The sequence below is a fragment of the Bidens hawaiensis genome, unplaced genomic scaffold (assembly GCF_021521415.1).
Source record: "Bidens hawaiensis isolate Kalapana, Puna unplaced genomic scaffold, B.hawaiensis_p1.1 tig00028452_1, whole genome shotgun sequence".
Taxonomy (NCBI): domain Eukaryota; kingdom Viridiplantae; phylum Streptophyta; class Magnoliopsida; order Asterales; family Asteraceae; genus Bidens; species Bidens hawaiensis.
The window spans coordinates 1-72,089 of record NW_027494636.1 but is presented as its reverse complement, the minus strand read 5'-3'; the positions used below and the strand labels follow the sequence as shown (position 1 = coordinate 72,089).

The 72,089-nt window shown below is 37.4% G+C and overlaps 4 protein-coding genes across 4 annotated transcripts in view; 3 read left to right on the top strand and 1 right to left on the bottom strand.

Moving 5' to 3' along the window:
* Window positions 1-2,357, top strand: part of LOC143576973 (protein FAR1-RELATED SEQUENCE 5-like) — a 3,309-nt gene extending 952 nt beyond the window's left edge. Inside the window, exons 2-8 of the mRNA XM_077060939.1 lie at window positions 1-14; window positions 122-361; window positions 440-631; window positions 719-977; window positions 1,169-1,729; window positions 1,816-1,897; window positions 2,107-2,357. The exon at window positions 1-14 is cut by the window's left edge and continues 119 nt beyond it. Of these exons, the coding sequence (XP_076917054.1) occupies window positions 1-14; window positions 122-361; window positions 440-631; window positions 719-977; window positions 1,169-1,729; window positions 1,816-1,897; window positions 2,107-2,357 (1,599 nt within the window). The remainder of the gene's footprint in view (window positions 15-121; window positions 362-439; window positions 632-718; window positions 978-1,168; window positions 1,730-1,815; window positions 1,898-2,106) is intronic.
* Window positions 2,358-39,021: 36,664 nt separating this feature from the next.
* LOC143576980 (multiple organellar RNA editing factor 8, chloroplastic/mitochondrial-like) lies at window positions 39,022-41,546 on the top strand. Its single transcript, XM_077060944.1, has 4 exons — window positions 39,022-39,406; window positions 40,489-40,586; window positions 40,677-40,742; window positions 40,870-41,546. The coding sequence occupies exons 1-4, from the start codon at window positions 39,042-39,044 to the stop codon at window positions 41,403-41,405; spliced, it is 1,065 nt and encodes a 354-aa protein (XP_076917059.1). The 5' UTR covers window positions 39,022-39,041; the 3' UTR covers window positions 41,406-41,546.
* Window positions 41,547-42,928: 1,382 nt separating this feature from the next.
* On the bottom strand, window positions 42,929-46,155 carry LOC143576972 (transcription factor GTE4-like). The gene is made up of 5 exons (XM_077060938.1): window positions 44,043-46,155; window positions 43,921-43,966; window positions 43,747-43,827; window positions 43,577-43,653; window positions 42,929-43,410 (listed from the first exon to the last, which is right to left on the bottom strand). Exons 1-4 carry the CDS (start codon window positions 45,609-45,611, stop codon window positions 43,592-43,594), a joined length of 1,758 nt encoding a protein of 585 aa, XP_076917053.1. The 5' UTR covers window positions 45,612-46,155; the 3' UTR covers window positions 42,929-43,410; window positions 43,577-43,591.
* Window positions 46,156-53,268: 7,113 nt separating this feature from the next.
* Window positions 53,269-71,660, top strand: LOC143576971 (uncharacterized). The gene is made up of 2 exons (XM_077060937.1): window positions 53,269-53,888; window positions 71,441-71,660. Exons 1-2 carry the CDS (start codon window positions 53,269-53,271, stop codon window positions 71,658-71,660), a joined length of 840 nt encoding a protein of 279 aa, XP_076917052.1.
* Window positions 71,661-72,089: the final 429 nt, after the last annotated feature.

Here is a 72,089-nt window from a genome sequence, read left to right as displayed (position 1 = left end):
TATTCTAAGATGGGGTACTAAAAACCAAGTATTTTACATGTTGTAAAGAAGGTCACAAGCCAGCCAAAAGTTATGATTTGAAATGTGATTATAATGAATCAAACAAGCCATATTATAAAAGGAGGAAAAGGCCTACAATTATATGTGGTTGTAAAGCACAACTTCAGTTAAAATCTATGGACAGTGTAATTTTCGAAGTACATGATTTTGTTAAAGGCCATTATCTTAATATGGTAGAAGACTGTGATATGCGGTTTGTTCGATCAACGAGAAAGTTAACACATGTCCAAGAGGAAACTATTTATGAGTTGTCTAATTTGAACTTGGGACCTGCTAAAGCGTTCAATGTTATGAGAACACGGTATGGTTGTTTTGAAAAGGTAGGTGCAACTAAAGATAATTGTTAGAATTTTAAACAAGTTTTGAATTGTTTTATTAGAGAGTATGATGCTAAGATGATTGTTCAGAGATTATGTGCGAAGAAAACATTTTCATCTGATTATTCATTTGAATATGATGTCAATGACAATGGTGAGTTAATTCGTGTTTTTTGGGTTGATGAGATTTCAAAGAGTAAATATCTTGCATTCGGGGATATTATATCTTTTGATGCTATATTTAAGACTAACAAGTAAGTTATTGATCCATACAGTTGCAATATAAAAGTGCTTAATTACTTTTTGTGTTTTGTATGTATAAATATATTTTTTATGTATAGGTACAAGATGGTTTTTGTACCATTCACGGCAATTGATAACCATTGTCATAGTGTGACTGTCGGTGCTGGATTATTAGCTTATGAAACTGTTGAATCATACACATGGTTATTGCAAAAGTTACTTAAGTCGCTTTGTAGCGCACCGAAGGTTATTGTTACTCATCAAGACCCGGCTATGAAGCAAGCTATTGCATTTGTGTTTCCAAATACAAGGCATAGGTTATATATGTGGCACATTATGAAGAAGGTTGCTGACAATGTAAATTATGAGCGTGTTACGAGCGTTTTAATTGTTTTGATTTAACTGTTTCATTAGTTTAAATAATGAGCGTGTTACGAGCGATTTAACATGATAGTTACTGGAGTTTATTGTGTGAGCATTTTACGAGCGTAACATGATAGTATATTTAGGTCATGAGCGGTTTACAAGCGTTTAACATTTGTTATCAGGTGGAAGCTGAGCTATGTAATATTGAAGATTTTAAGCGTAAGATATGTGATATTGCGTGGACGGATTCAATTAATCCTTCTGAATTTGAGGATAAATGGCAGACGAAAATGGTTGAGTTTGAGCTTGACAAGAATAAATGGCTTACTGATATGTATGAAATTGGTTGTATACCTGCTTTTTATAGAGACGGATCTTTGTCTAGATTGATGCGTATAACATCAAGATTAGATTGCGAAAACCATTTTTTCGGTCAAGCTACAAATTCTCAGTTAACACTGGTTGTGTTTTTCAACCATTTTGATTTTTGTATGGAGATACATAGATATAATGGCGGACGGTGTGATCATGATAGTAGGTATAGGTATCCTGAGTTAAAAACCAGAAGTTATCTTGAAAGGGAAGCAGTTAGGATATATAAAAGATCTATTTTTAATAATGTTCAAGATGAAATGAATGAAATTGTTGGTGGTGTTTCACAATTCAGTGCTTCTGAAGAAGAAGGAGGTTATTTGAGGTGTAAAATATGGGATTCCAAAGTGTATGAACCAGGATTCTTGGAGGTACTTTTGAGTGTTTAAAACATTTTTTAGTTTTAAAATTGCTTAACATTAAATGAATTAACCTAAGCGTTTTCATTGTTTTTTAGGTTGTGTTTAAGAAGGACGGTGAATTTGGTGAAGAGTCTATTGCAACATGCTCTTGCAAAAATTTGAACAATATGGTTTATTGTATCAACATATTTTCTACGTCATGAATTTGTATCAAGTTAAGAAATTCCTGAAAACATATATAAATGATCGATGGAGAAAAGAGGTCGCAATGAATATCAGAACAGTTCCAATATCATAGTTTGGTAATTATAAGAACATGAAGATCAAAGAGATTTCAAGAGAAATAAAATATGTCGGTGAATACCTTATCAACAATTATGTTGCAGATTTCGATGAATTGATAAAAGTGAGAGATAAGATAAATTTGATGATTGAAAAAGAAGACTTAACTCGGTATGAAAGAGTATGTCCATCTAAAAGGGATAGATTTGATGCTATTTTAGGATTTGAACAACCATCAGAAGTTACTGTTCGTGTGCCTACTGGCATAAGGAACAAGGGTCGTGGCTCACACAAAAGAGTCAAATCAAAGAAAGAGATATCCATTAGTCTATCTAAGAGTTATAGCGAGTGTTAGATTTGTCACCAACCTGGCCACAATAGTATAACTTTCAAAGCATTTCAATTACAAGAATGAATGTTTAATGAAGCGTATTTTAAGCGTTTAGTTTAGATAGAAAGAGATAGCCATTAGTTTGAATGAATGTTTAGAAGAATGTGTGTTTTATAATAACTTTTTTTAGATAACCGTATGTCAAGCGTTTTAGATAAACAAATAACTGAGAGCGTATTAAAAGCGTTCTTTTTTATTTATTTATTAAACATCTGATAACATACCATCAGACCGTAGCAAAAGGAGCCCATAGCAAAGTACCATTACAAGATCAAATAAAACAAAAGAAGAGAAAAAACTAACATCATCAGACCCACCCCATTAGACCCATCTTCAGTCCCCATCACTCCTTCTTCTTGATAATCTCACCCCCAACTTCCTTGAACTCCATGTTGTTTGACACCGTAGAAACCGTGTCAACCAAAGTACCATACACCGAATCATAGCATGAAGTCTGTTGTTTCATGTACTCAACAGCTTTTGCCTTGAACCCACTGTCTGGTTGCAGCAGGAATTCGTTATATGCATCAAGAGTTTTGAATTTCTCCTGAAGCACGTAGTTTTGTGATTCTTGAATGGCGGTGAGAAACTTTTCATTTCGACTTCTCAAGCTCTAACATTGCTTTGAATATGCACTTCACAGTTCGATCACATTAATACATTTTTGTGTGTTTTTTAAGTTTTTGAGTGTTTTGTATGATTTGAATAAAAAACAGATGTTAAATATATAGACATAAAATCTGATTTTTGGTAGTTGAGATAGAGTAATTTAATGCAATTAATTTGTTTTGTAATTTTTTGTAGTTGACGTAGAGTAATTTAATGTAATTAAATTGATGTAGACTATAATCACAAAAATCTTTTCCTAATTTTGGCATGTGAATAGTAATAAATGTAATTAAGTTATGAATAAAAAAAGATTAAAAAATAGTTTTTAACCAGCTACAATTGTGAGCATATTACAAGCGTGTCAGTTAGTCTAAATGTTTGTCTTTTTTGTCCCGAGCGTATTACAAGCGTGGGGAGACTTATGTTTTGAATAAAATCTAGAATACATTTTTGTGCGTATAGCAAGCGTCTCATACATATGTTCTCACACTTACCTTTATTTTTGCCCGTGAGTATACAGTTGTGAGCATTCTTCAAGCGTTTTGTCTTTTCATTTTTGTTTTTGTTTCGTAAACCTACATGTGTTTTGTCATTTTATTCTGTTTTTTACTATTTGGTCCGTGAACCTTTTGTTAGATGTACACTATATTTTGTTACACTTATGCCCACACATTTCAATTTTTGTTTTCATTTTACAATGGATGGCTCATCATCATCATCTTCACCATGTTATAAGGAAGTTTTGAACAAGCAGATTGAGGTCCAGATCGCAGCAGATAAAGTTTGTCGTGAAATGCTAACACATGAACTACTGATGTTTAGCAATAATATGGATCCGAGGGATCTTATTGCAAAAGTTCTTGTCCGAATGCATGCTAGTACTATCTGAGATCTTGTTGTTTAATTATGGTTGATTTAGGGAAGAATGAGTTTGAACAGTATAAAGAATTAGGCAAGGAAATTCTTGAACTAAACTTTGAAGTTGGAATTTCTCATGTCACTATTAGATTAGTGTGTGCGAGTTGTTTTATGTGGTGAGCGTTATATGAGCGTTGTTTTTTTATCATGTAGTGATATGTGTTTTTGTAATAATAATATTACAATGTTGTGTTAAAGACATCAAGTTTATTATTGCAAAATATACATAACAAAGTGCTAACAAAAGACCATGTATTAAAATACATAAAAAAGTTTTGAAATCAGTCAAATTAGTTGTTGCTTTTTTTGAAGTTCAGCAATCAACTCCGTCCCGGTTAAAGTAGTTTTGTTATTTTCATGAAATGTATGCGGCTTCTCGATAAGAGTCTATCTTTTCTGGTTTATATCTGAGAGTAGAATTTTGCTCAAATACTTTGCCCACAACTTTTTTAGTTGATTTACTTGTTTAGGACATTCCCTGTAAAATTTGCACCCCGGCGATTTCTTCCCATCATATGTCTCCACGTGTCTCATAGCAAAAATACCACAATCTATTCCATTTTCGGTTGTTCTCCATGTCATTCTTAATCTATTGATTGTATCTTTTTGGATTCGATCAGCAATGGGGTGACTGATTCTCTTAAGATACATGTAAAAGATGTTTCTCTAAAAAAAATTAAAAGCATTTATGTATATCATAAATTTATAATAGATATGGGAGTTGTATATTTGTTGAGAGTTTGTTGAGCGTTTACCGGAATTTCAGGATTCTTATTGTATCTTTCTTCAAAAAGTCTTTTGATCGTCTTTTCTTTGTCTTCTAACCTTTTAAACTTTTATTGAATGGTATTTCCTGATATGCACTGTTGTCAAGTAACTCTATCATTCATGTTTGAAGATTGAAAACAACCATATAGAAGTGATCCTTTTGTAGAATTGGCACGAGGAATATAGAAACATCCTTAAATGATTTGATATTAAACATTGTCATCTGTTTTTCAATGTTGTCCGTAAACACATCGAGTCTTTCTTTGTCTGCGTAACCACCTGCCTGATCATAACGGGCACTTGTCTGCATAAGAATTTAATGTAGATGTTCAAGCATTTTATGAGCGTTTTATAAGAGTTTAAAGTCAATAGGTAGATTAATTCATACCAGCACAGTGCTTGTAGCGAAGAACCTGATGATGATTCCGCATATTTTTTCTTTTCTTCATAATTCATCATTTCACTGAATGCATCAATTGCATTGTTGTTAAATACAAACCAGGACAGAAACTCTCAAAAATCACCTTAAATGATTTTGTGTAACCTGACTTGTAAACCTCCTCCCATATATCTTCAAGACAAAAAAATATATACTCAGAATTTTTTTTTTCATCTTCTTTCACACTAGTGGATACGTCAACCTCTCTTAAAAGATATGTTGATTTCAACGCAGGAGCTAACCTTCTCTTTCTATCTTCTTTCACCAAACCTTTGTTTTCATGTTCTTGTAATGAAGAAACAAGAGATGTAATTTTGGGTATCATCTTTGAGGTTAATGTCAGTGTTACGAAATTTTCACTTGGAGACAAACCGGTGTCAACTTTTAATTCTTGGTTTTTCTCTTCAAGTTTACTAACTATAAACAAAAAGGACAAGTCATTGTATCAGTTTACTAATTCTTTATACATGATTTCTTCTATAAACTGGTTTCTTGTTTTTCTTTTTTGTGTTTTACCTCTGGTATCTTCAAAAGTTACATCAGTATTTATGATCAACATCATCTCTGATTTCATCTCCTTTTTGTTTACTAATAACTGCACTACACACCTGAGCATTTGTATGAACATGCACCATATAATCTCTAAGTGATGTAGCTGCAGAAATTGTAAAGCAATACTTATGAACATTTAATAAGCGTTTTATACATGAAAATGTAAAGAAAACATTTGCTACCTTCTGGTTCTTTAGTAATTTCACTACACACTGGAGCATTTTCAACAGTATATTTCATTTGTTCTCCTTTTGATCCAACTTGTGTATCTTTCATTAAAAAATATAAAAATAATAACATGAGCGTTTGATGGGCGTTCATTGTGTATGAAAAGAAATTTAACTATAATTAAATACCTTACTTAGTTATGGACTGGTGTAGCTATGTGACTTAAAATTTTAATATGAGCGTTTTTAATGTAAGTATAACTATAATAGTACCAATACCTTCTTCACCAACCACTGCATCACTAACCACAACATCTGAATCAACCACTGCATCACCAACGACAGCATATGAATGAACTGAATCAATTGTGGCAGCCGTATAAGAAGTGGGAACTTTCATATATATATATATATATATATATATATATATATATATATATATATATATATATATATATATATATATATATATATAATAAGTGCATATGGTTGAAAATTGAAAGAGAAATAGATTTTTTTCTCACCTAAATTAAAGAGTGAATTGTTTTTGATAGTCTCACTTTCTTTTGTTTTGGGAACCACATTGTTATTGAATCTATATTCCCATTCACAACACCTAGCAAAGATATAATGATTTGATGGATGTTTGTCCTTTCCTTCACGAACCAATTCATTGATTTCTGAGCAAAGTTATCAATTTTTTTAACTTATTATCTATTACCTTATTCCAAGACTGTAAAATGAAAATACAGTTATTAATTAATTTAAGATATTCAATTAATCAAATGTCTCACCTTCTCTTCCTTTGTTTCTTTTGGTGGTAGGTAAGCAGATATCCCATACAACTGTAGTAGGGTTATATAAAAGTTGACTAGCTCTTGTGTGTGTGTTTCCAATGGCATTTGCAAGCTAAAATGTGAATACATATCATCATCCTCGAATTCTCCTTCGGCAATGTGATCGGCATTATCTGTTTCTATTTCATTTTGCCTATCTATTTGAATATATATTAATGTTTGTTATAAATTTAACATTAGATGAAATACATATGAGAGAGTTTTAGATGATAATAACAAGTTTCTGACAATGTTTTTGGTTCTCACCATATATGCATCGCTTTCTCACCAGCAGATGCTCACTCATTACTTTGTTTGCAGATTTCTCCTTATATGCAGGCTTATAAGCAGTTGCAACACCAACTGTACTAGCAGCAGCAACTGCCTAAGGAATCATCTTGTCTGCATAGTTTTCATCATCTACAGTCTCACCAGCAGCTGCAACACCAACTTTACCAGCAGCAGTTCCAACATCAGCAGCCTTAGTTGCAGTCTCATCCATTCCTTTGTTTGCAGTTCCAACATCAGCAGCCACACCAACCGTTTCAACATTCTCATACGTAGCAGTGTATTCCTCATGTTCATCGTTTTCAGCATCATCTTCTAAAGGAAATCCATAATTATATAACGATCTCTCCATCTTATTAAGAGTTGTTGTTATGTAGTTGATCATAGGTGTTGTGACGGGATCCCCAAATGGACTATATCTTTTATGGTACTCATGTGTGTAAAGCATCACAAGTAAGGTGATGGGAACGTTGTATTTATCATTGATATCCTTCCATTCTTCCTTTGTCATCTTCAAATTTTCAATCACATTGCTGCACCGGTCCATATTTGGAACATCTGAGAGTGTCTCGATGCGGTTATGAATCGTTGATTGAATATTGTTGATTTTGTTATGATCCAATACATGTGTTGAACAACACAGGGAAATTAATCTTAAGCAAGTCACCAACTCCTTGATCTTCAGCCAATTTTTCTCTCACATGTTTTATACTTATTCGTGCAGTGGGAATTGATTTATGAACATATATGTAGTCGCATCATCCTCCAATCTTGGTATACTCTTGTCTAAAACTGATATTTTACCCATTGGTATCCCCGACACTTCATGCACTTTTTTGGTGTTATCTTAATAATACGGCTCCCAATGTTCAATTCATTAAAGCGTGTCATAGTTCATCAGCAGCCAATGTCCCAAAGTTGATGGAGTTTGGTTTACTTTTAGTCTTAACATTGACCCAAAACTCATTTATTCCAAACAAGCTTTTTGTTCATAGTCCACTGCATTCACTACATCAACAATATTAAATGGTGCACATCTCACTCGCAACTTTTTGTTTATAAATTCAACAAAAGGTTTCCTTTGTATCCTTTCAGCTGGCTTCTTTTCTTTAAAAACTTTCTTCTTTGGTCGTTGAAAGTCCGAGGCAGAGGTACTGTCTTCTACATCTTTCCAGCTTCAAAGTCTAAATCAGAGTTTGCTTCAACATGTTTTGTTTTAACCTTTTTTACTCCGACATTAACTTGTTTAGTATTCTTATCAACAGTCTTTCATTTAGCATCCTTCTTGTTATCCCCTGCCTTGTTACCGTTAACTGAATCACACATAAAACGCTTATTAAAAGTTTAAGACTACATTCAGATTAACACAATCGCAAAACACTTATACAATGCTTAAGACCAAAATTAAAGCATAATGTCAATAGAAAAATATAGAATGATACAAAGAACAACAAACACTTGCAAAATCAATTATTACATTTATACAATAATTATACAATAATTAAAACCTAAAACGATTACAGGAACCATAAAAAACACCTGATTTCTCAGTAATCTTCGTTCCTTGCTCAAATTTATTGATTTATGGTTCTTCGATTTCTTCATCTTCGTTCCGCCTCTATTACTTCTGATTTACACTTGAATGTAGTGTGGTTTAATTAATTAACAGGAGTTTGTGAGTACGCTTAATCGTTGCCCGGGTTCAGTTGATTATTGGGAGTGATTTTAGGGATTTTTAAGGAGATTAATAGAGCCTCAATGGCTGCCTGAGAGGAAGTCGCCGAAGTAAACTCGATGGTGTTTCATTGCTTCTTCACCCTTCTTACTTAAATGGTTAGCGGTAACCGACGGTGGCCATTGAGTGACTGTTCACTCACATTATAGTAATGCGCACCCACAAAACACAATACTCCGACAGGCGAACGGGGGCACCGACACATCATTGCAAATCCCTAAATCCTCCCCTTCGTACATACATATACATAAATACATATATACACACATACATGCATACATTCATACATAACTACTTATATACATACTTGTACATACATACACAGACATACATACAAACACATACATGCATACATACATACATGCATACATACATACATACATACATACATACATATATACATACATACATACATACATACATACATACATATTACGGGTGGTCACAGTCCGGTTTTTGTGGTTGTTAAGAAAACCGTTCACCAAACCTTTTGTAACGGTTTTTGATTTTTGTAAACCGAAACCTGTAAGGCCCCGTTACCGGTGCCTCACATTTGGACGTTGGATTTACTCATCAACATAGTTCTAATAATCAGAGTTAATAAAAACATTCGTGGAACATAAAAACTTTCATAAAACATTCCATAACAATCCAAAACTTGTCTAAAACAACAACTTGTCTTTCAAAAATAAAATTAAAACATAACACGTCTTGAGTCATTCCGATGCCAGCCTCTTATTCAATGCCAAGTGTTCCCCTCAAGCGAGCTGCCTCATCCTACTCACCTGCGTGCATACTAAAAGTCAGCTACGCTGAGTGAGTTCTAGTTAATCATACATCATACAATACATACATATTTATATGCTCTCGTTCATACTTTCATTTTACTTTCATACATTCATTCATACTTTCATATCTTACGTTATAAAGAGCATTACGCCCTACTTCCTCGAGTATTATTAGGGCCCGGTTCTCTCCTTCCTCGAGTATTATTAGGGCCTGGTTCCCTCCTTCCTCGAATATTAGTAGGGTTCGGTTCCCAAGCTCTCGAATATTAGTAGGGTTCGATTCCCTCCTTCCTCGAGTATTATTAGGGCCCGGTTCTCTTTTCGTAACCATACAACCATACATCATACCTCGAGTATTATTAGGGCCCGGTTCCCTCTTCGTGACCATACAACCATACATCATACCTCGAGTATTATTAGGGCCCGGTTCCCTCTTCGTTACCATACAACCATACATCATACCTCGAGTATTATTAGGGCCAGGTTCCCTCTTCGTTACCATACCACCATACCTTTCCTTCTTTTATTAACTTTATCACATTCATACATATAAGCATACATAACATACCTACATTATACATAGCATCACAACCTGACAGCACGTGCAATATCCGAAGATCGTTCACGTGCCAACAAGCAATCATTCCTATATTTCACATCATCACATAAGGCATACACTTATCACTTAGAATAAGTGTATTAACAAACATATCGAGTATGCACACAGCCCCGAAAACATAACAAGGAATGGGTCTAGAAACTCACTTGGATCCTGTTGCGTTCGCAGTTAATCGTAATCCATTTCTTTAATTGTGCACGGCTAACTGTTATTTATATATATAAGTTAATTAACCGTATACTTAAGTAAGTTGATATTTAGTTAACCAATGTACTTTCTAAGTTGGGCTTGCCCAGTTTAGATGGGTTATGGGTTTAGCCAATTGTCCATTAAAGCACTTAGGCCCAACTAGGGTAGGCCCAAACATAAGTTGGGTCAGCCGATAACTCTTGGCAGAGAATCCCTGTTGACCGAGAACCCACGTTTGACCGAAAACTTATATGTGACCGAGAACTCCGTGGCCGAGAACTCTCGTTTTGGCCGAGAACCTGGTCACCGAGAATCCCCTTGACCGAGAACTCGTTGACCGAGAACTCCTATGTGACCGAGAACCCTAGACAAAGGCTCAGGTCACCGAGACCCTTGGTCTGATGCGTTCAGCTCAGGTTCCTACCTTTAAACGCATTCTATAAAGGCTAACTGTCCATGATTATATTTTTAACCATCAATAACCCATTCTCCTTAACCGTTTTTCACTTGTTACCAACCCGTTAACCTCACGGCTTCAAGATCTAATCCATTCTAGTCATAAAATTTATACCTTTAGTGTTAAAACTTTCTAGGCTAGGTCTAGGGTTTCCTTTAAGAACCGTTCATACCCATGAGTCCATTTCGTCCATTTTAATTATCAAGCTTGCATTTTTTATGATGTATCTAGACCCGATCTACTCTAGGTTTGAGTTTCATGATCATTCGTTCATAAAAATGTAACCTTTAATCATAGTGAACATACCTTATGATGTTTCTAGGCTACGGATAGCTTGAGTTATGGACCTTGATCTTGTATTTAGCTTGTATCATGAGGGTCTATCAATAAAAGGCTAGATTTTGATCTCGGATTCTTGTTCTTGCTTGCGGCCGTAAATAGGGTGTTGGGTGTGTGTTATGGAGGTGTAGGGAATATTATGGATAAGATGGATGGAAATGGAAAGATTTAGGGTTTAAGGGGTATTTATACTCCCTTTAGCCCATGTAAGGCCCATCTTTCCTTTCTAGTCCATGATTAATACTTCTAATCTAGCCTACTTATCTTTCCCCCTATTATTATTATTTTACTTACCATCTTAAGTAAACTTGATTATATATAAGAAATAATATTATTACTTGAAATTTTAGGATTTTACAAGTCTCCCCCCATTAAAGAGGTTTCGTCCCCGAAACCTAACTATTACTTAAACAGACTAGGGTAAAACTTGCGCATCTCATCCTCAGCTTCCCAAGTGACATCTGACCCTTTGCGATGCTTCCATACCACTTTCACTAATGGTATGACTTTGTGACGAAGTTGCTTTTCCTTGCGATCAACAATCTCTATGGGCTGTTTAATGTAGTTCAATCGTTCATCAACCTCAATGTCCATTAATGGCACGTGAGACGTGTCATCGGCTAGGCATTTTTTAAGGTGAGAAACATGAAAGGTTGAATGAATTCCTTCTAACTCTTCGGGCAAATCCAGCTTTTAAGCCACTTCACCCACACGATCTACAATCTTAAACGGTCCAATGTACCTCGGACTCAACTTTCCCCTCTTCCTGAAACGAATAATTCCTTTCCATGGCGAGACCTTGAGCATCACATTGTCACCAATGTTGAATTCTATTGGTCGTCGCCGCTTATCAGCATAGGACTTCTGACGATCTTGAGCAGCTTTCATTCTTGCCTTTGTCTGATCAAACTTTGAAGAAGTTTCTTGAACCACCTCTAAGCTTCCCATTTCCTTCTGACCAATCTCTCCACAGCATACGGGAGTTCTACATCGTCTACCATAAAGCATCTCAAACGGCGGCATACCAATACTCGAATGGTAGCTGTTGTTGTAGGAGAACTCTGCTAAGTGCAGATGATCATCCCAACCTCCGCCAAAGTCTAAATCACAAGCACGTAGCATATCCTCAAGGGTTTGGATCGTCCATTTAGATTGTCCATCTGTTTGAGGATGATACGCCGTACTGATGTTCAATCTCGTTCCCATGGCTTCATGGAACTTCTTCCAAAACCTCGAAGTAAACCGAGTATCTCTATCAGACATGATTGATAGCGGCACTCCATGCTTGGTTATAACCTCTTTAATGAACAAGCTTGCTAATGTTTCTGACGAGATAGCCTCTCGTATAGGCAGAAAGTGAGCACTATTGGTCAAACGGTCCATAATCACCCAGATGGTATCATGATGCTTAGCTGTACAAGGCAGCTTAGTTATGAAATCCATAGTGATGTTTTCCCATTTCCACTCAGGTATCACAAGTTGCATTTTCCCACAAGGCTTTTGATGCTATGCCTTGACTTGCAAACAAGTTAGGCACTTACTGACATAATCTACCACATCATTTTTCATCCCTGGCCACCAGTAATCTATTTTCAAATCTTGGTACATCTTTGTAGCTCCAGGATGAATCGAGTATCTTGACTTATGAGCTTCATCTAATATTCGACCTCTGAGATCACCATGGCGTGGGATCCACATACGGTCGAACCTAGTCTTAACACCATGAGTGTTTTCCATCAACTCATCTTGCTGGCCGTAAATTCTTTCCTTCTTTACTAACTTCTCGTCTACTAACACTTCTGACTGCACCTTGATGATTTCTTCAAAAAGACTTGAGTTCATAATCAGCTAGTATGACTTTCCCTTTGCAAGAACTTCCTCATTCTTACGACTTAGAGCGTCAGCAACCACATTAGCCTTACCAGATAGTATTTAATGTCACAGTCATTATCCTTAATCAACTCCAACCATCTTCTCTGTCTCATGTTCAATTCTTTCTGCTCGAAGAAGTACTTTAAACTCTTATGATCTGTGTAAATAGTACACTTAGTACCGTACAGATAATGCCTCCATATCTTGAGAGCATGCACTACGGCTGCTATTTCTAAATCATGCGTCGGATAAGTACTCTCGTGAACTTTCAACTGTTTAGACGCGTAGGCTATTGCTTTCCCTCGTTGCATCAACACGCAACCTAACCAACAATGCGAAGCATCAGTGCAAACAACCAAATCCTCGTCACCATCGGGTAAGGCAAGGATTGGAGCTTGTGTGAGTCTCTTCTTTAACTCCTGAAAAGCCTCTTCTTAAAACTTACCCCAACTGAATACTATCGACTTCCGGCCATACCGGTCAGCGGTGCGGCTATCTTGGAGAAACCTTCGATGAATCTTCTATAGTAACCAGCCAACCCTAAGAAGCTTCGTATATCAGTCGGGTTCTGTGGAGTCTTCCAATTAGTTATCGTTTCAATCTTAGCTGGGTCCATGGTAATCCCTTCAGGATTAGTTACGTGACTTAGAAATTGCACATCTCGGAACCAGAATGCGCACTTCGAAAACTTAGCATACAACTTCTCTTTCTTTAGAGTCTCCAATACCTCTTTCAGATGCTCAGCATGATCAGACTCGCTCTTTGAATAAATCAATATATCGTCGATGAAGACAATAACTGACTTATCCAACATTGGCCGACACACCCTATTCATCATGTTCATAAATGCTGCAGAAGCATTTGTAAGACTGAATGACATCACGAGGAACTCGTAGTGTCCATACCGCGTTCGAAACGCTGTCTTAGGGATGTCTGCCTCCTTCACCTTCAGCTGATGATAGCCTGATCTGAGATCTATTCGTGAGAACCAACTTGAACCTTGCAGTTGGTCAAACAGATCATCAATCCCTGGCAAAAGATATCTATTTTTTACCGTAAGCTTATTCAACTCGCGATAGTCTATGCACATTCTCATACTTCCATCCTTTTTCTTCACAAACAACACCGGTGCTCCCCACGGAGAAACACTCGGTCTGATAAAACCCTTGTCGATGAGTTCTTACAGTTGGGACGTCAATTTCTTCATCTCGGATGGTGCTAGACGGTAAGGTGCTTTCGCGACGGGTTGGGCTCCTGGTACTAAATCTCTCTGATATTCTATTTCTCATGCTGGTGGTAACCCCGGAAGATCCTCAGGGAATACTTCTGGGTAGTTTCGCACAATAGGAACATCTTTCATTTTTTTTGTCTCGGTCGTAGCGTTGACAACATACGCCAGGTAGGCACCGCATCCACGTCGTAATAAACCTTCGGCTTTTATCGTCGAAATGACATTTAGCCCGGAACTTTCCTTATCACCATAAACCGTCACTTCACTACCATCCAAGGACTTTAACCTTATTATCCTACTCTTACATACTATCTGAGCTTCAAACTCAGATAACCAATCCATTCCCACAACCACATCGAACCCTCCTAAGGTCATAACATAAAAGGTAACAAGGAACTCATGTCCATCCAATTCTATCTTACAATCCTTAACCATTTTCATTATCTTAACCGAGGTGTCACTAGCGGTTTCTACTATAACAGTTTCAGACACTCGGCAACAATTCATTTTAGCTAATTTACTAAAGGGCGTGGCTACGAAACTTTTGTTCGCACCCGAATCAAACAGTACAGAAGCAGAAATACCGTTTACTAGAAACGTACCTGTGACGACATCGGGAATCTGCTTGGATTGTTCTTGGTTCAGCATGTAGGCTCTGGTCCTTGGCCTTGTTGATTCAGCATCCTTCTTTCCACTTACCCCTGCCCCACCATCGATACACTCTCTAGCAAAGTGATCTGTTTTAACGCACTTGTAACAAGCGGGCTTAGCACTGCACTCCTGAGCATAATGACCGGTCTTTCCACACTTATAGCAAGCAGTGGATCCAACCCTACACTCCCCAGCATGCATCCTTCCGCACTTATGACACGTATCGTAACCAGTACCCCACCTACACTCTCCACCGTGCATCTTTCCACAAGTCTTGCACGACTTCCTCTCCCACACTGTCTGTCTCTTATCTTTTGAGTTCCATAACTGAGTACCAGGTCGTTTAACAGGAGCAACTCACTTCTTATCTTTATTTTCTTCTTCCACCACAACGTTATCCGCAGCCACGTCTGCATAAACCATCTCTGCGAGTTCGACAGCAGAGTCAAAGGTAGCAGGTTTACTCGTCCTGACTAGCGTGCGGACCTTCTATGGCAATCCCCTCACATAGCACTTGATTCTCTTAGCTTCGGTGTTAAACATATCGGGCACCAACCTAGACATTCGGTTAAACTCGGTGGTGTACTCACGATGTGTCATCGTTCCATCCTTCAAGTTCAGGAACTTCATCTCCGCTCTTTCAACTTCGGCGTTAGCACAGAATCTCTTCATCACTAACTCTTTCAGATCCTCCCACTTCAACGCTTTGATCTCTTCACGGGTCTTCCTCTGCTCCACACTCTCCCACCAATACATAGCTTCATCCCCGAATGATTGAGTAGCATAACCTACCGCTTGGTCGGGACGGCACTCAATAATGCGGATAATTTTATCCATGGCGGTTATCCACTGAAGATTAGCGATTGCGTCTCCCAAACCAGTCAGTTTCGGCGGGTCGCATACCTTGAAGGACTTATAGTTGCACCCACCTCGAAGCCTCCCTCTCTCCTTCGTCATCTTTCCTACCACCTCCTCCCGCTCCTTCAGCGGTTCCTTCACGACCTCCAGCAGACCTCTCCGGATTCATGTTCTTTACATCAGTGGCTACGGCTTGAACGATAGCTGCTTGGATTAATGGATCGAGTTGAACCCCTTCATTATTGTTAAGGTTTCCTTCAGCTGCGCTTCCTTTTTCTCCCGTGTTAGAAGCTGCTTCAACCGAAGGTTGTTGGACACGACAAGGCCTGCCACGACGTCCGGTGCGGCCTCCTGTTCCAACAACTGCTCTAGATCCAGCCATCGTATTCTGGAAGGAAAACACAACGTCATCACTCAAGGAAATGTTTAGTACAAGAATAGTAAGGCTAACAGGTAATAACAGTGGCCAGCTATGATTAACTGATCACGTTACTTTCCGTGTCCTATACGCTTCCCTTTGTGAGTCTATTTGTGCTGATTCTACTTTAAACAGTTAGTCAATCAAAACAATCAATTAATCCTATCCCTATCGCTCAAATATCATTTAACATACATCACTTAATCATACATCTTACCTTTACTGAGCTCGCCTGAGTGACACATGGCATTCTTGAACTGGCATCTTCTTACTTAAACCCCATTCTCTGTTCGAGTCTAAGCATGTAGGATGCTTAAATCTCCCGAACTTTGCTCTAATACCAACTTGTAAGGCCCCGTTACCAGTGCCTCAAATTTGGACGTTGGATTTACTCATCAACATAGTTCTAATAATCAGAGTTAATAAAAACATTCGCGGAACATAAAAACTTTCATAAAACATTCCATAACAATCCAAAACTTGTCTAAAGCAACAACTTGTCTTTCAAAACTAAAATTAAAACATAACACGTCTTGAGTCATTCCGATGCCAGCCTCTTATTCAATGCCAAGTGTTCCCCTCAAGCGAGCTGCCTCATCCTACTCACCTGCGTGCATACTAAAAGTCAGCTACGCTGAGTGAGTTTTAGTTAATCATACATCATACAATACATACATATTTATATGCTGTCGTTCATACTTTCATTTTACTTTCATACATTCATTCATACTTTCATATCTTACGTTATAAAGAGCATTACGCCCTACTTCCTCGAGTATTATTAGGGCCCGGTTCCCTCCTTCCTCGAGTATTATTAGGGCCTGGTTCCCTCCTTTCTCGAATATTAGCAGGGTTTGGTTCCCTAGTTCTCGAATATTAGTAGGGTTCGATTCCCTCCTTTCTCGAGTATTATTAGGGCCCGGTTCCCTCTTCGTAACCATACAACCATACATCATACCTCGAGTATTATTAGGGCTCGGTTCCCTCTTCGTGACCATACAACAATACATCATACCTCGAGTATTATTAGGGCCCGGTTCCCTCTTCGTGACCATACAACCATACATCATACCTCGAGTATTAATAGGGCCCGGTTCCCTCTTCGTTACCATACAACCATACCTTTCCTTCTTTTATTAACTGTATCACATTCATACATATAAGCATACATAACATACCTACATTATACATAGAATTACAACCTGACAGCACGTGCAATATCCGAAGATCGTTCACGTACCAACATGCAATCATTCCTGCATTTCACATCATCACATAAGACATACACTTATCACTTAGGATAAGTGTATTAACAAACATATCGAGTATGCACACAGCCCCGAAAACATAACAAGGAATGGGTCTAGAAACTCACCTGGATCCTGTTGCGTTTGCCGTTAATCGTAATCCCCTTCTTTAATTGTGCACGGCTAACTATTATTTATATATATATATATATATATATATAAGTTAATTAACCGTATACTTAAGTAAGTTGATATTTAGTTAACCAATGTACTTTTTAGATGGGTTATGGGTTTAGCCAATTATCCATTAAAGCACTTAGACCCAACTAGGGTTAGGCCCAAACAGAAGTTGGGTCAGCCGAGAACTCTTGGCAGAGAATCCCTGTTGACCGAGAACCCACGTTTGACCGAAAACTTATATGTGACCGAGAACTCCGTGGCCGAGAACTCGCGTTTTGGCCGAGAACCTGGTCATCGAGAATCACCTTGACCGAGAACTCCTATGTGACCGAGAACCCTAGACGGAGGCTTAGGTCACCGAGACCCTTGGTTTGATGCGTTCGGCTCAGGTTCCTACCTTTAAACCCATTCTATAACGGCTAACTGTCCATGATTATATTTTTAACCATCAATAACCCATTCTCCTTAACCGTTTTTCACTTGTTACCAACCCGTTAACCTCACGGCTTCAAGATCTAACCCATTCTAGTCATAAAGTTTAGACCTTTAGTGTTAAAACGTTCTAGGCTAGGTCTAGGGTTTCCGTTAAGAACCGTTCATACCCATGAGTCCATTTCGTCCCTTTTAATTATCAAGCTTGAATTTTTTATAATGTATCTAGACCCGATTACTCTAGGTTTGAGTTTCATGATCATTCGTTCATAAAAATGTAACCTTTAATCGTAAAGAACATACCTTATGATGTTTCTAGGCTACGGCTAGCTTAAGTTATGGACCTTGATCTTGTATTTAGCTTGTATCACGAGGATCTATCAATAAAAGGCTTGATTTTGATCTCGGATTCTTGTTCTTGCTTGCGGCCGTAAATAGGGTGTTAGGGTGTGTGTTATGGAGGTGTAGGGAATATTATGGATAATATGGATGGAAATGGAAAGATTTAGGGTTTAAGGGGTATTTATACTCCCTTAAGCCCATGGACCTAAGGCTCATCTTTCCTTTCTAGTCCATGACTAATCATTCTAATCTAGCCTACTTATCTTTCCCCCTATTATTATTATTTTACTTACCATCTTAAGTAAACTTGATTTTTATAAGAAATAATATTATTACTTGAAATTTTAGGATGTTACAAAACCAAACCGTTGAAATTTTTAACCGAACCAAGCCGAACCGTTAGTAACCGTCTGGTTCCGGTTTATTTTCACGGTTTGAACTAGTTGGAGATTTATACAAAATGTCTAAAATAAGTAACAATATTTTATTGTAAAGCTCTCATTAATTTGCATAATTTCACAAGATTAAACACCAACTAATTTTTGGGTTTTCATTTAGAAAATTGGAAAGGCATATAAAAGTTTTTGAGTTTAAGATCTGGGCTTGGCCCGGTTGTTTTATATTTACCATCAATATTTAGTAATTTATAGTATATGCACAAATAATTTTTATTTGATTATTTAAAGTAATGTATTTGTATACACATATATATTATATAAAAAATTAAAAAATTAAATATAATTAAATCATACGGTCCGGTTTTATACGGTTGGTTTTTGATACAAACCGTAAACCAAACCGTTTGTTACGCTTTGAAAGTGTTCAAACTAACCGACAAACTTAAGAAAAAAACTAACAATGAAACCAAATTAATGCCCGGTTTGAACGGTTTCACGGTGTTGAACCGAACAGTGAACACCCTTGATACATACATAAATATACATACATGGTTACATATTTTGTTTTTAATATGTATTTTGTTTATTAAAATTTACAATATAATTTGTTTTTCTATCCCGACGACATGACATGTCGTCGGGATTAGTTTCTATATTTTGTAATTTTTTTCATGTATTTTGTATTATATTAGCAAAAAATATAAAAATAAATTTTGTTTATATGTCCCGACAACATGTTGTCGAGATTAGTGATAAGATTACTCCACACACTTTGTATATTTCTGTATATGAAAACAAGAATACAAGAGGTATATATAACCAAACAAGGAAAGCTAAGAGATAAAAACCTACAAACAATAAATATACAAAATTAATAGGAACCATCCATATTCATCGGTTAACACCCCCCCCCCCCTTAAGCTAACCGGTGGCGGGCCGAGACGAAGCATATCATGAAAGATCTCAAACTGAGGACGGGATAAGCTCTTGGTGAAGATATCAGCCACTTGAAGCTTGGATGGTACAAACTTAGCTATTAGCTTTCCAGAAGAAACGAGCTCTCGAATAAAATGAACATCCAGTTCCAAATGTTTAATACGATTGTGTGCACTTTGGTTGTCACATAAAAGAGTTGGAGACCCGGATGGAAGTGAGCCGAGTTCACGTAGGAGTTGGGTGGCCCATTTGATTTCAACAGCAGTGTTTGCCATGGCCCGATATTCAGATTCACAACTTGAGCGTGAGACTGTGGGTTGTTTCTTTGCACACCATGAGACGAGATTACCACCAAGGGAAATGGAATAACCATAGGTAGAACGCCTTGTTTCGAGAAAACGTGCCAGTCTGTGTCTGAGAAACCAACTAAAGTATTTCGAGTCGGGACTGAGAAATGAAGCCCATAGGAAATGGTGCCTTTTACATATCGTAAGATTCGCTTAACCTCTTGGAAATGATTTGTTGTTGGAGAATGTATAAACTGGCTGACGTGATTGACTACATAAGAGAGATCCGGGCGGGTGATGGTGAGATATTATAGAGCACCAACAATTGACCGATAAAGTGACGGATCATTCAATGGAGTGCCATTTTCTACTAAAGAAATGTTTGCGGGTAAAGGAGTATGGGCCGGTTTACATTCCAACATTTTTGCGAGTTCCATTATTTCAGTAGCATATTTAGATTGATGAAGGAACAACCCATTTGAGTGGTGCACAACTTCTAGGCCCAAAAAATAATTTAACTTACCCATATCCTTGATAGCAAATTCTTTATTTACCGTGTGAATGAATGCTTGCATGACAGTTTCCTGATTACCTGTTAGTAGTAAGTCATCTACATATACTAACAAAAACATAGCACATGCACCCTTATGAAACGTAAACAAGGATGTGTCAGCACGAGAGCAAACAAAACTATTTTTGATCAAGAATTCACTTAACCGTTGAAACCATGCACGTGGAGCCTGTTTTAACCCATACAAGGCTTTATTTAAACGACATACATGATTAGGAAGCCGAGGATCATGAAAACCAGGCGGTTGTTCCATAAGACATAATCATCCATACGACCATGTAAAAATGCATTGTTGACATCTAGTTGGTGTAACTTCCATTTATTTAAAACTGCAAGAGACAAAATAATCCGAACTGTGGTTGCTTTGACAACTGGACTAAACTTGTGGGAGTAATCAATACCAGGATATCGAGAGTAACCCTGATCAACTAGACGAGCTTTATAACGATCAACTGACCCATCAGATAGAAACTTGGTGCCGAAAATCCATTTACATCCCACAACATGACGATCAGGAGGACACGGGACAAGAGACCATGTATGGTTGTGATGAAGAGCTTGTAGTTCGTTGGTCATAGCCACAAGCTAGTGTGGCTGTTTAATAGCAGAAAGATAGGACTTCGGGTCATAAGTAGTATGTAAAGCAATGTGAAGAGGGTCCATTTGGAGTTGAGAGTAATTTGCTAAATGTCTTGGTTTGAAAATTCCTGCTTTTGCACGGTTTGTCATAGGGTGCGATGGTTGAGAAGGATGTGGTGGAGATGGATTAGAGTCCGACTCGGATGAAGCCGAGGATGGTGAGGATGGGGGAGACTCGGACGAGGCCGACGATGGGGAATTTGGAGGGCTAGGTTGTGGTGGAATAACAGGTGGTGGAGTGGATGGCATTGGAGGAAGAATTTCACCAATAAAAGAAATGGGGGTAGGGGTTTTAGGAATGGTAGGCAGCTTGGGTTGTGGCTTAGGAATAGAAGGGGAAGGATCAAGAAAAGAAGTGAGTTCGATATGGCTGAGGGGTACTTCATTGGGCGTATTTTTGAAGGGAAAATTAGTTTCGTCAAAGCGAGCATGACGAGTAATGAAGATGCGAGAGGTTTGAGGGTCAAAACATCGGTAACCCTTGTGAATAGTGCTATAGCCGATAAATACACAGGGAAAGCTTCATGGCGAGAGCTTGTGATTGGCATAGTCACGAAGAACGGGAAAGACCCAACACCCGAAGGTAAGAAGGGTTTTGTAATTTGGTGTTTTGGAGAATAAAGCCTCAAAAGGTGAGATACCACCAATAGTGTCGGTCGGTAAACGATTAATTATAAAAACTGCAGTGGCGAAAGCATCGACCCAAAAGGTGGTGGGAATTTGAGCATTAAACATCATGTCTAGCCCGGTTTCAACTATGTGGCGATGTTTGCATTCAGCACGACCATTTTGTTGAGGAGTGTGGGGGCATGAAAAACGATGGTAAGTGCCATTTTGTTCAAATATATGTCTAACATTGTGGTTAGCAAATTCACCACCTCCGTCACTTTGAAACGCTTTGACTTTGGTGATTTTGAACAAGTTTCAAGAAAATGTCCAAAACGGTTGAAAAATCTGATTTTAACCGTAGTGGGTAGAACCAACAAAAGCGGGAATAATCATCAATAAAACTTGCATAGTATCTATAGTCATCATTTGTATAAACGAAAGCGGGTCCCCAAATATCGCAATGGACAATGTCCAAAGGTGAGATGGCACGGTCCATATTTAAGTCAAAAGGTAAGCGGGTGCATTTGGCCATTTGACAAGAAGTACACAACCCCGGTTTTGGTAAAATAGACGAAACAAAGAGTAAATCATGACATCGTAATTTATTTATTAAGTCAAAATGGGCATGTCCCAAACGGGAGTGCCAAATTTCATATGATGCCAAAGGTAAAGATGACGAAACAAAACACGTAGGAACCGGGTCTTTCAAAACATATAGCCCATCTGCACATTCACCGCGGGCTAGTACTTGACTTGTTTTGCGATCCTGAACATAAAATGAAGGGTAAGATAACAAAACATCAACCGGGTTGTCCCGGGTTAACCGACTAATAGAGAGTAAGTTACGAGCCAAATGGGGCACAACAAGAACATTTTGCAACTCTAGTGATGATGCAATGGTCGTATTACCCGTGTGAGTAACTGGTAATAAAGTGCCATTTCCAAAGAAGACCCGATTTTTACCTGAGGAAGGCGAGACATGTTGGACATTTTGGGTGTTGGAAGTCATATGGTCGGTTGCTCCAGAGTCAACGAACCAGTCGGGGCGAGAGTTTGATAGGTTACACTGAGATAGAAAAGCATTTGCAATTGACTCATCAGTTTGGGGACCGCGAGTAGTAAAAGTTGACAAGGATGGGCATGGTGAGGCTGAATGTCCCATTTGACTGCACAATTGATAGCGAGGGGGGGCGAGTATAGCCACGGCCGCCACGGAACCGTCCACCACGACCACGGTTGTAGAACCCCCCGCCACAAGTATTTGATCTGCGGTCCCGACCACATTCAGAGGTAACCGAGTAGGCAACAGTTGAAGAAGAGGAACCATGAAGAATCCGATAAAGTGGTCATGACCATCGGCTTTAGCAATGAGATCGGGCAGCGGGATATCAGGATTTGTGCCACGAACCAGAGTGAAAAAATTCTCGAAAGTAGGTCCGAGACCGTAGAGAAAACCATGTGTTTGATCGGTTCTAGATAAAGGATCTCCAACAGCAGCCAATTGATCACATAACTCCTTATATTGGCGGCCGTATTCAGCAACGGTTTTGGATCCTTTGGTGAGAGATTGAAGACGGTCCTTAATGCTTTGAACACACTCAACAGAGGTGGTCCCAAAGGTTGATTCAAGAGTGGACCAGATCTCACGTGCAGTTTTGAGGCCAACAACCGCACTCATGGCTTCTTCAGATAAAGTGGTGTTAATAAGAACAACGGTGCGGAGATCAGTGGCAAAATAAAGAGGATTATCGGTGGTCTCATCTCCAGTGGTAACCGTGGGGTTTGGAGGCGGAGAGGAGCCAGTAGCATGACCGATTAGGTCATGGAGGGAGAGGAGAGGTTCAATTTGATTCTTCCATAGGAGATAAGTTATGGATCACAACTTGATGTTAACAAAATTGACTAGGGTATTTGGGAGAGGAGAAGAATCAGAAGAGGAGGATGCTGCCATGGTGACAGGGAGGGAGGGAGAAGAAAACCGAATGAGGGGAGGGTGGCAGAAAGGTTAGGCTCTAGATACCATGATAAGATTACTCCACACACTTTGTATATTTCTGTATATGAAAAACAAGAATACAAGAGGTATATATAACCTAACAAGGAAAGCTAAGAGATAAAAACCTACAAACAATAAATATACAAAATTAATAGGAACCATTCATATTCTTCGGTTAACAATTAGTTTGTTTATGTTTTAAAAAAGGTAAAAAATAAAATTTAATTTATATCCCGACGACATGTTGCCGATCGGGATTTGTTGTATATTTTTGTAATTTTTATTTGTTATGTATAAATTTTTAAAAGAAAGTAAAAATAAATTTTGTTTTTCTATCCTGACTACATATCGTCGTGATTAGTTTGTATATTTTCTATTTTTTTATTTATTATCTATTATATTTCTTAAAATGGTAAAAATAAATTTGTCTCTCTGTTCCAACGACATGTCATCGGGATTAATTTGTGTATTCTTAAATTTTAATTTTCTTTTATTTATTATGTAATATGTTTTTCAACAAAATGTAAAATTGAAATGTATATTTTCTATCCCGGCGACATGTCGTCGTGAAATATATAAAGTCAAAGTTTCGTTTATTCAAATTTCTTTTGGTGTATTAACGGTAGACACGTGGAATGTGCAGTTAACATTTTTTGAGTTTACCTATACTAATAACATGTTGTCTGTATAGGATTAGCTATACTAACGACACGATGTTGTCGGGATACGTGATGTCGGTATAGCTACAAATCCTTGGTGATATATGTGGTTAACATTCAAACTTACCTCATGAGGAGGTTTGTACTGTCACCATTTGTACATCTTTTGCATGAACTAATCTGATGTACTGATGTAAATTTTGAAACAAAATTGTTGTTTTTATATTGGTGAAAGTAAATATAAGGTTGTTGCACAATTAATTTAGATCTGAAACCCATCAATATGAAGTAGTTTTGATTAAATCCAATTAAAAAAATTAATTTTTTCTTTTTCATTCCCTGTTTTCCCTCCACAAATATAGAAACTAATTTGAGTGTTGTCAGTCTCGTCGCTACAAATCATCGAAATTTAATTGAATGAACTACTTCGTCATTCTCCAAAGTCCAAATCGATTATGCTGGAATAAAAAGTCAATTAGTAATTGGGTTTCTCTTGTTCTATATTATAATCATATCATATTGTATGTTATTATCTTCATTTGAAATAGACAATCGTAAATAAAAATCACGCGACAGTAGAAAGTAGTGAAGGGACTTGTGAATTGTGGAATTATTAACCTCGAAATTTCCAGATATTTGAAGGTAAAACAAGGAATGAAAATGTATAAATTAATTTTTAAATTTAATTTAATCAAAATTACATAGTTTTAATGTGTTTCACATCTATGTTAGATGTACAACAGCCTCATGCATATTCACTTTCCCATTTTATATTAGATGTGTACTTCGGCAGATGTTTTGGAACACAAGTTACAAACATTTGGAAAACCTTTCAATTTGCCTCTTCATGATATTATACTTAGGCCCCCTCAAACTTATAATAAGACCCATAAACTTTTTCATATGCTTTTTTTCTTATTTTTTAGCCAACCGCAAGTTATGTGTCATTCCAATCATAAGATTCTCCTTTTCTCTCTTTTTTTCTTTTATCATTTTTAGAATATGATGTGTTATAGAAGCTCAAATATATCATTTCGACATACTTGATGTAAAAAACGGAGTTACGTGTGATAATGTACAAGTTATCTAAGCATTTATGTACATGCTATTATAGTTTTTTTTACACAAGTTAGTTTTGAAATATAGGTTTAAACGTTATATTACAGCCCCTCAAAAACTTACAATATGCCCCCTCCACTTTCCATATGTTTTTCAAGTGTAGGTTTACATAAAGTTTCGAGCACATTGTTTTTTTCGTGGTTTAATGGATCACAACACACATGGGTTTATTACTAGTTATAATGATAATTTATTTACTTTTATTACATTTCATACCTTATTGACTCTTTTTTTTTTAAATAATTTTTTATACCTAAAATTTACCTACTCTTACACTTGTAAAAATTTTAAACATACTGTAATATATGTGGCGGACAAACACTATACCCCCACACCTGTTGATGGTGGTCATAAACCTGTTTAGTTTTTTCTTTGCATTCCCTAAATACCATTTAATTATTTTTATTAACATTTCTGGCACATGTTAGTATCTCTTTCTTTACATTTTCCAACTTCACTTATTACCCCAAGACCGCAAGACTTCCTCAATTACTAATTAATTTAAAAGCCACTTGTAGGAAGTCATTATAAATTGTTCAAAGAAACATGTTCCCATTAATTTAAATTACGATTCAATAAAATTTAACACAATATATGTTTCTTATCTAAGTCCTAACTGAGATATTTGATAACGTGAATTTCGCAGTCCCAAATATGGATAAGGAGAAGAACCGAATAACCAAAATGATTCTTTGGTAAGCTATTTTCTATGATTTGATTAAAGTTTGATAAAATGACAAAAGAGGTCATTTATGTTTAATCGTTTTTTCAATGGTCGTCCTTTAAAAAAAGAATTTGCAGAACTAATCATTTTTTATGTTTCAAAACTCTATCACATTATGTTATTTGACTCAAACCCAGTTAATTTTTTTCATTAAATCTGATCATGTACAAAGCACATGAGAGTAATTTAGTAATTTTACATATTATTTAATATTAAAACTAAAAAAAATAAATATATTTAATTTAAAAGAACTTTCTCTCTCTCTCTCTCTCTCTCTCTCTCTCTCTCTCTCTCTCTCTCTCTCTCTCTCTCTCCAGTCCATCTGAGCATCCACCATCACCTCCCCACCCTATATTTCTCTATATCGTCCAATACCACCATGACCCCGCCACCACCTGTTGCCAACAGCCGCCGCTCCTCTATTCGCCACCAACATATGAATTTGGGGAAGAAACGAGTCAATTAGCTCATACCACAACCAAGATATGTAAAATGTCAGCAACCCAAATCGGGCACCATCTCCACCTAATTACCGACTACAAGCACCACTTACCACCTCCCACTACCTGCCAATTGGTAAAAACCCTTAAGATAAGCCAAAGAGAAACCGATATCCGTGCATAAAAGCTAGAACTAATTCTCAGTTTTTTCAAAACTTCTGGAAAGATGGTTAAGGTTACTCCGTTGCCAAGGCCAACGAGTGACCAAGAAACTCCGGTAACCACAACCCCAGCTACTGGGGGAACACCGGCGAGTACACAAATTTTACGAACACTACCCCGGTTACCCAAGCCAGGGCAAGTGCAGTAAATTTTACGAACACTACCCCGGTTACCCAAGCCGGGGCAAGTGCAATAAACAATCCTCCCCTGGGATTCGTTGATACCCGGGTGGAAAGACGACAGACGAAGCTCCCCCGCCAAACACTTGATCAAGTTAAAGCGTGGGCGGAAGCACGTCAGAAGGAATTCCAAGCTGAGTTGGATGAACGCTTACGTTCACTCCAACAGGCTGACGAATTCGGAAGCACTCAACAGCTCAACATGAGCAATGAGTTCGAGTACTGGGACGATGATTCGGAGGAGTCCGACAGCGACGCAAACCCTCGCCATAGGGCGAAAGGGAAGCGTAAGGAAACGGACTTCCAACGAAGAAGGAATTTTGGAGAAACCTTCAAACAAAGGAACGCGGGGGGAAACCCACGTGACTTCTCCAAAACCTATAGACCGACTGTTGCAAATGCGGGAACGTCCAAGTTTGCAAGGGACATTGCGGAAGCAATCGCCCCGAAGAGTGCTAAACAGATGTCCAACATCGGCACTTATGATGGTATATCTGACCCAGACGATCATTTGAACAGATTCATAGCGGGGACAACCGTCAGCAATTGGACGGAACCAACGTGGTGTTATATGTTCCAAATGACGCTTGTTGGGGCAGCCAGAGCGTGGTTCGACCGTCTACCGGTCCACCACATCTACGATTGGGCTGACTTCCAGCAAAAGTTCATCCAACACTTCAGTCAACAAAGAAAGTATACCGAAGAGCAATGAACGATCCTCAACTGCATCCGAGAAGAAGATGAGTCTTTACTAGACTTCATCACGCGCTTCAATTCAAAGAAACTGAGTCTGGGCACCATAAGCGAAGATCTTGTTCGCGCAGCTTTCATCCAAGGCGCCGAATACCCGGAGCTTATCCGCACATTGACGGGTAAAGACGGCATGCCATCCACATTGGATGTCATCATGACAGCAGCTAAACGCTTCGCGGAAACGGAAAAGCAACTGGGTAGAGATCTTCCCCAGAGCACAAACCTCTACACTCAGAAAACAAGAGAAAACAACGTCCTTACCGCCCGACTAAACAAAAAGAGGAAGCTAGGCATTTGGCAGTCAAGGGTAAACTTTGACACCCCATCCGGCTCACACCCTCGGTTAGGCGGAAGGGATAACATGCAGTTGTCGAACCGGAACTCCAGATGGACGCCACTCACCAAAAGCGTCACCGAGATATTCGTCACCGAGAGGCTCCCATGGCCAGAGGCTCCAATTATCCGACAGCGTCCAAACGCTGATCAAAGCAAATCCTGTGACTTCCACAGGACAAAAGGCCACACCACCGAGGAATGCTTAGACTTGAAGGACGTCATCGAAGCATTTGTCAGAGATGGGAAACTCACGCACCTCGTGGCGCAATGAACGCTGAGCAGGCTAATGCGTGTAGAACCCCAGTTGGGGAAAACACGAATGAAACTGCAGCCTCAATGTTGGAGACTACATACTGCGTAAACAACGAGATTCCGAACCAGGTGCATATCGGCTTGAAAGGCTCGATGACACCCCCATCCCAAGAACATGGAAGGGAGCTCAATTACACAGGTTGCATGTAGATCAATTCCAAACTTGTAAAGAAAAGGCCCAGAGCCACTTCTAATGGAAATGATTCTCCTTATTACATTGACGCAGATGGTCTTACATTTATACTTATGAACTTTCCACACTGATATGCCGGTATTCACCGCATAAATAAGTGGGGAAGTAAGTCGTTGCGTGTGGACGGCGGCAAAACCCGCATAAACACAAAACGGCAAAAATTTCTAAGAGATGAGGTCAACCTTCACGCAGGTCAGTTATAGGTAAAGTTTGGTCATCCCACTAAATGAAAGTGACGATCCTACCCGCACAATCATGATAGAGGAAACTGAACATTAACCTATTGACAACCGCGCGTCGAAAGGTTTAACTTATTCAAAACACTGATGCCGGTATTCACCGCATAAATAAGTAGGGAAGTCGTTGCGTGTGGACGGCGGCAAAACCCGCATAAACACAAAAAACGGCAAAAAATTTCTAACGAAAACCTTCACGCAGGTCAGTTATAGGTAAAGGTTGGTCATCCCACTAAATGAAAGTGACGGTCCTACCCGCACAATCATGATAGAGGAAACTGAACACTAACCTATTGACAACCACGCGTCGAACGGTTAACTTATTCAAAACACTTGGAAATTGCTAAGTTCAACTAAAGTATGCACGAGCGAATCATATATTGTTTATGAGGCAAAACAAGTGCCAAATTAAATTATAATATGCATGAGCAAGTCATATAACGTTTATAAAGCAAGTCATCCTATGAAAGTGGCGGTCCTACCCGCACAAACATTTATATTTCATAAAAAAATTCAAACATTATAAGAATGGCCGGGTATCTACCCGCCTACAGAAATATAAATATATCATAACGGTGGGAAGGGATCTCAAGGTTCAAACTTCAGGACCACTCCCTCCAAACCCACTTGTACCCGCACCATCAGTTGGCTGTGGTGGTTCAAGGAAAGTCTTGAGAATGGTTAGCCCATCATCAGCAGCAGCAATTTCGTTCACCTTCTCCACCACCGGATGCGGGAAGGCAGCATACTGGTTCACTGCTTGGTCATAGGCAGCTTCAGTGTCCACGTCATAAAGAGGGAAGTTGGAAGGCGGGATGCCCTTCTCAACAAACCCCAGACCAAGCAAGAAACCAGCCTTTTCCCCATCCTCATGAGAAGCGTTGAGGGCTGCGCTCATGGCATCGTCATAAGATGTGTTCGTGAAGATCCGATGCACAACCTACAAAAAAAAATATATGTATCAAAAACTTTTCTAAGTATAAAGAAAAGCGTAAAGACATTATGAAGCTACGCATACCTGCGACAACGCTTCTCGTAAAAGCCATTCCTTGGTGATCAGAGCTTCCTGGAGGGAAGCTTGAGCTTGGTTGCGGGCGCGTTCGGCTTCACTTTTGTTAAGGTTGGCAAGCAACACTTCCTTAGAAGCAGCCTCTTCAACGCCCTTCAGCTTACGCTCAGTGTGGTCAAGCATACCCCCCTGGTCCAAGATCTCTTGGAGCTTCTTGGCGTCTTCCATGGCCAATGCATCATGAGCCTGCTGGAGCCTCTCTAGTTTGGCTTTAAGTTCCTCATTCTCGGAGCGCAGAGGCTCAGCAACAGCTTCAGCTTTGGTGGCCCTCTCGGTCGCATTCCGCACAGTTTCCTTAGCCAACCTAAGCTGTTCGTTAACAGCTTGGGTAGCCTTGGAACGGGCCTCGAGCCGGGCCTGAACTTCAACCTCGAGGGCCTTGAAGGCCTTTTCCTTCTCCGCAGCAATGGCGGAAAGTCTCCTGTTCTCCTCCCGGATAGCCCGCGCCTGGGCCACTTCCTGGCTACGCACCGCCTTTAACTTGTCGTTTTCACGACAAAGCAACTCGACGCGCCGCTGCATCCGGGCAAGGAGAATCCGAAGCTCGTTCGTCAGCCTACCCTCCTGGTAGCTAGACATAGCTTCCCCCAACGCACCATTTGGGGCTGCGTGACGCGCCCACTCGACGTAGTCCACAGCCGTCCGAAGGGTTGTTCCCCGGCGGATGTTCCACCGCGGAACATACACCTCATTGGAATCCGAAACTGCAAAAACAAAAAGCAGTTAGGAAAAGATGATAAAAAATAAATAAATAAAAAGGCCAAAATAACCCTACGCACCTGTAGGGTCGACAACAGGCCGATAGCCGCCAAACCCATCACCCGAACCTAAGGGATATCCATCCAAGAGGTCAGGCAGATGGGAAGGAGGCAGAGATTGGCTAGAAGCCCCAACCCTGAACATACCTGCTGAACCGGCCGGGGACGAGGTAGTCGCCGGTGCCGGAGGCACGGTTGAAGCCGCCGCGGTAGAGGCCATCGGAGGTGAACTCACTGGAAGTGAACTCACAACCGTGGCCGCCGCTGCGGAGGAGCCCGCAGAAACAATCACCACCGGCTCAGTGAAGGATGCAGTGAATATGGCACTGACAGCCGGCGGAGAGGACGTTACAGTTGGAACAGTTGCCTCAACGGGATGAGCAACTGAACCAATGCTGCAAACAGGCGCAGCTGCCTGGGTCATCGCCTCGGGTAGGTTGACCAAACCTACCGTCGTGGGTCCAGAACTGCTCCTTCCCGCATCACTTTGGAATGCGGTTACATCCACGCCTGCATGAAGACAAGATATTAAAAACAATGGCGAAAAGAATTGCGGGTAAGATAAATAAAAAGTACTTACGAGTTTTCTTAATCTTGAAGGTTCTGACGGGCGGGGACGAACCCGATGGAACTGGCCTCTTCACGCCAGTCACCGTCGTAGAACTTGGTCGCGTGGAGGTGGCAACTGTCTCAACCTCCGAGACAGTTGTCTCACCACCACCAGGGTTCCCCGCCGCCTCCTCACTTTCGGTCTCCGAGTCAGACCGGTTCCCCTGATCGGCAGTGGATGCAACCTTCGCCTTGCCTTTCACGCCGGCAGCTTTCTTCTTCCTCACGAAGAAAGGACCGTCTGCGGATTCCTCATCAGAAGATGACAAAATTAGAGAAACTCCAGCAGAGGTTTGAGCATGAAGAGGGCGAGGGTTAATGAAACCCTTACCTGGCCGCGTGGCGCTCAGAATTTCGTGGCCTGGCGGGTAGACCTCCACAAACCGATCCGCCGTTTGCTCCAAGATGGGCAACTCGTTCTCGTCGAGAGCACGAGTACCCAACCGAGCGGGACCACCGCTCTCACGCGGTTGCAGAAGCAACTGCAAATTGTTCCCCTCTGAAAATAAACAGAAAAGCAGTTAGAAGAAAAACCCTTAATCAGCAAAAAGAGATGGAGCATACCATAGGGAATAGAATTCGAACCGTATTCAAGAACGATGGGAATCTGTGGCGCCTCTGCCCCAGCATCCTTCCATACCCGGCTCATCCCAAGCATCACCATCCCAGACTCCGCAAAGCGATAAACCGGAGTCTGGATCCGGGAGATCTTGGTAAACCATTCCGCCTCCTGGTAGTTGGAGGCGTGAAGGTTCGGGAGTGCTCTCCCGTTTTTGAATGTCATCGCTATGGGGACGACACGGGCAGAGATATAGAAGAACTCCCGCTTCCAAGACCGAAGACTGCGCTCGGTAGCACAAATCTTCAAACCCTTGATCCGAGTAATCAGGGTATACCAGCCCTGGATGCACCTCCAAGAGTAGAAGGTCATCAGGCGGTCGACGCGAGGCTCAACGCCCAGAATGTGGCACACCCATTCAAAGTGGCGAACCTTTGCGATTGCCAACGGGTGCACCTCAGTCAAATGTACACCGTGTTTCTCCAGAACACGGTACACAAACTTCGTCAATGGGAACCTGAGATTCCCATAGATGAAGAATGCAGCATACACCCCTATCTTGCCCTGGGGGGCATCGTACACCATCTGGTGAGGCTCAGGAAACTCAGGCTCGAAAGGCTCGAGCATGAACTTCTTGACGATGTACTGATAAAGGTCGACGGAAAGAGCACACTGGCACTCGCCAGCAGTACTCTTATCGTCCTTGTCAGACGTGGACACCGGATTCTCAGAGTATACGTCGGACTCCGCGGCAGTAGCCTCAGGATCACGAATGGAAGACATGTTGAGGATGGAAAGAAGAACGATTTCAGGAGAATGCTCGACAGAAGTTAGAGTATTCGCCGTAAATCGCTTAGAAGAAAATGTGAGTGAGTTGAGATGCATCATCTTCCCTCTTTATATACCCATCGCAATGAATGCGATGAATTTAATGCGGGGGGAGACGGAAAAGCGCAGGTGCAATGAAACTATGACACGTGGAAAGAGCACGCTGGCAACAGCTGTTGACAGGACGCGTGCCGTAAACTTCGCGCCCACGCGCCCGAAAACTCGCGCCCACGCGCCTGAAAAAGCGTCTGGAATGACCATATACTATCACGTCGCCATAACTTCATGCACGTCCTGAAACTGTCAGAAGAAACCGTCACACCACGCTGACGTCCCTTCAACAGTTGGACTGTTCTTATCCTTTCACCAACTCTTCGAATTTCAAAAAGATTCAAAAAGATTCAAAAATAAGAGGGAATACACCCCCTTACCTTGGCAACCAAGTAACTATAAGACGGGTGCGGGTACAGTGTCAAGGCAAAACCCTTCACATACTTAGCACCCGCAGGGAATTGAAGCCAAGAATACCTTGGAAGTAAAGTAACTATAAGACGAGTGCGGGTACAGTGTCAAGGCGAAACCCTTCACATACTTAGCACTCGCAGGGAATTGAAACCAAGAAGGATCTTCTGGGCCATGCTTGTGGAAAGGGATATAACATCCCCGCATAGCGGGAACATTGAGAACTAGATTGTTTGATGCTCCAAGATGGAATTGGTTGTTTAAACATAATTGATCACTATGTCTAAAACTACCAAAACCTCGTGGAGAACCTATACAACTGAAACTCAACGCTCCTGACTTGCGAGGAGGTTACACTCCTACCCGCATCATACCCAAAGATCAAGCCGAAAAGTGTGAAATTCTGCGTGACATTAGGAAAACCGCGGAAGAATCCCCACGGAAAACCTTAAAACTAAAAACCCTTTTCAAAACCCTTTGCGTAAGTCCAAAAGTTCATCTCACTTATTAACAATTCATGAGAAGAACATTGGACTGGGGGGACTTGAAGAGGTAGGTCCCAGCATGGCCCAGTTGGACCCGCAAGACTCACCTTGAAGAGGGACGTCTGCGCAAAGACCAACTGGTTCCGCAGGACCCACCATGCTCAGAGAGATGAAGACCTTACGCGCAGTACGCCAGCTGTTCCCGCAGGAAAAGCCTCCCAATGGTGAAGTACCTCGCCTGTTCCCGCAGCTGCGGATACAAGCCATCAGGGAAGGCTACCCGCACTAATAGCAAGGCTACACGCACAAGGCACTAACTCTCAATAATTCAGTAATGTCACCTGAAGAAGGAATGAGCAAGGCGGGAATACTCCCGCCCAAATGAGCCAGTCCGTACGCTTCTGGAGGATCTTTTGTACTATACCTGCCAAGGTATGGACAAAATAGACAAGATCTGACCAAAGCAGCCCATGAACCAATCACAGGGTGACAGCTCACTGACAACAGTACGACGAGGAGCACGCTCTAGTACAAATTGTCACTATCAGCCGCTGCCTACTCACCAACCCTTGTCGTGGCACGTACATAGCCTGCAGTTGGTGGAAAAGGAATAGTACACAGCTTGCCATATCACTATCAGCCGCTGCCTACCCACCAACCACCAGCATGGCACGTGCGTAGCCCACAGTTGGTAGAAAAGGAATATTATACAGCTGGCTGTACCTGCTTGGAAACCTACCTTCGGCTATAAATACTCCAACACCTTGGAACGGTATCTTATCTTATATCTCCATATATTATCTGATATCTGCTCTAGCAATTTCTCTTAATATACACTTATATTCAAGAGCAATCTAGTCCGATTCTCACGCCGGAGGGTGGTCACAAGGAGGTACCCCCCCTTCTCAGTGACGAGCTCACGGTGTCTGTTTTGCAGGTCATCAGAGGAATAACCATCTTTGCCGAACCTAACCCTCGTGGGAAACATCTACTTAACCCCCAGACTATCCGTAATCTGCCGGGGTCACTTAGTGTTTCTTCAGATATCGTCCATAAACCCTAGATTTCAGAAACCCTAGGGTTGGAGACAAACACAAGACCTGCAATTTAATGCTTTTCAAATTAGATAGAGGCGCCGTGGATGGTTCCGAACAGTGAGTATACTGTTATTTGTGGTTGCCAGAGAAAGAGCTGTCGGGGATGGCGATGAGCAGAAGAGCTGCAATTTTGGCCACACTCCCATCTAGTGGTGCTTCTAACGGTTCAATTGAGTGGTGGACGCTGTCGTGTATGATGGTGGGGGTGGTGTTTGGTGGTCATCGGTTCTGCGCTGCTGGCCGAAACTGGTTATCGTTAATGTTGGCAGGTTGAGAAGTGAGTGAGAGAGGGAGAGAGCAAGTGGTTGTTTGGTCTAGAGAGAGAGAGAGAGAGCTCTTTTAAATTAAATATATTTATTCTTTTAGTTTTAATATTAAATAAATATGTAAAATTAATAAACTACTCTCATGTGTTTGACACGTGATCAGATTTAACTAAAAAAATTATTTGGGTTAGTATCAAAGAACATAGTGTGAGAGTTTTAAAACATAAAGTACTAATTCTGCAATTTCTTTTGTTAAAGGACGAACATTAAAAAAAATGATCAAACATGAAAGACCTCTTTTACCATTTTATCTAAAGTTTTCTGTGTATTATGTATATATAACTTAATTAATCAAAACGGACCAATTGTACGTTGAAACATATGTTATATGTAGGCAATATTTTATTATATATTTTGTTTGATCTAGTTAAAACTTCAATTCACTCACGTCCTAAGTATCAAATTAACCGAGCCATATTTTTTCAATAACCAAAGTAACCACACCATTTATAACCAAAACAATAAGTTTGGTTTTGTCCAAAACTGAACTACTATGCTCACCCCAAAACATAAGTTTTTATTTACTAACATATTACGATTTTTTTGTAGTCAAATCAATATACAATTGAGTTCCCGTCAAAAACGAAAATGAACCTCCAAAATTCAAAATTTTAATAATTAATTTTTGAAATATAAATAAAACTGCTAAATGTCAATCACATATATTCTTGCTTTCTCATTTTCTAATCAATTAAATTTGATGTATTAATATGTATTAGTGGCGTAATCATTGGGTAACAAATTAAGTGACCCAAAAGGTAAAAGTTTGCCCTCTCTTTGAGTCTTTTCGTTGGTTTTGTACACTCTAAAACGTACCATATGAATTATTTTGCACCTTCAATATGATGAGAGTCGTGAGTTCACGAAGAGATGCAAAAATTTGTAAATTAATTTATTATTGAAATTTACGCCCCAAATAGTGGATTGACCATTGAAGGTTACTTGCATCGTACCAAAGGACGCACACAAGCTACCGGTTCGACTGACAGATACCGATCATATGGTGGAATACGTTATACGTCACTCATTGGGGGGGGGGGGGCTACATGCAGCAACATGTGTCATTCCTATTTTTTTTAAGCTCACATCACATACAATTTAATAACAAAAAGAAGTAGGCTGCATGCAAAAAAATGGATATGGTAGCATTGGGGTAAAAGAAAATATGTTTAGGTAAAAAAAACTGAGATGTCATGCTGACTAGGTTTGCATATGTGAGAACAAAATAAGTTGTTGCGCTTGTAGATAGTCTAACAAGTCTATTGTAAGGACATTGATGACAAATATGAAAGTGTGAGGTAGGGGTTTTCAAAGTCGGATATCCAAACATTCCGGATAGTGGATTCCACTATTCGTATTCGTATCCGAAATTTTGGATTTGTGAGAAAACGAAATGAGAAAAATGAAGTTACAAGATATAAAGCTAGACTCGTGGCTCAAGGATTTTCTCAAAGACCAGGAATTGACTACGAGGAAACATATTCTCCTGTCATGGATGCAATTACCTTCAGGTATTTAATCAGCTTAGTTGTGTTTGAAAGTTTAGAAATGCGACTCATGGATGTTGTTACAGCTTACCTATATGGATCACTTGATAGCGACATCTATATGAAAATCCTAGAAGGATTTAGATTTCCAGAAGCATTAAGTTCAAAACCCAAATAAATGTATCCTATCAAATTACAAAGATCTTTATATGGGTTGAAACAATCTAGAAGGATATGGTACAATCTTTTATGTGATTATTTGATAAGTAAAGGATATACAAATAATAAATATTATATGTCCTTGCGTCTTTATCAAGAAGACAACATCTGGATATGTGATCATAGTTGTATATGTTGGTGATCTAAATATAATGGGGACGGGAAAATAAATTCATGAAGCAATTTCTCTTTTGAAAAATGAATTTGAAATGAAAGATCTTGGAAAAACCAAATATTGTCTTGGTTACAGATTGAACATATGCCTAATGGAATACTTGTCCATCAATCAACTTACACTGAAAAGCTTCTAAAGCGTTTTAATATGGACAAGGCAAAGTTCTTTAAGTTCCCCAATAGTTGTTCAATCACTCAAATTTCGCCCTTGCGAAGATGGCGAATACATCCTTGGTCCCGAGGTGTCGTATCTTAGTGCAATTGGAGCCCTTATGTATATTACTAATTGTACAAGACTTGGCATATCTTTTGCAGTTAATTTATTAGCAAGGTTTAGTTCATCTCCTACCAAAAGACATTGGAAATGGATTAAACACGTTTTTCAATACCTTCGAGGAACAGTTGATTTAAGCTTATTTTTTCCTAACAATTCAAAAAATATGTTTAGTTGTTTATGCAGATGCATGTTATTTATCTGATCCCCATAAGGCAAGATCTCAAACCAGATATGTATGCATGAATGGAGGAACCGCAATTTCATGACGCTCTCAGAAACAAACACTCGTTGCAACATCATCAAATCATGCTGAAGTTATTGCCTTACATGAAGCTTTTAGAGAATGTGTATGGCTAAGATCTATTATGCAACACATATCAACTTCTTGTGGGTTAGAAAAAGACAGAAATCCAACTCCAATCTATGAAGACAATGAAGCTTGTATCTTACAGATGAAAGAAGGATATATTAAAAGTGACAGAACAAAACATATACCACCGAGATTTATTTCATACACTCAGGAGCTTATTAAAGATAATCAAGTTGAAATGAGATGTGTCAAATCGAGCAATAATTCATCAGATTCTTACAAAAGTTTTCAGGAAACACGTTCCTGATATTTGGATGCGACATCTACATAAAATATAATGATGCTAACTTGAGGGGGAGCTTTACGCTGCACTCTTTTTCCCTTAGCTAAGGTTTTTTCCCAATGGGCTTTTCTTTAGCAAGGTTTTTAATAAGACAGTACTCCAAGACACCAAAGTTTGCAAAAAGTGTCATCCAAAGGGGGGGGGGTGTTGTAAATTATTTCAAAGAAGATGTATGACACATTTGCCAAACCTTTGGCTACATGAGCACTCCAAATCTATTCAATTGTTTGGTCTGTTCCCTATGGATTTACTTTTTTGTAGTATAAATACTACTACGATGAAAATGAAATATTATCCCTTCGACAGTGAACTTGAATAAGTTCTTATCTTTATCCTTCTTAAAATCTCTATAAAATTCCAGTTTATAGATATGATGGTAATAATAGTTAAATTGTAACAGAAGTATGTTTGATGAGTACAAATAAACTTTTATTCTTTTAAATTAAAAAATTGTTAAAACTTTTAAATAAAGTTATTATTATTTATATTTATAGTCACTTCAAATAAAAAATAATAGTTATATATTATATTTATTTAGTAGTTTATTTGGGTTGTTAACGAGAGATGAAAGTTTAATTTATGTTTAATAAATGAAAGAGAAATATTTAATTTTATAATGAAAATTAGATTGAATTGTTTTATGATCGGGATGGTCTTACAATCCCACTCATTCAAAATAGGGATGAGCATGGGATGGTACCGGTACCGATCCCGATTTTCCTGATCCTAAAAATTGGAAATTTTTTGTACTGGTACCGGTACCGAAATATTCGGTTCGGTACCAGTACGGTACCGGTACCAGGGATAATACCGGTACCGAGGGTAAAAAATCGGGAAATACCAGTACCGTACCGATCCCGAAATTTAAAACCATGGTATCGATTCAGTACCAAATCGGTACCGATTTTGTTAATCCCTAATTCAAATTACCATCGTACTTTGAAGATATTTTACAAACTCATTCAAAGGGCAATTTCGACATTAACCATCTCCTTCTCGACCAAGCCTAAACGGCTAAACCCATATATCCCCAATCCCATATCCAAACTTAGGGTTTTAACTTTTAATAATTAACTTCACAACACTCCAAACCCCCCAAAAATGACGACTCGTATTCTCCTTCGCACTCTTCTCTCCTCCGTACACCAAACCCTAACCCCGACTCGTTCCTTCACCACCACCTCCCACTTCCTCCGCCTCCGTCCTCTCGCCGTCGCCGCCGCCAATCTCCGACAGTACTCCCTCACCGCCGCCAATAACGTCCGTACGTTCTCCACACGGCCAACAACCTCTTCGTTAAACGATTCAAACCCTAACTGGTCCAATAGGCCTCCAAAGGAGACAATTCTCTTAGACGGGTGTGATTTTGAGCATTGGCTTGTAGTCGTTGAGAAACCCGAAGGCGAGCCTACTAGAGATGAGATTATTGAGTCGTATATTAATACTCTTGCTAAAGTTGTTGGCAGGTCAGATTATTATTTTGTTCTATCTCATTTTATATAATTTGATTGATATGTATAATTAAATAAAATGTAATTAGGGGTGTTTTCGGTATTTGAATCGGGCTCGAAAACTTGAAATGAGGTTCTGTATTTGATTTCTAGTTAGCTTGTTACTCGAACAACTCAAAAGGTTTGTTGAGGCTCGGGTTTGGATTGAGCTTAAAGAGCTCGGTTTGATTTGAGCTCGAGTAGCTCGGCTCGTTTGCATCCCTAGTAATTACACACCCCTAGTCAGTGTTGTAACAATCGCTAGCCGCTAGTGCAATTAATCGGATCGGACTTTAATGCATAATTTTCAATTTTATATATATACAGACACATTTTTCTATGTAGTTTTTTGTTTTATACATACATAAACTCATTTTGGCTGGAATCTTGCTGGAAACCGCTGTTTTTTTTATGGAATCTAGCCGAAAGCTGCTGATGTTGGTCGGAATCTTGCTGGAAACCGCAGATTTTGGCTTGATTTGACCATTGACCGATTAATTGGTTGATTAGCCCAAAATTAATCAGTGAAGTGGGGACTAGCGATTAATTGGGGATTAATTGGCGCCTAGTAGGGACTTTTGCAACACTGCCCTTGGTCTACATCATATGTAATCAGGGGTGTTCAATATTTGAATCTGGACTCGAAAAACTCGAAGTTTTAATTGAATTTAGTAATTAAGTTTTGAATCGGATACGAATATGTGATTTTCGATTTGAAATCTGAATTTAAGTTATGCATTTTGTATTATATATGCGCACATAAATTTATGTTCATATATGCAGCATTTGGCTTTAAGTTTCTTATTTGATTTCTCGTTCATTTAGCTTTTTGTTTGGTTTGTTATTTGATTTTTAATTCTAGAGCATTTTGTCAACTAGGGGTGTTTAGTGTTCGAATCAAAAAGTCGAAATTTGATTTAGTAATCGAATTTGAATCCAATTTTAATGTTTTGAATGAACTCGGTTTTGAATCCTGCTTCAAAGTTTATAAATTTGAATAATTCAAGTATTCAAAATTTGATTCGTTGAACACCCTTATTGTGATTATGATTTTGCAGTTATGATGAAGCAAGGATGAAAATCTACTCGGTTTCAACTAGATGTTATTTTGCTTTTGGTGCTCTAGTATCTGAAGAACTGTCGTATAAGCTTAAAGGTAATTGAATTTTTGAAAGTTTCAAATTATGTTGTTTCTTGGTTGTGTATACTTGAAGAATAAGTTTGTAACTTTTATTATCTGTAACAGAATTACCTGGCGTTCGTTGGGTGCTACCTGACTCTTACCTGGATGTTAAGAACAAGGATTATGGAGGTATTAAATTCCTTCATTAATGTTTCATTTCTAGAAAATTGAATAGTTTAAACTTTAAGGTAATTTTGAAACAATGGTTGAATCATTTTTATAATTGCTGGTGTTCGAATTTGCATAACTGCATTAGGTGAACCATTTATCGATGGGAAGGCGGTTCCTTATGATCCAAAGTACCATGAAGAGTGGATTAGAAACAATGCTCGGGCCAATGAGAGAAACAGGAGGAATGACAGGCCTCGCAACTTTGACCGGTCAAGAAATTTTGAGAGACGAAGAGAGAATATGCAAAACAACCGCGGACCACCTGGTCCACCGCCCAACAACATGAGCGGCCCGCCACCACCCAATAACATGAGTGTTCCACCACCGCTCAACAATATGAGCGGCCCACCACCGCCCAACAACTGGAATGGCCCACCACCGCCCAATATCATGAGCGGCCCACCACCGCCCAACAACTGGAATGGCCCACCACCACAAAATAACTGGAACGGGCCACCACAGCCCAATAACTGGAACGGGCCACCACCGCCCAACAACATGAGAGGTCCACCACCACCCAATAACTACCAGCAGCAGGGGCGGTATGGGCCTGGACCAACTCCGGGACAGGCCCAGGATGTAGGTGGAAGAGACATGCCTCCTGCAGCAAACTATGAATGAGGTATTATATGGTTTCTGGTCTTTTGATGGTTCTAAGATGGTTATGAAAACTGTGGTCTGTATGTACTGATTTGCAAATGATGTTTTGAGGTTCTATGAACTGATATGAAGGCGTATTGTATAGCTTATTAGCAGTGCATTTACTTATTGTGTTTATGCAATCTTGACTATGCATGTTTAGATTTAACAAAAGTAATTTTATGCTCTTTATACCATGCATATATCGATTTAAATAAAGAAAAGTTGTGTTATTAATATACTATTTTAAGTATATAATTTTTTTTCCATTTTTTAATTAAGCTATATGTTGCGGCTAACTAGCATATGCTAGTGGATTAACTAAAAATCAAATAACAAAAAAGTTTGATTGGTTGTTATGGGCTGGCGCACACCCATCACGGAGTGAAGATCGCGTTAAGGGGATACCGCTATGTCCCTTTAAGTCACCCGACATGGTGTTAAGAGTGTTGACTGAGGTGTCAGTTGATTGGCGCTTCATGTGAGCCCATAACAACCAGCTCTGTAGTTGCATCATGTAGTGTTAACATATATAAAGCATGGACTTAACAATTCCTTCCCTTGACACACAAACCTTTGAATCTTTGTTTATGTTTCACTTGCTTATTAACAAATGAATATAAACAAGACTTTAATCCTTTAAATCCCCCCCCCCCCTAAATATTATAAATTATGCATATTGAGAAGTCATGCTTTAGGAAAACATATACCTTAAAAAAATTTGCTTTAGGAAAATATATAAATTTGCAATGTTAAAACATAATCACTTAAAAACTCATGATTGTGTTTAAATGAAGAAACACAAACAAATATGCTCATTTGTGTAATTGGAATAATTTCTAGCCTATAATGAAGTTTAATTTCTTTTACGACCAACAAAATTTTTATTAATAAAACTCTAGCAAGACGTGGAACTGTCAAATACATGTACCAAGCAATAGGGAACTAAGGATGTAACAACCCAGTAAAATACAAACCAACTAACCTTCATGAACAAGAGCATTTTGTTGATTTTTTTCAAATGCATCACATGGTTATCAAGCAAACCGCATGAAAGACTTTCACTTTATCTTTCAGGAACTTCAAAAACGTATAATGAAGTTCTTCTTAACCGACTCTTTTTTATGATCCTTTATTTATAAATAAGATTAACACAAAACAATTATTTTCATTTATGTATTTATTAAACGGAATAGTTTTTGGTCTACAATAAAACTTTTGAACGACTTACACACTCATCTACTTCCTACTCCTAAATCTACTAAATAAATTATGAACACCCATGCCAAGATTTTAACAGACATTTTTATGCCGTTAAAGCCGGTTTGTTATTAAATGAATAAACAAACCTTTATCTCACAGTATTATACTTATTCTTAAAGAGAGTCCCCAAGAAGTCTTAAAACATATTTTCCACAAGAAAAACCATCAATTCATCCGTTAATTCGCGTTCATTTATTTGATTAAACTTAAATACGAACAGATTCATTTGTTAAAACATCTTTTCATGCAAAGTGCCAAGCTGAACCGGTCAAATCAAGTGATGTAGTGCAGGTCTAATAACACTTAAAACATACACTCCCTGTACATTTAACCAAGCATGCCATTCCAACTTTTAACCATGAAAACCTGTTTATAAAGGCACACCAGATTAACCGACAACTACAACCTACCTACGCGTTTTCATTAAACAACTTACGACAAATACAAAGAACACAACCACCACCGACGATCCGCATTCTCTTGCACCTACCACATGTTTCTTCTCATAAACTTACACATTTAACTACCATCCATCTTTATATCATACACCTACTTCCTAAAAAAACCATTATCTTTTCAACCTTACTTACAAATCAACATGTTCAAGTCAAAATACCATTTTTTTAAAAGCTTTATGTTTTGTAACCAACAAATGATGTGGTTAGACCAATAGCAGAAACATTCTTTGTTAGGAGATTGTCAGCTGTTCATAATCTGCAACAAACTGCAAAAACAAAACAAACTAAATAAGCGTACGAGTAAACGTTACGCCTCAAATATAAAAATTAATTTATTTCGTAAGCCATTATGCCACATCGACAATGCAAAAATGGAAATAACAATTAATATATGACTACAAATATCTTTTTAATATATGTATTCGCGCTTACCTTAATCTATGCCGTTCAGGTTCTAGGCGAATGACCCGCGTCTGATGCATCTTCAGATGAACTATCACTATCTGAATCTGCAACAATAACATCTAAACGATTAAAACACTACGACAAAATATAATTATTACCTTAAAAACAGCTAAGAGTATTTGTTATTTGTTAATTACCGCTTGAAGAAGATCCAGAATCACTGCTAGAACTGCTTGAACTACTGCCATTAGGAGGTGTGCTCGGACGATTCGTTTCATCTGCATAAACACCAAAACGCACCGACTTTTAAATCATCCGAATGGCCAAAACATCAAATAAAATTAAATAATGTAAATATATATAAATCTTACTCGTTTTATTTTCTTTCAAGGCCTCCGGTAAGGACGTTGATGGATTCTGCATTTAAACGTCTATAGTCAAAACATGATTTTGTTTAATAAAATAATAAAAAAGATAATATTTGTAAAATTACCACGGCCTGATTAACGTCACAGGCTTCTACCCTCGCTTGTTCAGCAAGTGCAGCTTTCCTTTTATGCTTACTCAAATTCTTCTTATAATTCATGACAAACCGATCGAGTTCCCAAAGCGTTTCAATATCGACACTATCGATGTCAACTTCAATTTCACCGTCTTGTTGAGAAAGCGAAGTATTCTTTTTAATAATCTGCACAATACTATCAAGCTTTTCCGAAGGCAAACTTTGAAGATTTGTACTAAGTTTCTGCTTCTCTTCATACGTCATGTTCCTCTTATTCGGGTCCCGAGCTTTCGGCTTCTTCGGTACAGGTGTCCTGACAGCTGGCGCAGGCGTTGGCCTCATCAGCACAGGCAAGTTTAAAGACTCTGACCGGTACAACATTCTCGCAGGCGTGTGTGCAAAATGCGGAACCTTTCTTGACGTTGGAGTCGGTGTGTTCGCGTCATAAATCATCCCGTATCTCAAATCTTGATTCGATTGCGCTTCAATCAACGCCCACCGTTCTTCAAATATCTCCGATAACACCTCCGCCATCACGTGCACATCTTGCCCTCTCGGATTATATGTCATCGCGTTACGAAACGTCAACCGGACGTCCGCTGCAAACTCCATTGCAGACTTGTAAAAGTTCTGCGCAAGCCGGCTCTTAATCGTGCCCAAATCCATCGGATGCTTAATAATATCATGGTAATCATGAAGCCCTAACTGTTGCGCGTTAACTGGCTCGTTAAACACCCACCCGTGTTTATGCTTCATTAACCTCTGCAACAAATTACTACAATTCTTGAACATATTATTCGACACTTTAGCCTTTCTCCCACTATTCGACTTACGCCTCTTGTTCGTTTCAGGCGGTAATCTATCCTTTCCAAGAAGAAAATCCGAATTCCGATAATACTGATTCGCCTTCGGTGTCCGCTTCTCCTTCTCCAAAAACTCACCAACCCCATGACCATGATGATGATAATGATGATTATTATTATTCATAACCGAAACACTAAACTGTCTAAAAGGCCTTATCCCGCTATTCGTATAACTCGCACCCATTTCCGAATTAACTCTAAGTAAAGCTCTTCTATCAACCATATCATTACCTGAATACCGCGAACCATTGTACCCCAAACCGTCCGTAACAACTTCCGTCGAAAAAGCAGTTAACTCCGCTTCCTTATCCTCAACCCGTTGAGCTAACCGTCTCACCCGTTCCAGCTCGGTTTTCATCATTTCCTTAAGCTCAACTATCTCACCCTTCGTCTTCGCAGCCTTTATATTAATCTTCACCCGTCCATCCACCACCATAACCACTGGCTTTTCCACCTCATTATTATTATAATTATCATTATTATTATTATCGGACGGTCCCGGTCCCGGTCCCGGTCCCGGTCCCGGTCCCGGTCCAGGTTCTACAACTATGGTTCGGTCGTTATTTACGGTGTCGGTGACAACGACAGCGGTTGTGGCGGTTTTCGGGCGTCGGGTGTAAACTTTATTATTATTACCTTCACCCCACTTGCTCTTCTCTTTGCTTATTCTATCAGCATCTAATACCCCTGAATCCATACATATACCAAAACACAATATTCACAAAAACTCACAAAATTCACCAAATTCAAGCCCTAGAATTCCGATTAACGGAACCCTAGCATCAGATCTACACAACCCCGAACCGGGTAATCAATTTCCCCAAAAGAAATCAAGAAATCAAACGGGTCAACGAAGCTAGGGTTTCAAAATTGAAACTCAAAACGTGAAATTGAAGGCGGGTAATTGCAATTGGGTGGGTAATAGTATCAGATCTGGGTTGAATTGGGTTGGAATTGAAGGATTGAAGAGATTGAAATCTGTACGGAATTGGGTTGAATTAGGGTTTTCAACGGGAAGATGAAGATGATGATGGGAAATTGGAATTGGGTTTTTTTTTTTAAAAAAAAAATAATAATAATAATAATAAAATGGAAATTTGAAATTAAAAAAAATAGAAAGAAAGAAATTAGGGTTTGAAGGTGTTCTTGAGGAGCCCCAAATCTAACGAAGTGTGTGTTGGTGATGAAATGTTTGGAGTTTGATGGAGCACGCGCTTGTGTTTGCGATTGGTCTTTATATATACACCTATATATACTTTATGAATAAAGTTAAAACCAACTAATTTGTTAATTATTATTATTATATTCGACTAATAGAGTTTACGGCAAGACGTGTGAAATAACATGATGTAGCTCAGTTGTTATACCAAACAACTATTTTAAAATATTTAAAACATTATTTAAGTCTCATTCAAACATGGGAAAACAAAAAAAAACAAACCAGACAGTTTAAAAAGTTTTACGAAAACGTAAAGGTAAATGGTTTAAAATAATAAACCATGTGTTCAAACAGACACAACCCATCAAATAGAAAACAAAGTAAAATAAGACTTCATGCGACAAATGAGACTCCAAACATGCATGCAACTCGCTCCTAGTATACCTAGCAATCTGGCAAAGTATAAATACTTAAGGGTTAACATGGGGTTGGTGAGTTTGTAAATTATAGAAAATAGTAGTGCATATAGTATATGTAGATTTAGTACATCTCAAATATACAAGAGTAGCTAACCCATTTACAAGCTACTAGACAGTTGAACCGAAGCTAACTGTATGTAGGCCTTCTTACCAGGTCTATCACAAACACTGGCGCATGTATGTTAGGTCAATAGAACACCCGTTTTATGACATCACAGCAGTGCTAGTACGACTAGCCTGGGTAGGGTTTGTCAACGCAGTAATACTACTCAATATTACCCCGCTATCCCATCCTAACGATTCAAAGTATGTAAGGACTTTATAGTATAAACTTGTGATATATAAGAAATTACATAAATCCAAAACGAGTCACTGCATTTTCCTCCAGAAAACTAATATCTCTGAATAAGTGCTTGTTTTCTCCCCGAAAACAAGTATAGGCAAATGAATTGTGTTTTCTCCCCGAAAACAAGTATAGGCAAATGTATTGTTTTACTCCCCGAAAACAAGTATAGGAAAATGTATTGTGTTTTCTCCCCGAAAACAAGTATAAGAAAATGTTTTGTGCTTTCTTCCCGAACACAAGTATAGGAAAAGTGTTTTGTGTTCTCTCTTCCCAAAAATAAGTAGAAAAAGAATGAACTCACATAGTGACGCGCGCAATAGACTTTTCTCAAAATCAATAGTATGCACTTGACTCGTTAACTGTTACTTAGTACAAGTGTTTAACTTATGAGAGTGTGTTCAACAACACATGACTTTAAGACAAATGTATGGACTCACACACAAACACAACTTGACCCGACGACTCGTTGGTGATAATAAGTAATGTCAAATATACCAAAAATTCCTAACGTGTATCCACACATCATATCATAGCCAATCAACCAAACACTCATATTACAACTTAACTTATGATCATTAGTTCATGAGACAAACTCTAACATATATAAACAAATTTTATTCACCAAGCATCCCTTGGAAATAAATTACACAAAAAATACCATTGAAGAATGTATGGATCGGGCCTCTCAAAATATTTTTATTATATTTTTTACTTTCTGTAAAACATTAACAATAAATCAATCATCACAGGTAAGTGCAGATGATTAATTAGATTGCGCAACAAAAAGTATAGACCTAGTTAAACCACTAAACTATACCAATTCAAACTAGGCCAATTGGTTAGACTCCTGACCGAAAGTATGAACATTCAGAGGTAGAAGTAACCCATTTGGATTTGTCATCATCAAGTTATGATGCCGGGAAATTAGGTCAGGAAACATATTCCCAAATCATTTTTGACATGCTATATTGTAAAATCAGAAAAACTATGATCTACTCGTCCAAAAATTACAAACAATAGCTTTCTAGAAACTAGACTAAGAAAAGAATATCATGGAATCAAGAATGGATAAGAAATAATAATTTATAATCGAGTTATAGGCAAAACTATAAGCAAGTATGGATATGTCAGCAAACTGTTAACATCAAAACTCATCTATAATTCCTTTTTACAACAACCCTAATGTTCTAATTCACCAACAAACGATTTTTAAACATCACTAACTTCATCTAACATCCATATTACTAATACCATATTATCATGTAGTGTTTATCATTAATAATCAAGAGAAAATCAAGAAATCAAAACTCTAACGATTAAGCACTTACAAGAACAACTGATTGATAATATGGACTAACTCTAAGCTTCTATTCACCCACTAGCACCCTAAAATCAGCCAATAACTCAGATAAATCACCTTGGAGACGGCTGGAATGGTTATGAGGCGTTTAGGGTTTGAAAATTGGTTTATAAACAATTTTCCTAATCAGCACATCCACCGTGTGTCACGACTTATTTATTTATTATTATTATTATTTTTTTATTTAACATGTAAAGGTATGCACACACATAACACATACAATTATTCAACACCTAAATAATATTTATAATCTTATTCAGGTTCGACATTCATCACCAACGCGTACAGACTGACTTGTATTTGTGACTCATTACTGACTCGTGTAAATGTTATGCATAACGTGTAAGATAATAGAGTTTGACAGAGTTAATGTGAAAATGTGTGTGTTACAATAGAGAAAACTTCGGTATCCTATCGGGTTGTCATCAAATCGGGTAGAGGCAAGATAGGTAGTTGATCTGAGTACTAGTTGTTGGGTCGTTTTGGTATCATTTGACTCGAATTTACAGCGCCTACAAAGCCCAATCCACCAAACATCAAAAGATTACGTTTAAATGGTGCGGTTGATGGATATATACCTACGGTTCTTTAACCTAACAATCAACCTATCAAATGTTAACGGATTTCGCTAAGAATCATTTCGTTTGTTTAGTATTTATCATTTGTACAGATCTAAGGGTACTAAACGAGCCAAACAAGTGTTTCGTTATAAAACGTACCTTTAAACGAATCGGTTTGCAAACGCGATCTAATCTTGATGTAGGTTTTGCTTGTCACGATGCTCTAATGCCCACCAACTCGGGTCTTTTCCTTCGGATCTTGGTTCGGGATATAGGAAGGTGTTTGTGTGTGTTTTTGAGAGTGTATGGAAGATTAGAGATAATAATGGGGGTTTTAGGGTGGTTTAAGGGGTTTATCTACCCTAAAGCCCATGAACCTAAGGCCCATCACCTCCTTTATTCCATCTCACTCAAATATTTCATTTATCTACACTGAATAACGACACGTTATTAAATAAACGAAACTTCTTTTATATCATCGAAAGTAGAATGTTACATGTATACTATGTGAATGTTTATGAATGATGTATGTATGATATATGGATGTCTATGAATGATGTATGTATGATATATGAATGACGTAGAAAAGTTTAAGAGTATGTATGAAAGTATATAAATATAAAAGAAAAGGAAGGTATGTATGAATTGACGGTAAGAGAATGGCAGACCCTAATAATATCTGTGAAGGAGGGTGGCAGACCATAATAATATCTGTAAGGTTATAGGGCGAAATGCTCTTTATGGGTGGCGGACCCTAATAATATATGTGAGGTTATAGGGCGAAAGACTCTTTAAAACGTATAAGTATGTATGCAAAGCAAGATAAAATATGAAAGTATGAAAGAAAGATAAGTAGGTTAAGTAAGAAATATTTATCAACGGATACGTATGAGTAAGTATGTGAATGTATTGTATGGGACATTTTTTAACTAGAACTCACTCAGCGTAGCTGACTTTTAGTATGCACGCAGGTTAATAGACTGAAACAATTAGCTTGAGGGAGACACATAGCAGGATCTGAAGAAGCTGGCATTTGCAGAAAGATTTGTCATGATGTTAAATAAGATGTTTTATGTTATGTTTTTAAAGACAAGTTTGAATGTTGTATGAATGATTTAAGTTTTATTTATTCCGCGAAAATTTTAATTAACTATGATATTTAAGAACTGTGTTTATGAGTAAATCCCACGGCAAAGTAGGGCGCCGGGGACAGGGGCCTTACAATAATACACTTACCACTTAAGGTAAATTTATTAACTAATCAAATCAAGTATGCACGCAACCCCGAAAACATAACAAGGAAATGGGGCTAGAAACTCACCTGAGCTCGGTTCATTTCCGAGTTAATGGTAACTCCTCTCTTTAACTGGACGCGGCCACTGTATAACAATTACACGTATCAATTAACCATCACTACCCTTATCGAATTTCTAGTTTAATGTAACCCTCACCGAACGGGGGTCCGGGGGCAGCGCCCCTAGCAGCGGGGTCTAGGGGCGGCAGCCCTAGAAGGGTCCAAGGGGCAGAGCCCCTAGCTGGGGCCGAGCTGTCAGGTCAGCTTGGAAAAATTTTATTTCCATTAAAGGTCCTTTACTAAAGTTTCATCAAAAACCAATTCTCATTAAATATTTAAGTAATAATTTATTCTGGGTAAACACCATTCGCTATCCCATTCATTATGACGAATGATCCCATTCGTTATAATGAATGGCTTGATATGAGTCTTAACGAGACGAATGAGTGCATAACGAATGACTAAGGCCATTCGTGCTTTCTTTGAGACGAATGAAAGGCTCATTTGTTACAGGAGCACACGAATGTTTCTATAACGAATGGTTCCATTCGCTGTCTCCTCACGACGAATGAATGGATAACGAATGAATAATGTCATTCGTGCTTCTATAGGACGAATGGGAGGCTCATTCATTACAAGAGCATATGAATGTATCTTATTCGCTATGATTGCTTAACGAATGATCAGTCATTTGTTTATCATAACGAATGGATATCAGATATTATCCAATCTTTGACTCCAGTTGTCAAAGTCAAAATTAATATGAACAATAACAGTCAGCAGACACCAGATTTTTAATTAACCTTCAAATCACGATGAAACAACACAAATTTGGTATCAGTAGGTTCGTATACATAGAGACTACAAACCCTAATCATCTAAAAATCCCAACATCGTGTTTAAATGGTACGTTTGATCGATATATACATACGACTTAACATTTGATTAATTAACCATCAGATGTTAACGAATTTCAACGAGAATCGTTGCGTTTGATTCGTCTTTATCATTTGTACAGATCTATGGGTACTAAGCGAGTCGTGCATAATTTTTCGTTATAGAACGTACCTTAAACGAATCGGTTTCACAAAAATGATCTAAGCTTGGTGTATGTATTTCTCGTCACGACGTTCTAACACCCACAAGCTCGGGTCTTTTCCTCCGGATATTGGTCTGAGATAAAGGAGGGTGTTTGTGTGTGTTTTTGAGTGTGTATGGAGGCTTGGTGATAAGAATGAGATTTTAGGGTTTCAGGGAGGTTTAAGGATTTATATACCCTTAAGCCCACAGACCTAAGGCCTACACCATCCCTTATTCCATATTTTATATGTCCAAGCCAACACTCTAATAGTTTATTTATCTAAACTGAATAACGACACGTTATTACATAAATGAAATTTCTTTTATTTATTTTTCTCAAAAGTAGGATGTTACAGTGGGTTGTCTAGTTGCTAAGGAACTACACATTAGTGTGGTAGAGGTGATAAGGCATAATGATAGAATTATGGTGTTGAGGCTAGTACTAGGGGAAGAAGTAGTAGCAGTGGTTTGCACTTACGCACCACATGCCAGACTGGGGGACCAAGAAAGAAAGATTTTTGGGAATCCTTAGATGCGATTATGGGAGCCATACCCAGGGAAGAGAGGATACGTATATGAGGTGATTTTAATGAACACATTGGTAATGATAACGATGACTTCCGAGGCGTTCATGGGGTTTTGGTTTTGGTGATAGGAATGAGACCAGAATGAATTTTCTAGACTTTGCTCTGGCCCATGACCTTGGCATTATAAACTCGTTCTTTAAGAATAGAGATTCACATTTGATCACTTTTAGGAGTGGGGGACACAACACGCAGATCGACTGTCTATTGATGAGGCAGGGAGATACGTTGGTGGAATGACTGCAAGGTTATACCTGGGGAGACAGTCGTGGCTCAACATCATTTGCTAGTGGCAGATATAGGATTTAGAAATACCTTGACGGAGCGAGAGAAGAGATTTAGACCTAGGATTCGCTAGGGAAATCTGAAGGACGACAAGCTTTCACTTTTCAAAGAAAAGCGCGTATCATGGAATATGATTCACCTCCATGGGGACTCAAGCCAGATGTGGGAAGCTTTTGTGACAAAAACTACTCAACTGGCGAAGGAGACTCTAGGGGTCACAACAGGAAAAACTAGTTGGCATAAGGAGTCTTGGTGGTGGAATGAGATAGTGCAAGAGAAGATAAGAGATAAACAAGCGAGTTTTAGGTAGCTTATGAGGAGCACGGACGAAGAGGATCGAGTCAGATTGAGGGATATCTACAAAATGGCCAAGAGAGAGGCGAAAAAGGCATTGTCAGAAGCAAAGAATACGACCTATAAACAAATGTACGATCGTTTAGAAAAAAAGGAGGGGGAACACGGTATGTTTAAGATTGTCAAAGCCAGGGAGCGTAGAAGGCAAAATCTAGGGGTTGTGAAGTTTATATAGGGTGAGGATGGGTGCGTATTGGTCAAGGAGCAGAACATCAAGTTGAGATCGCAAACCTACTTCCAAAACCTTTTCAATAGTGGGAGGGCTCACCAACCACAAAAATTAGAACACAACTATACAACAACAAAATAATTGCTACTGTCGCCGTATCACACAAGAAGAGGGGAGGAATGCACTTAGTAAGATGGAAAGGGCTAAGGCAGTTGGCCTAGACAACATACCGATCGAGGCGTGGAAGTGTTTGGGATATGGATTTATGTGGTTAACCACTCTGTTTAATACTATTTTAAATACCGATAAGATACCAGATCAATGGAGAAGTAGTATCGTAGTCCTTATCTATAAGAGCAAAGGAGACGCCCACTGTTGCAGTAACTACAGAGGAATCAAGCTACTAAACCGCACGATGAAGCTATGGGAAAGAGTTATTAAGGTTAGACTTAGACGGGAAACTCATGTCACAATGAACCAATTTGGTTTCATGACGGGATGGTCAACTACAGAGGCGATACACATCCTCAGAAGATTAATGGAAAAGTACATAGATAAAAAGCGTGACCTACATATGGTGCTTATTGACATGGAAAAGGCGCACGACAGTGTGATACGTCGACTCCTTTGGATTGCCATGAGAGTAGAGGTGTTCGTGGAAAACATATAAAGATAATTAGGGATATGTATGCCAACTCTGAAACAAGCGTATGTGCACCTGTGGGGGATACTGACTTTCTCGTGGAGGTAGGCCTTCATCAGGGATCAGTATTGAGCCTGTTCCTTTTTGCAGTAGTCCTAGATGAGTTGTCAAAGTCGATCCAAGATATTTTCCCTTGGTGCATGCTTTTCGTGTACGATATCGTGTTGATCGCTGAGAGTAAACAAGATCTTAACATGAGCCTACAGGAGTGGCGAGCTGCTTTAGAAAGTAAAGGTTTAAAGATTAGTCAGTCAAAGACGGAGTATCTTGACTGTGACTTTTGTGGGGTAAACGATGATGAAGATGTTCAAATCACCATTGAAAGCCAGGAGGTTGCGCAGTCAACCAAGTTCAAATACTTAGGATCGTTTGTACAAAGTGACGGAGGCACAGATAGTGATGTAGCACATCGTGTGCAAGCAGGATGGTGTAAATGGAGAGCTACCACAGGGGTACTGTGCGACAAGAGGTTTCCAACTAAATTAAAGGGAAAGTTTTATACGGTTGCGATTAGAACTGTGATGCTATACGGAACAGATTGTTGGGCCATCAAGAAGACACACATGCGTAAGTTGGAGGTAGTAGAGATGAGGATGCTAAGGTGGATGTGTGGGACACAAGGTTAGACCGAATAAGAAACGAGGTTTTTCGGGAAAGACTAGGGTGGCTAGTTTATCGAATAAGATAAGGGAAGGAAGATTGAGATGGTTTAGACATGTAAAAAGGAGACAAACAACTGCTCCCGTTAGATTAGTGGAAAATATTATTATAGAGGGAATGAGGGGTAGAGGTAGACCCAAATTGACTTGGGATGAGCCGATTAGGCGTGATTTGCTAGACTTTCACCTCTCTAAGGACATGGTTGAGGATAGGAGTTTATGGAGACGTAGAATTAAGGTTAGCGACCTTTAGGAGGAGGGGCTATTTCTTGTTATGGCCTTAATTATTATTATTGTTGTTGTAAATTTTACCTTAGTTTTGTGTTAGTATATCTATAATGAAATGTTGCTTGAAATGTACTAATATCATATTGTTTTAGTTTACTATTTACTGCTATTCTTTTATTTTATCTTGTATAATTTTATTTTATTTTATTTTATTTGTTTACCTATTTACTTTCGAGTTGGGGGTCGCGTTGGAAGAAACCTCTCTATCCTTAGAGATAGAGGTAAGGTTTGTCTACATCCCACCCTCCCGGACCCTACTGATAGCTTAGGCTATTTGTGGAAAATATTGGGTATGATTGTTGTTGTTGTTGTTGTATGACTAAGGGGCTGTTTGGTTCATTTGGATCTGAATGAGTCAGATCTGAATGAACCTCTGTCCCATTCAGCAACGACAACAAGTCTAAATGATTCAGACCTAATTTTAATCATTCAGATGTTTTTCTGTTTCCAACCAAACAATCTGAAATCTGAATGAATCAGATGTTTACATCTGAATGGTTCCATTCAGATGTAAACAAACAGCCCCTAAGAAATATAAAGTCAAATTAACAATTCTTCTTGAAGAAGAAATCTAAAATAAACGTTTCTTCATGAAGAAGGACGTGCCACATAATTGATCAATAAGAAGGAAGACTAAAAGTCAAAATATTATATGCAAACTAAAGATATATAATGTTTAAAGCTATGCAAAATAGAAAAAAGATCTAAAGCTAGATCATTGATCTAGATATTTATACAAGTTATTCTCGAACTATAAGTGTGAGGGAACTTGCAAGCATAAATCAGTGGAAGTATTGATTATCATAACAAAGGTGAATACGCTCAAACTTTTATAACTCTTTAAATCAAGTCATTAACAGTTTGCATGGGACCAAGTATGAGGGGTGTGCAAGAATCGGCCCGACCCAAAATTACCCGAAAACCGGACCGAAAATTAACTAAAACCGAGACCGATATGTTAATTCAGTTTGGCCTTCGGTTCTCATATATATGCAAAGTCGGGTTCGGGTCGGTCCTCGGGCCTGGATCCAGGAAACTAGAAAAAAAAATAGAACCGGCCCGACATCTAATAATCTCTAAATTTCGACAGGATTTACAGCGAGGTAAAACACAATATAGTTGAAGCACATGAACCTAAGTCTCAACCCATTGCATGTACTGCAATGGCTATGAGATTCAAGAGTGAGAAAGATGTGGAGTTATGAAATTCAAGAGTGAGAAAGATGTATGTATGTATGGTCCGTGTAATTTGGTTGGAGAAGAAAGAGACATTTAATTATTTATCAAATGAACTTCAAATGATTTTATAAATTAGAATAGATAAAAGGAAAAGGTATGTAAGTAAAAGTATTATAAAGCAATAGTATAATGGTTGAAGAAATAAAAGACACGCGTACCAAGAAAGCCATTATTAAATAATCTCGTCTTCATTTCTTAAAAGTATGTGGTCAAAGATAGGTATTACATTTTAGAGGAAGCATCTAAGCGATAATCAAGGCTACATAAAGGTTTATAGATCTTCTTAATCGTCACCGTGTTCTTCTATAATCACCCACTCGGTCTCGGTTAAACAATGAAAACCGAAGAACCGAACCCGAAATATACCGGTACCTGAAACGACCTTGTAGGTCCGGCCGGCGGTTCCGGATTCTATGTTGATCTCGGTCTCGGGTCGGTTCGGGTTTAACCCGGGTCGGGTCGGTTTCACACCTTTGCACAGCCCTACCAAGTATCCCTAAAATTTTATAAGCAAAAGTAATTGTTGGCCCTCAAGCTATCGTAAACGTTTGTTTAGATCCTTACATATGTTCTGTGGACACACCCCACCACGCCTGGTCATTCCTCCGCCATGACAGGCTGGGTCCAAGTTATACCCGCGTGGGGAATGTCTTGTGTATAATGGTAGTTTCTAAGTACTCGATCGCTGTGGTTTTTGTTGAGCGGTTTCGAGTTGAGCTTGAGTTTATAACAGTAATTCAAAATTTCAGAACTTGATTATTTCCTTTGCCATGACAGGTCGGGTCACAAGATACCCGTAGGGAATAATTAAGTATATATAAACTGTTTTAAAGTCAACGTGTTCACCAGCATGTGTTGCTAACGTATTTTATAAACTATTTTACAAGTGATGAAGAATATATGTTAAAAGATTGTGGTATTAGCCATTAGACGATCTGATGGTTCAGATGTACTTTGATAATATAAAAACTGTAAATTTTTTTTTTCATTTTACACACTTTTTTCCTAACTATCGGGTGTTTAATTCCTGACATTTTGAATATAATATTATTTGAAAAGACTTAACCTATACCCTGAAATATTTACTAAATAGACACCAATGTTGATCATACGCCTAGGCCCATAGAGTTGGATGTGACAAGGATGATGATGAAGATAAAGTGTTTGTGCCCTAAACTCAAGAACAATATCTAGGTCATGATGACCATGTTGAAGAAGAGCAAGTCACCAATAAGTACACGGAAATTCAAAGGATGAGTGAATTGTATAACATGGACTACTTCTTAAGAGGTTTCTTTGTTTAAAGCATGGATTCATATTCCTGAAAATAAAAAGATCAAAAATAAACAATCACCTGACTTTTTTTTGTGATAAAGTGCTAAACATGACAAGAATCTCATTGGTAGAAGAAATCAATCGGTTCATCAAGTAAACTAAAAATGGGCCATTATGCAAAGAAAGATGACCATGGGTTATTACACAAGTGGTACAATTTCTATTTATTTTGTATTAATTTATAATTTATATTTATTACTGTTTTAATTCATTTTTATGGTTTATAATTTTTTAATTTTTTATTTTATAGTTTATTACTGTTTTAATTTCTAATTTCATAACGTTACATAGAGCATTAACGTAGCAGTGGATACAATGATCTTGACGTGATGAAACAGGTGTTAGTTGATTACCAAAAAGAACGTAGGGTGGTTTTCATCACATTGATGTGTGGGAAGTAGTAAGAGGGAATGGTAAATTGAATGTATTTCCTTTGATGGGTGAAGCGTCCGATATTCACCCCGAAAAGAAAAGAAAGTCAACCAAAATTGATAACTACAACATAAATACACCCTATAATGCTTTCACTATTCATGTGTTGGACCTCAAAGAAGACGCAAAAATACCAAAAATGGGCATCCATCAAGCAAAGAAAAAACTCTCGCATTGATGGAGGAAAATCACGTGGTGGTGGAGGTGTAACGGGCCTCGGGAGGGAAAAACAATAGGAATGAGACTTGAAAACCTTTTACGAACATGCATAACCATGTGGCCGATCTGATATTAGATATAACTGTAAACCGGAAACGTTAAACAGTGAGCAAATATGCACAACCTTGTAATTTATAGATTCTTTTAATGTTTGAATTATGTATATATATTTTTTATTTTTAATGGTAAGGCTATGTTTTGTGTTTCAGCATGTTAGATGCTATTGTAGTAATTTATAATAATTGTTATGTGCTATTAAGCTAGAACTCATTCAGCGCGAGACTGACTTTTGTATGCATATCAAGTTAGCGTCCATTATATTTTTGACATTTGGCATGTTTTGTTATACTTATTTAAGGCAAGTTGTAAGGATTTTCCGATTCAATGATACATGTGTAAACCCAACTTCAGAGACTTCCCGAGTTTAGGGTGTTTCAGCATAGCACAAAATAGCCTAACTGCCGATGAAAAATGATAAGCAACTGATGAATAGATCATTAGTAGTTATACTTTCTCTTTAGTCTTCATTCGTAGTTCTTCATTATCAGCAGGTTGTTGTAAAAGTAGTTTATGGTATCAGTTGTTTGAAACAATCCTTTTATTAATTATTTGCTTATAGTGATGAACAACTCATCTTTGATTATTAGTTGGATTGGTATTTGGCATAAAAGTTATTTTCATGTTCAACAATTCAAAACAAAAATTAACAAAAAAATTAATTTACCTACAAGTTATACTATGTGAAATGTTTTAGTTGTTACATGTGTAATATGCGTAACAATCTTAGTGGTAAGTTAATTTTTTTTGTTAATTTTTTTACGTGATGATAATAACATATATTATTACATTTTATATGAACCACTGATTTAATTTTAAGTTTTAAATGCTTAAAAATGAAAAGATTTTAATTGTAACATTAAATGCATTCTCTTTTCAATTAATATAACTAATAAAACCATTAATTTCTATCCAATTAACATAACTAATCAAATTAAAACTATCCAATGGTAGGGCATTCACTTTATTAGTGAGAGGTAGGGGGTTCAAAACTCACTATTACCAATTTATATGAGAGATGTGAGGGATGACCCTGGCTTGCCAGGGTTCGAGTCCTGATCTCACCCGGTTTTACCGGCTCCTTGCCGTTGTGCCGTTTAGCGGGCGTGGGGGTCGGGTTTTATACGAGGAATCCCTCAATAGGTGAACCGCTAGGGGCTCCCGACTCGTGGCCGGCTCGAGCCACCTTTAGCCAATGGGCCCGCGTACGGAGCACCCGGCGTTACTTAGTTGGTCGTTCCAAAAAATATATATATATAAAATTTATCTATTTTGTAGCTTAAATCTATTCTCTCTTGATTTTTAACTACACAAATACAGTTTTTCATACATTATAATTTCTTTCTATTTAAAAATTATTTCTTTCAACTCAATTTATCAATATCCATCAAAACGTAACTTTTTTTATAATCATAAATACATATATTTTTTTCTCAATTGACGTATCTACAAAATCCATTTTGATGAATAATACGAAATATATATATATATATATATATATATATATATATATATATATATATATATATATATATATATATATATATATATATATATATGCATGGGGATGGTTCAAGAGAGAAATGATATTATTGCAAGAAATATAAGAAATAAATATGGACCACTAGTTTTGTTTTAAGTTTTAAATGATTAAAAGCTAAATAAAGAAACTATTAATTATTCTCTTTCTTCAATTAATATAACTAATAAAAGATAATACTTATTTATTTAATTAATATAACTAATTAAATTATTATAATTAGAAAATATTAAGAAGTCATTTATTTTTATAACTTATTTTTTGTTTCTTTAATTTTTATCCTACACAAGTATAATTTATTCATACATTAAAATTTCTTTCTATCTAAAACTAATTTCTTCCAACTCAATATATTAATATCCATCAACACATACTTACATTGTGATGAATACTACCAAAAAAACAATTTTACATGTGTTTGCATTAGATATCAACAAAAACATACAACCTACACAAAGACGTATAATCTACACTTGTTCTAAGAAGAAGACAACATATAACCTACATACGAAAATCCTTTAACCTACACACAAAAAACATATAACCTACACACGAAAATTTTATCTTACACAAATACAATTTATTCATACATTAATTTCTTTTCAAAACCAATTTCTTCAAACTCAACATATCAATATCCATCAACACGTAGTTACATTGTGATGAATAATACAAAAAACTATCTTACACATGGTTGCATTAAATGTCAATAAAAAATATACAACATACAAAAAAAATATATAACCTACACTTGTTCAAATAATAAGAAAACGTATAGCTTACATACGAAAAACATATGACCTATGCATGTGTATCTTTGTGTAGTTTATATAACTGTTAATGTCGAATTACATATGTAAGTTATATGATTTTTGTATGTTGTACGTTTTTATTGCTCAAAACAAGTGTAGGTTATATAACTTTGTGTAGGTTGTATATTTATTGAACTTAAATACGTTGATATATGCTAATATATTGAGTGGAAATTATTTTTTTAATATAAAGAAATAGTATTATATGAATAAATTGTATTTATGTTGAATAAAATAAAAAATGTGTAAATAAAAAATAAAACTAAAGTAGTGTTTTTATTTTTTATATTATTATAGTTAAATTAGTTATATATATTAATTAGAGATATTTATTTTGGTTATATTAGTTGTATTAATTGGAGAGAGAGAGTGCATTTATTGTTGCATTTACATCTTTTTTATTTATTTTTAAATATTTAAAACCTAAAATAAAACTAGTGGCTCATATTCATTTCTCTCATTTCTTGCAATAATTTACCACCCCGCACTCTGGGCTACACAAGAAAAGGCCTCAGCCATCATTGACCTGTTGTACATGTACGTTAGTATTGTATTGTACTGTATTGTATTGTATCGTATGAATACCTACATAGGTTGATAGCCTTGTTAGTACATGGTCGTATTCAGGGTGCTGACCACTACAGCTCTCGAGAGCCTCGTTAGTACATGGTCGTATTCAGGGTGCTGACCACTACAGCCCTCGAGAGTTGTTTTTTTTTGCGATGCCTCCTTACGCATATCTCTGCAACCTCGCTCGCGCCTCCGCCGACTACTTATGCACATACCCGCGCAGGCAGGCGCAAGAATCATAGATTGGTGGCCCCTACGTCACGCGGATTGCGATCAGTTTGGGTGAGGGTTCACAGCTAGTTGATCTGAAGATCCCGACAGTTGTCCCTGGCGGGCTGGACTGTCTGATTGCCTAAGGTATGCATATTGTTCGGCGGTTTCAGTCACCCTCTAAATCTTAATGTCTTTGTCACCCTATTTTTTAATGTCTTTGTCACCCTCTAAATCTTAACAAATGAAATAGTGTTCTTAGTGGTGTAATTATTTTTACATTTTATATCATTACTTTTATTTTATTGGAATGTGTGTGTACACACCCACCCACGCACACAACACACTTTTTTCCCTGAACATAAAAACAAAACCAAAACCACGAACAAAACAGACTATTTGTTTGTTACAGTAAACTAGTAAATTACTCGCGCGCTGAGCGAGGAAATTGGTCGGTAAAACCCGAGGGTGGGAAAGGAGAGTTAACGTGAATTCGGTGGATATTTTAACTAAACCTAAAATGTTCGTTAAATTAACATGTTATAATTAAAAAAAAGTAACAGCAAAACCCAGATGTTGCTGCCCGGACGTTGGTAAAACCCGACGATGAGTCGACTTGAATTCGGTCAGTGTCGGCTACATTCAGGGGCGTAGCTTAGTTGGGGCAGGGGTGGCCCTGACCCCTCCGTTTTTTCGCTTAGTAGTGTAAATTTATCCTTTTACGCTCGAAAAGTTTTATACATAGTGTAGATTTACCCGTTTATGACCGAAATTTTTAGTCCGGCCCCCTCTGTATTTTCACGCGGTAGTGTAGATTTATGTTGTTAGAGTATACAAAATTTTAAGGTTGTCAAAGTATACGAATTCGTTCGGTTAAAAAAAAAATATAACAAAAAATAAAATAAAATTAATGTTCAGTCGATTTGGATGAATGTGGTGCCACTTAACCCATTCAGGACCTTGCGGCACCAACATTAATTCATCTGCGCAACTCAAATCTTTTTATGTATCCAACACATTGTACCAGGTGCACTAATGTGGGTTCAGTTTGTAGATGGTACCATAATTAAACCTAAAAAACAAATTCAAGTTAACAAAAAAGAAAAGTAAAATATTTAAAACAACATTTATTCGGTTGGTAAAACCTGAACGTTTGTAAAACCCGAGTGTTGAGGCCGAGCGTGTAAAAAAAAGTCGAAGAGAATTCAGTCCGTACCAATTACGTTCATTATGGTATAAACAAAGTTGGTAAAACCAACACGTTAAAATCTATAAAATAAATTCGTCAAATTCACATATAAAAAGACTAACATATAAACGAATAAAATATTATACAACGATATTTATCCGGTTGGTAAAAGGCAGACGTTTTTAGAGTTAGAATTAATAACACACATGTTTTGTAAATACTTAAAATTTATGATAATTAAAATATGTTTTTAAATATTTTAAATAGGCTTGATGACCCATCAATAATGACACAAATGGAAAAAACAAAATGTAGAAGATATTGCCTTTGGCCATAATTTAGAGGTGCACAAATCGGTTTTTTAAAAAAAACCGGTTCGGTTATTAACCGGACCGGTTTTTTTGGCCCGAAAAAAAACCGGTTCGGTTAATAACCGGACCGGTTAATAACCGGTTTTTGTATGTCAAAACCCTAACCGGTCTAACCGGTTAGGACCGGTTTAGAAACCGGTTAATAACCGGTTAACCGGTTTTTTTTTTAAAATAACCGGTTAATAACCGGTTTTTTTCATAATAACCGGTTTTAAAAAAAACCGGTTTTTCCATTAACCGGTTTGTTAACCGGTTTTGGCTCTAAAACTTGTAACCGAAATACGAACCGGCGGTTTGTAAACCGGTCAAACCGGTTTTTAAAAAACCGGTTTTCGTAAAAACCGGTTTCCGGTTTAAACCGGCAAACCGGTTCCCGGACCGTTTTTTTTGACCATCTCTACATGAATTGAACCCGGGACAAATAAGGGAAACACCAACTACCAACATAACCAAAGTCAATGGACCAGGAGTAACCTCATTGGAATTCTGGCACAAGTATCCAATATATATGAATATCTTGGATCACAATTATTTTGTGACACCAACTTTCTCTTTTATTATAATAGTTAATATGTAATGTTTTTCCATCAATATTGAATTTAATATATATATATAAATGTTCTTTATTTATTAAAATCTACACATATGTGTCAAATTTTTCAATGGAAAATGTATTCTAACTACTAAAGTATCTATATAAATTTTATGGATTTTGAACAAAGCTTGGTTTTATTATTTATCGAGCTTTAGCTTGCATCGAGAAAAATCAATGCATGGTCAGGTTTGGTCAGACACACAAACAAGGTTGTAAATGAAACGAATTGAATGAGACTTTGTTCGCTTTCCACCATTTACCTTTAGTTGGACAAATAAACATTTAACGAACACTCTACCATACAAAAATTCATGTCCATATTTCTTCATTAATTAAGGAATCAGCTTGTTCATGTTCATTTATGTCCGCGTATTAATATTTTAAGCAAACACTATTGAATGCAACTGGACTATAATTGACAATAACGAATTCTAACTGACACAAATGGACAGAAAAACATAAACGACCCAAATGGGCAAAAGAACAAAATCAACACTAACTTAGAAACGAGCAATAAACGACTGCGAATTTATTCATGAATGATAATCCTAAAACCACAAACATTCATCTACAAATCCGGAATTACATTGAAATATTCAAAAAGAAACATAAATAGTTTATAGAGTAATCAAAATATACAGTTTGCATATTCAAACAAATAAATAAAAATAGTAATAGTAAAAAAATAATTTACTTTTAATGTTACTAGACATTTTTAATTTGATCATTACTTTATCGTTAATTTGTTTATAATTTTTATTTTTTTAAATGTGTTACATTTTTATCATCGTATTTGAGTCTTTAATGTTTTGAACAATTACCAATTTATGTTCTTTTGTGTTTCGTGTTGATACTATACAATTTTTAATGTTACTATTTTTAATATAAGTTATACGAGTGTCGCTACTGGTTCATCGTAGAAAAGTTATTTTTTTAATTTAGGGTTGGTAGATACCGCAACGAACTTAACCAATAGCAACGAGACACATGTTAATGGGCAACATGGTGGTTACAAAACCAAGAAAATTGTATTAGAAAATTACGTAATTGATAAACGCGTTTAAATATTCGCCTTGAACCTCTATACATCCTTTGTTGTATTCACATGAGCTTCTCCATCTCTCTAATTTTATTTAGCCCATCATATCTGGTCCTCCAAAATTTTCTTTTATCTCACTCAAAAATACTTATTTTTAAAATTTTTCTCCTTAGACAATCATATATATTTACAAAGACAATGTATAGTACATCTATATATCTAAAGAACCACTATTCACTAGACTAGTTTTTATAAATAGATATCTTAATGGAGACATAAAATAGAGGAAACTAATACATATATATATATATGTTCGTGTGCGCGCATATATATATATATATACAGTGAAAAGATCCAATACACTAATGCTTATCGTAAAAATACGTACGCGAATTCCGTTTTTCACGAATCGATCCATGAAATCACATCCAAACATCTCGGAATCGTCAATACATATCCAATCAATCATTGCTTCACCCGAAAAAAATAGTTTTGGATGGTAAATCGATAAATTTTTCACTTTTTTTCACAAAGACGGTTTTTGAGCGTTTAACGAGCGTTTAATGAGCGTTTAAGGTTTTGTGAGCGTTTTAGGTTTTTGCCTTTGTTTTTTGTCTTTGAGCGTCTCGCGTACCTACCGTACGTTAAGCATTAGCATACATTAACTGCACCCTATATATATATATATATATATATATATTATGAAAATGGAGATAAATTTAGGGAGTTATTGTGAATGCTCTTAGAAGGTTAGGTATTCTTTTATCGTCTTTTGAAAGTTTTGTTTAATTGTTATTTCTTAGATCATCTTGTGTATTTAATTTAATAATTAGTTTTAATGTTATTTTGATTTAGAAATAGTTTGTATGTATTAATTTACTTGATCAAGTAAGATGCATTACACACCTTTAAGGACGAAATCGAGAAAACCCGACGTCAGTATGGATAAGAGAAAGTCCAGGGATAGTCAGGAATGGAAATATTCAATCACTACATCACAGCCGCATAAAAAAAAGGTTTTCAAATTTCTATGAAGCATATCCCTTCATACCAATCATCCGGTACAATAGTTTTAAGTAAATAGGAAAACATACAAACAATAAAAACACATATAAAAAAAAATTACTGAAACTAAGGATTATGTTTCGGATTTGGACCACTGGGAATGAGAATTTGAGAAACAGTGAGCGTTTCAGGAACAACTTCTGACATCACCTGCCTTTTATAACACTCTAATGCCAACTCCTGAAACCCGTAATTTTCCAACATACGACATATATCCTTTCTAGTATTAATATTAAGGGACGGGTTGTTTGACGAAGGTTCGCCTTCTGATTCTAATACTAGGTCGACAAAAGGAGCAACATGCAAATGATGGATTTGTAGAAAATAGCCATATCGTAGATAAATGAGAAGAGTATACAAACACTTATATATATAGTGATGTAGTGTTTATAAATTAAATTGATATTATGTAAATGGTACTTGAAAATATTTATTAGAGGAAAATCATTTAATGAAAATATTGATGGGAGGAAAATCATTTAATGAGTTTTAGTGAAAGTTAAAAGAAAAACTTTTAATGAAAGTTGTCTCTTTTTTTATGGAAGTTAAAACAAAAAAGGGAAATCATTTGTGGGTATATGTTGTCATTGACTTTGTAGTTTGTGAATAGATATGGGTAGAAATGATATGATTAGGGGTGTTCAGGAAAACCGAAATCCGAATAAATCCGAAATCCGAACCGAAACCGAAACCCGATTAATCCGATCTAAATTCTTATTCGGATAGTTCGGATCGGATTGATCCGAATATCCGAATAACCAATTCGGATTCGGATCGGATTCGGATATGGATTTTAAAAAGTTTCGGATAGTTCGGATTATTCTGATATCCGAATAATCCGATTAAAATTACCATTTATTTTTATTAGTTTTTTGTATAACCCAGCCCAACCCAGCCCAAAGCCCACTAATACTAAGTATTAACAAAAACCCTAGCAGACCTTCTCACCTTCATTTCAAAATAACCAGATCTACCTCTCACTCTCAGTCGTCCGTCTACCGGCCACCGCCCTCTCAGCCGTCCACCCGCCGCCCGCCTATCCGTCGTAGAGGCTTTTGGTTTGAAGTTTAACATTTGTCGTGTAATGTTTTAGTTTTCTTAATTATGATGGATTTAGACTTTGTTCATGTATTGTTTTTATTTTCTGAATTGTGATGTTGTGATGGATCTAGACTTTGTTTGGGCACTATATTATTAGTGGTTTTTTCAGTTTGTAGGTTTATTTAGTTTGAATATTATTTGTATGTTTGTTAAACAGGTTTATTCGGGTCATTTCGGATAATTCGGATTATCCGAATCCGATCCGAATTTGATCCGAAGTAATTCGGATCGGATAGAAAAGGTCCCAATTTGGATCGGATCGGATTTCGGATAGGCTTCTAAAATTTAAACATCCGAACAATCCGAATCGAATAAACCGAATAACCTGTTATCCGATCCGATGAACATCCTTAGATATGATGGTGCGGGATTGATTGTTGTATGGGTCATTCTCCATGATTGTCCATTCCCATCTTATTAATGATAGCTTAATTTTAATAATTAGTAGCCAATTTTAAATTATAAAATTTGCACAACCATTTATATAAATACAAACAATTTTACTCGGTTATTGCATAAACGACAATAAAGTTAACGAAGTTTAAAAGGTAGAAATGTTAGATAAAAATATAAAAAATTGTGCAATAAAGTTTGTCTATTTTTTATGTCTTTGTCAACTTTTTTTTAACAGCAGCTAAATATATTATTTACAAACCACCTATATTAAGAATTGAACCCATAACTATTATTTTGAAACTAAATCACCTTTGTCGCTACTCCAAATGGTGTGGGAGACCTTTGTTACCCTCTAAATCTTAACAAGTGAGATAGTATTATTAACGGTGTAATTATTTTTACATTTTATTTCATTACTTTTATTTTATTGGAACGTATGTGTATACACCCACTTTTTCTTTTTCTTTTTTTATGATAAATATGCAATGTTTTTCCATCATTATTGAAATTTAAAAATATATATGAACAAATGTCTACACATGTTTGTTATATGTTTCAATGTAAAATGTATTCTAACTACTAAAGTAACTATATTAATTTTATGGATTTTGAACAAAGCTTGATTTTTTTATTTATCTGAGTTTTAGATTCATCGAGAAAATTCAATTTGTGGTCAAGGTTGGTCAGACATACAAGAAAGGCTGTAAACAAGAATATCTAGGTGCTAGAAAATAATTACAGGGCCTATAATATATGAATTTTGGGTTTCTCTACGAGAGGAATCCAAAAATGTGATTATCTTTGGTCGTGTATCGCCAAAACATGAGGATATGTCCATCGCGATATGCGATGGACATAAAATACGTGAAAACAACAGGGTTTGGCCTCTATTTTCTATTTTACAAACCCTAAACCATTATCACGACTTTAAACCACTGTTAGGCAATTTCGGGTGAATTCTAGGGCTACCAATCATTTCTTGATCAATCCTAATGGCTTTCCTCATCATAATAAAGATCTAATGAAGGCGCTGAGTGGCTAATCTTCTCAAATCAATCCCCGTATGTAAAGTATTGTATTTTTATAGTTATACTCATGTTTCAAGAACACGCTAATTGTATTTTTTTATTATTGATCTATGAGCATTGATGTTTGGTATTATTGTGCACTTAGTCAATTTAGGTTTATTTCAATCAAAACGATTAGTTTGCCAGTTGCGGTGATACATGTTCATAGGGTTGTATTGATTAGTATGATTATGATTAAGCATACAATTGCCTTTAGTTGAGTCACGCTGGCAAGGGATCATTTGATAACCAGTGTTGTGTGTTAGCGATTGTTGATACCTAAGGTTTAATTAGTTGATCAACTTGATTCGATTATTGATAAATAATCTTTTAAATGGCATGATTGTTATTTGTTACATGCTTGAACCTCATTTGTGATTTGCTTTTGTTAATTGTGTACAATTCAATTAATTGCGTTTGTAGTTCTAAAATCAAATCATAGCTAGTGTGATCAACACTCTTAATTGCTACTTAAAAAAAATAGAATTTCTTTACACATTATACACTGACTACATACTTCTCGTGATTCGACATCCTACTTGCCCTAATTAATTTAGGGTGATTAGGTTTCCTAGTTATTATTATTTTTTACTAGATCACATGAACACCTAGCATCACTCTAGCATCAGAACTATTTTTGCGCGGAATGAATAGTAATATACAAATCCCCAAAACTTTAACCAATACAAATTTTAACACCCCAACATAGCATGCGGGTTTCGCCCATTAGTTACAATATTATTTAAAATATATGAGTAATAATTAATTTTTTTGAATTATTAATAAAATTATATTTAAATAAACTATTAAGACGCTAAAACACCAATATATCACTAAAAAGAACACGAAATTACACATTGAGCATACACCAATCATCTAACGTAATTTCTTTCAATTTCCCCCTATATTTAATAGTCTTTATCCATATAAATCCCAACACCTTTACTTCCTCGATAAGCTTGAGACTGAGACTGGAGATCCGCTATGAATAAGGTCATTTCTCTTTTTCCACATACACCAAGTTGCAACCAAACAAACCGCTTGGAACATTAAACATATATAATGCCACTGAACATTAAACATATATAAACAAGTACCATGACCAACAAAGAAACTTAGATATTTTATTATAAGTGATGTTGAGGATCGGGACCTCCTGGTGCGAGTCTTGTGGGAATGTCTTCTGACATCGCCCTCCTCAAATAATATTGGAATATTGACTCGTAAAACCCATGCTTATCGACATTTGGAAGCTTATTAAACGAACGTGTGGCTTGCGTATTTGACAAACACATAGTCAAGACTAGCAATATGCAAAGAGTGAAACTGGAAGTAGCAGCCATAGTGTCGAAAATGGGATGCTTGACCAATCGAAGGTGCCGTTTATATAGAGGATTATTGTTCTTGGAGACTAAGTTTGGTTAGTGGGACCAAGATGCCAACTTTTTAGTGAATGTTGATTTGCTTAACTAATTAGTATAATTTGTGTCTTCAGACATAGTTTAAGCACATATAATTTGGGTGCAATTTATTCAGCACATGGAAGATCGATCTGTTGAATTGTGTTTGATATCCTTGAGTGATGAGTGGGGGCTAAGATTAAATGATCGAGCTTGCTAGTTGACAAGTGTTAATTGGATAAGAAAGATAGCATTTAAACTATGACTTCATTCACTTATCTTGTCATTGTCGAACCATGCACTTTTAAGATGTAAATGCTGATGCAATTATGCATGTTTTTGTTTAAAAAAATTAGGATCTTTAATGACTGAAAACATAACACAATATTTAATTGGATTACAATGAATAAAGAATGTGAATCAATTTCACAAAGTTCGTATAACTATATTTTTTCTAATATGCAAACACCAATCTCATTGGATGGAAGGTCAAAATGGTAGAATTAGTACGTCAGATGCTCCTTATAAATGAAAGGTTATTGAAGAAATCAAACGGTGTTAATTGTGTGAAGATGAAAAGGAATTGGCAGAAGATATCTTAACTTGCTATGTTGCATTGATAATATAGCAATTTGTAAGTAGTTGGTGCGGACCCTGGGGGGGGATGTATACGCTCGAGGTCCTAGATCTTTTCAAATTGCACCTCATTGCTATTGGAGAACAAGGCACGACATGGAGAGCAATCCCATCGATGATACACCATATTTGTGCATATGGAAGGCTAGAAACGAGGCTTTTTTCAACAACAAAAGAGTTTCAGTTAATGGACTTAAGAAAGACATCAAAAGATTTAGCCTCCTTTTGGTAAAGAATAGAGGGAACTAACGAGGGGTAGATCGAGAAACATATATTCATTCTCTTTAGAGTTTTCTTTTGTAAACGAGGTGAATATAATTGGATGTATATGTTGTACATAGGCTAGCATCGTTAGTCAAGCCCTTGGTAATATATCAATAAAATTACCCATTCAAAAAATAAATATTAAAAAAAAGTTGATATCTTCATTAATTAAACCTTGATAAGCCAATAGAAATTACGGATTAACACAATTTGATCAACCATATATCTAGATAAATATGGAGGTGACAAACGATATGACTACTTATGAAAATAAGGTCATGTAAATGCTACAATAAGAGAGGAAGATAAAATTTCTATCTGATCAAGGTATGCAAGTGGACATCGTGTCAGTAGTGTCACATCTTAACCCTAATTTGCAAACAAACCGTGTTCAAAGCAAACATTCCTATTGGGTCACTCTATCCTCATCTTGTGTACGTACATGTTAGGCAACAATCCAATGTATGACATAGACTTGACAACAATTCCATGCATAATATGTTTTTGATAGATTATATAAAGAAACTGAATTGACTAAAACTACGTATATTTTCAGTTAGGCTGTTCATTCAATGAATATTGTTGAAGTATTAGCTAGCCTTTTGAGGGTCTTTTCTAGAACAAGGAAACCATTAGAATGGATCCAAGACCATGTTCTTGGAACCACCCTCTGACGTAGTTATAACGGAAATTGTATTGTATTAAAAGAAATCCAGAATATTAATTATGAGAACTAAATTGTATAAAAAATGAACGAACTTAGAAGATTTCAATTTGATAAAAGGATAATGAATTCAATGGAAATTATTACTCACATAAAATTATAACATCGGGATATTCTAAGATACATAGTGATAGAAGAAGCCGATGACGCTATGTAACCTTTTATAGGCGTCACTTTGGCATCAAGACAAATTGTCAAAAACTAGTTTCACAACATGCATTTAGTAATTCAAAACTTTATCTCTTGGCGTGCAGCTACCTAGACTAGCTAGTATTTCTATTTCGGTCGCAGTCACAAATTAAGTCTAAGCATGTGCTCTAATTTCAACTTTTAAGACCACAAACCTAGTTGCTTTATAGTTGATAAATCAACCGTGGTGAAGAATATATAGGTCACAAGTTCGATTCATAAAACAACGACCCCCCCCCCCCCCCCAAAAAAAAAAAAAAAACCAGCACACACACAAAACACCTCCCCACACACACTTTGGGGTTTTTTTTTCAAAAATTATTTGATTGATGGATACTTTTAATTAATTGTTGGTTTTTATCGTTCCCCTAGTTATTTAACTAATGAATATTTTAATCAAAAGTCTTTTTAACATTTTAACTCGTTAACTTGTTAAATAAAAATGAAATTTTAGTTACTGTTAAATAATAAAAAAAATCCAATTAAAGAAACACGTGTCGAGATACTTTTGAACATACGGACAAATACACAAGACACTATTTAAAGTGACAATATTTATTCAACTCATTTTAGTTCAACAAATCAATAAACAACACATCTCATTCACACAACCAAGTTAAATACAAGTAGCAAATAATATATCCACGCGACCGCGTCGCTGAGAGCTACCGCCCTGAACCAGCGCCGCCGTCCGTTGCAACAGGAACTGTTGCCAGTGATGCAAACAGTGGCCAGATTTTCTGTCGAAAATTAAAGGGGGAGTAGCGATCGGTTGATGGAGAGGGAGAGCACGGCTCGGTTTTTCCGGTCGCCGGAAAAACGAGGGAAAGGGTGTGGTGGTGTCGGGTTGAGGGGGGCTGAGATGGTGGTGATGCAGTGCGAGGTGGTGGCCGGAGGTGTTTGGCGTCGCCGGATTCTCGCCGGAGCTATTCCGGTCGCCGGAAAACGGCTCAAGGTGGCGGCGACTGTGGTTTAATATAAAGATAGGGTTAGGGTTGATTTTCATATATATATATATACATATTTACATAAAGGCCCCTCAAAGTTCAATCAAAGTTTAAAATGAGTTTAAAGGTTCTTAAAACTAATAATAACTTTACGAAAATCAGTTTGGACCCTTTATGTTTTTCTTAACGACACTATATTATGACAAACACCGATTTATTTAAAATCGAGGTCCATAATAATATTATATAATAATTTAATAAGGTTCTAAAAAAAGTTGAGTGGTTTACGTATTAAAAGTTTACAAAAACAAATATAATTCGAGATCTGAATTTGACGAATGTCACAGTATCTACTACTTTTAGAAAATTTCGTCCCGAAATTAAAATAAAATTAAAGAAAAGGTAATTAATAACGAATATTGTCTTTAGTAAGATAATTGCGTGAACAAATTTTTAGC

What these genes read in the sequence shown, in the direction of transcription:
- LOC143576980 (XM_077060944.1), top strand. Translation starts at nt 39,042, where the DNA reads ATGACGACTCGTATTCTCCTTCGCACTCTTCTCTCCTCCGTACACCAA. An exon ending in CTTGCTAAAGTTGTTGGCAG is followed by an intron (nt 39,407 to 40,488) that starts GTCAGATTATTA and finishes ATGATTTTGCAG; the next exon opens with TTATGATGAAGCAAGGATGA. An exon ending in TAAGAACAAGGATTATGGAG is followed by an intron (nt 40,743 to 40,869) that starts GTATTAAATTCC and finishes TAACTGCATTAG; the next exon opens with GTGAACCATTTATCGATGGG.
- LOC143576972 (XM_077060938.1), bottom strand. Translation starts at nt 45,611, where the DNA reads ATGGATTCAGGGGTATTAGATGCTGATAGAATAAGCAAAGAGAAGAGC. An exon ending in CTTGAAAGAAAATAAAACGA is followed by an intron (nt 43,828 to 43,920) that starts GTAAGATTTATA and finishes GTGTTTATGCAG; the next exon opens with ATGAAACGAATCGTCCGAGC. An exon ending in TTCTGGATCTTCTTCAAGCG is followed by an intron (nt 43,654 to 43,746) that starts GTAATTAACAAA and finishes TTATTGTTGCAG; the next exon opens with ATTCAGATAGTGATAGTTCA.
- LOC143576971 (XM_077060937.1), top strand. Translation starts at nt 53,269, where the DNA reads ATGTATGCCAACTCTGAAACAAGCGTATGTGCACCTGTGGGGGATACT. An exon ending in GTAGAGATGAGGATGCTAAG is followed by an intron (nt 53,889 to 71,440) that starts GTGGATGTGTGG and finishes CGAAAATTAAAG; the next exon opens with GGGGAGTAGCGATCGGTTGA.